The sequence below is a fragment of the Populus trichocarpa genome, chromosome 4, assembly GCF_000002775.5.
Source record: "Populus trichocarpa isolate Nisqually-1 chromosome 4, P.trichocarpa_v4.1, whole genome shotgun sequence".
NCBI classification, from domain to species: domain Eukaryota; kingdom Viridiplantae; phylum Streptophyta; class Magnoliopsida; order Malpighiales; family Salicaceae; genus Populus; species Populus trichocarpa.
In genome coordinates this window covers 7964355-8036443 of record NC_037288.2, presented here as the reverse complement: position 1 = coordinate 8036443, position 72089 = coordinate 7964355, and the positions used below count along the sequence as shown (strand labels likewise).

The 72089-nt window shown below is 32.0% G+C and overlaps 4 protein-coding genes and 1 pseudogene across 7 annotated transcripts in view; 2 read left to right on the top strand and 3 right to left on the bottom strand.

Moving 5' to 3' along the window:
- Nucleotides 1-514, bottom strand: part of LOC7477458 (uncharacterized) — a 981-nt gene extending 467 nt beyond the window's left edge. The window contains exon 1 of the mRNA XM_002305812.4: nucleotides 1-514. This exon is cut by the window's left edge and continues 467 nt beyond it. Coding sequence (XP_002305848.3) covers nucleotides 1-272 — 272 coding nt within the window. The 5' untranslated portion in view covers nucleotides 273-514.
- A 14920-nt stretch (nucleotides 515-15434) lies between these two features.
- LOC7477459 (phenolic glucoside malonyltransferase 1) lies at nucleotides 15435-17173 on the bottom strand. Its single transcript, XM_002305813.4, has one exon. The coding sequence runs from the start codon at nucleotides 17054-17056 to the stop codon at nucleotides 15665-15667; it is 1392 nt and encodes a 463-aa protein (XP_002305849.1). The 5' UTR covers nucleotides 17057-17173; the 3' UTR covers nucleotides 15435-15664.
- Nucleotides 17174-33473: 16300 nt separating this feature from the next.
- On the top strand, nucleotides 33474-34633 carry LOC112327157 (uncharacterized; annotated as a pseudogene).
- A 23374-nt stretch (nucleotides 34634-58007) lies between these two features.
- Nucleotides 58008-60962, top strand: LOC18097599 (eukaryotic translation initiation factor 5). 2 transcript variants are annotated; one of them, XM_002305147.4, is made up of 2 exons: nucleotides 58008-58101; nucleotides 58970-60962. In XM_002305147.4, exon 2 carries the CDS (start codon nucleotides 59349-59351, stop codon nucleotides 60705-60707), a length of 1359 nt encoding a protein of 452 aa, XP_002305183.1. In that variant the 5' UTR covers nucleotides 58008-58101; nucleotides 58970-59348; the 3' UTR covers nucleotides 60708-60962. The 2 variants fall into 2 exon arrangements, with proteins under 2 accessions (XP_002305183.1, XP_052308041.1); XM_052452081.1 differs by having other exon boundaries at nucleotides 58043-58865.
- Nucleotides 60963-61791: 829 nt separating this feature from the next.
- On the bottom strand, nucleotides 61792-66281 carry LOC7487361 (uncharacterized). 3 transcript variants are annotated; one of them, XM_002305814.4, is made up of 8 exons: nucleotides 66137-66281; nucleotides 65108-65363; nucleotides 64209-64280; nucleotides 64027-64094; nucleotides 63757-63907; nucleotides 62880-62960; nucleotides 62686-62775; nucleotides 61792-62310 (listed from the first exon to the last, which is right to left on the bottom strand). In XM_002305814.4, the coding sequence occupies exons 2-8, from the start codon at nucleotides 65360-65362 to the stop codon at nucleotides 62224-62226; spliced, it is 804 nt and encodes a 267-aa protein (XP_002305850.2). In that variant the 5' UTR covers nucleotide 65363; nucleotides 66137-66281; the 3' UTR covers nucleotides 61792-62223. The 3 variants fall into 3 exon arrangements, with proteins under 3 accessions (XP_002305850.2, XP_024454528.1, XP_024454527.1); XM_024598760.2 differs by lacking the exon at nucleotides 66137-66281 and adding an exon at nucleotides 66041-66060; XM_024598759.2 differs by lacking the exon at nucleotides 66137-66281 and adding an exon at nucleotides 65751-66052.
- Between the last annotated feature and the right edge of the window lie 5808 nt (nucleotides 66282-72089).

Below are 72089 nucleotides of genomic sequence, written 5' to 3'. Positions count from 1 at the left end.
ACTACAGAGTTCTTTTTATGCATTGGGAACATGACATAGACGTTGGCTTTTCCAAGCTCATCATCTGCATTTAGAGGACAAAACCTTCTGCCTATTTTCAGAGACTTGGTGTTAGCGATGAAGAAGTTCGGTGCTTCCAACATTAGCTCCGCTGCTTTTGTGCGTTGCTGGATTTTCTTGATTTCTCCTGTTGGGAGGATCACTCTTGTTGATTTTGACGAGTTTTTGAGCACTTGTGGGTTTGATAGTGTGCAAGAAACGTAGTTTCCCATCGAGAAAGTCAAGACAAGATCAGAAAGGCAGAGATTCAAGAATCAAGAACTCAAAATACTAATTTGAAGCTAGTTTTTGAGCACTATCAAACGGGGTGAATCTCTTGAGAGGAACTAAGCTTGAAGAAGTAAATGGGTGGTGATTTGGAGGAGGAAAATGTCTTAGAGAGGGAAGAGTGAAAAAGGTGGTTGATTTAAGAGATGTTAACACATATATATAGGGCAAAACAAGGTCTAAGAGGGCATAATAGAAGATTCCAAGGACAGGTGTGTACATAGGTTGACATTATATTGTATAATTGATAACGCGTTGGAGAAAGGAAGGAAATAACCTAGAGCCTAAAATACTTGATAGGGAGGAGGTGATCCAAGAATTTTCCTTCCTGTCTATGCTGTGTATTGATACGTAAATATTTACTAATTAAGGCAATCTTTGTTCTGGAAACAGATCAAATCAAGAGACCAAAAAAAATCAAACGAAGATCGATCAATCAATAAAATCGAGCACATGAAGATCGAGGAATCAAAAGGATCATACGTTGAAGGAATTTAACCAAAAAAATGGAGCACAGGAAGGAGAAAAATCAGGGAGAAATTGATTCAGGGATATCATTTTAATTAATTGGGATATCTTTATATATATATGAAGGATCTTGATATCAAAATTGTTGGTCTAAATTGCTTTTAACTTTCATAAATGAAAAAAAAACCTTCAAACTTTTATGGTTCATGATATAGAAAAATAAAATAAATCTATGATTGAAATATATAGAAATAGTTATGGAAGACATCATACATAGTTACATACACCCACTTTCCTTGAGTTTTCCCTTCTGATCTTTCCTCAAATCAAGTAGTGACAGTACCAGCCTCCATCTTTTTCTATCAGAAATCAGCTTTGCTTCATGTTTGAGATTAATTATATACAATTATTTCCACAACAAGAGGTTAGTGTACATGTCATTGTCGGTGTTGGTTACCCTTAAAGTCATGAGTCCACCCAGATAATCAGCTCATAATCATGTATGTGCACATGAAGGGATAGATGCCACCATTTCAAGTAGCCTTTTATTAATTTTATTTTCCTTCACGATGATCAGGAAGCCTTTCGCATTTCCTCATACCTCCTAGATACAATTTATTATTATTATTATTATTGCTATTATATTTAATCAATATTTTATTGTTGGTAACCTCCTCTTTACACCTCGTCTGCCTTTGTCATGGATTACACTCACCAAGAGGATTATTATAAGTTCTTTTTTAATAACAAGTTCACAGATCATCATTCCCTACCCTCATCAATATTGTACCAAATTTATTTAACTTATGCTAGCATATCTCATGTCATAGCATATTTAACTTAAGCTAGCAATAAGATTTATGCGGTTAGATAATAGATTAATTATTTAGTTATAATAATTTAATTCATTATTTCTAGTCAAAATATCTTGTAACTTGATGCGGAAAATCTAGTTGGCTAGTAGCTAATTCTTTTTTTTTTTTTTTTGATTTACGTGAGGTGTCCGGGCCAGCTTACGCGCACCACGATTATTCCCCACGGCCCACTGGACATCCTGCAAGCCCAGGAGCAGGTAAGGCATCGCGGGGATGACAGACGTGCACATAGAGGGTCGAACCCGGGACGGGGGCGGAACAAGTCACACGATTGACCACAACAGCTAGACCCTCAAGTGAGCTAGTAGCTAATTCTTGATAAGCTGGGATGACTCCCCTAAAAAGAAGTCTATGCCGTTGTGCTTTCTTCTATAAGGAGCCTATAACGTTGGGTTATTAATTCTTCTAGGATGAGCATATGAAGTTGAACTCTTTCTTTGGAAGGAGACCATGACATTAGAATCGGGCTCTTCCTTTAGAGTGAGCCTATGATTTTGAGCTCTTTCCCTATGAATTTTGCATTTAGATTAATAAGATAATGTGTTGGCTACTAAAAAGTAAATTTTAATAGTGTTGTAAGAAAAAAACGTGAAGTGATATTATTAGAGCAGTAATCTATAGCGTGTTTCGATCCATTGTTATCGCTAATATACCAAGTTTCGAGAAAGATGTAATTTTTACATAATGTTACACACATAAATATTTGATCGAGGAGAAAGATTGTTCACCACTTGCTTTGTTCTTTTTAGGGTTTAATTTCAGTCTCCTTTCAACGATTTTCATGTCAATGCACATTATTATTGCTTACATTAAAGAGCAATCAAACAAGATCATAAGTAGACAAAATATCATAGCTGGATAAAAATGAAGTTCGATCAGCTAACATTTAGATTTGGCTTAACTACACTTCAAGACAAAATATTTGGTTTGGAGTTTAGACTTTGCTGCTGTTTGGGATTGTGTTTTAGATAATATATGGGAGCGATACGTTTCTTTAAGAAAAAAAGGGCCTTAGGAGCCACCGAAAGATAAATACAACCATCAGCCCAGCCCTAGTCTTTCACGCGGTGAGGTTGATTCGAGTGTGTTTGGTATTGCGGTAGCTGTTGTGGTTGTGATTTGAAAAAAATTATTTTATAAAAAGTACTTTTAGTTCAGGTTGGTTTGAAAAAATAGGTGTTTGGTTAAAACTGTGGTTGAAATTGAGGTTGAACAAAAGATAGTTTAATGTATTTGGTTAATAATGCTTTTGAAATTGAGGTTATAAAATAATTTTAAAAAATATATATTAATATTGATGGTTTTTAATTTAAATATTGTAGATTTAACTATTATTATTGCATCATGAAATAAATAATACTTTATATAAAATATTTTTTATTGGTCCATTAAACTATCTACATTTCCATCACGTATGAAATACATCCGACAAGGACTATAATTTTTTTGATTTCTTAAGCACGCAACAACATCAGGTAAAATATAATCAAGAACAAAATTGGGATAGCGATCAAATTCTGCAAATGCTATGTCATCAAGCGATCTCTGTCTTATTTATGTAGTGTCATTGAATAATGTTAAACACTAGTTTTTCGAATAAAACACAATTAAAAAATAAAAAATAATTTTTATTTTTTATTTTACTGGGTCGGACCCGGTTCAATGTATTTTGAACTTTGGACTGGACCCGGTCCGGCTGGAACCAGTTCGACCGGAACAGCATGCCACACTGTTCATCTTGCGCAGTGTTCATAGAATGAATTAATTACCATGAACAGTGTAGCATGCTACATTGTTCATGCTAATTAACAGTGTAGCAACGAGAGGCAGGAACACAAAAAGCATGAGAGAGGCAGGAACGCAACGAGAAGCATGAAATTTCAGCTTCAACAAAACAGTGTTCTAAACGCAGATAATGATAGGGCCCACATATAAAAATTACAGCTGATTTTATAACCAAATACTTCAATACAACTGTTACACACTAAACGCAACCACAAATGCTTAGCCAAACGGCCTTCTCCCGCTGTTCTCTGATTGTCTAGTACATGATTATATAGAGTTATAAATATATTTTTTAATATTTTATTTTTTTAAATAAAAAAAAATTATATCTATAATTAATAACATAAATTAAAAAATATATGAACTAATAAACAAAAAAAAAAATATTATCATACTAACTAAAAACTAAATATCTCTACACAGTTGTTCTCTCTACTGTCCAGTACAAGGCTATACAGAGTTATGAATATATTTTTCAATATTTTAATTAAAAAATTATATTTATAATTAATAATATAAATTAAAAAATATATGAACCGATAAAAAAAAATATTGTCATACTAAAAACTAAAATGGGTAGATAATCTTTCTTGTAAAAAATAGAAGATATCTACGCATGAAAATATTTCCTTTTATTTTATATGTTTTTTTTAATTTATCTTAGATATTAATTCTGATCATTATATATAAATAATTTTTGTTTTTATAAACATCATACAAATACAAATTATTTAAAAAAAAATAACAAGATTTTTTTTAAAGATAAATTACAATAATCTCTTTGAAGTATTATTAATTTTTTAAACAATTCAAAATATTAATTTTCATTTAAAAAAATTAATTTAAAATAAAAAAAAAGTCAGGCGCTGATTGTCCTAGCAAAAATAAAAAACTCAGATGTGCCTAGTTTTTTTTTTTTATATATAATTTTAACAGATGACATGTCATCCATCTTCACAAATAACAAGTTGTGGTTGAAGCATTGTTTGATTTTTTTTGGTGACTAGAAAATCAAGGTCTGAGTTTTTGAGTATAAAATACCAATTTTTCAACTTATATTTTTTTTCTAAAAAAATCTAAAATTAAAATCTTAGAAATCTCAACAAAGGATTTTTAAACTCTAAGACACCTTATAACCAATTCATACACCGAAAATAAAATTGAACTAAAATAAAAATCACAGTTCTTAACCTGGTTTTTCTTACTTTTTAAAGGACAAAACAAAACCATTTTTTTTTACTTTTCTTTTTAAAACAAACTCATTAATACAAAATCAGTTTTTTTTCTCCATCCAAGCACTTTCTCATTTTGAAGTTTTTCTTGAAACTTGAGTAAAAAAATGAACTTTTTCTTGCTTTTTTTAAAAAATAGCTCCTTTTAATTTGATTTTGAAACCTGTTTTTTTTTTTAACCATAACCTAAAATTATATTATGTAAAATCAAGCTTTAATTTAACATTGAAATATTCTACATCACATTAAACAAGCAAGAATATCCAAATTAAAACAAGTTCCAACACATAAAACCTTGTTAACATAATTTAAAAGGATAAAATTGTAAAGAAATACAATTCAATGATTCAAAGTGTAAAAAAATAAATTTAGAGACCAAGAAAGAAAAAATTAAGTGACTATAAATAGTGGTATGAACAACGAAATAGGAGTGACTGCATAGTAAATCTAAAATAAAGTATCCAAATGTTTTAGCGATGTTGAATAATTCAATGAAACGAATTGATTAGGTAAGAAAAAGAAAAAACCTTGATGTGGTTGCAATCCTCGGAGACCAACCAACCCCACCATCCGTAAAGATAAAAAACCAAGAGCCATATATATTCAACCATCTAGGTAGATTGGTGAAAAAAAATTAGGATTAAGAGATTTTTTTTTTTTTATGATTTTAGATTTGAGTTCTGTGATTGCTAATATAATGGCTATTGAAGACTTACGTGATCGTTAACTTCAGGACCCATAAGATTAGTTGAGGTACACACAAGCTGACTCAGACACTCACATTAATAATAATAATAAAAAAACCATATATATTCACATTTAAACTTCTAATAATGCCTTTCTTTCTCCCGAAATTAATGGCTTTGATTTCAATCCATAATCTTCTAAAATCAGTATAAGATTAAACAATATACTTGATATAAAGAAAACTTGATCAATATTCTCATGGAAAAGTTTTTTTTTTAAGGAAAGCTTACCTTAAAATGAAAACTATTTTCAATGGGGAGATAAAGACCTACGACAACTACAATGGAAGAAAGGGGTAATAAATGCACCCATTTTGGCGAAATATAAATTCTAATTTAAATTTCAATGATCAAAGATTTAAAATCTACAAGTTAATGGGTCGTTTGGATTTTTCTGAAATTCATAGATAATTTTCACTATAAAGAAATTCAATGGTTTGGTTTTGATAAACATGATTTATCATGTAACTCCTAATTTAATGAGATCCAAATCCATGTATTTTTTTTAAATAAAATCAACTAATTTTAAAATAAAAAAATATTTAATTAAGCATATAGAGAATAGGAAAAAATTAAGTTGTAAATGGATTTTAAAACTTATAGAATATCTTGGTGTGCTTCTTATTACATGCAAGTTGTTACTTATATATTTTTTGAAATCAAATCACATACCGAATTAAATTCAATTCTTAAGTAGATTTGAATTCAATTGATAATCTATTATAATTTTTATTTTTGAAATAATATACTATATCATAAAATTAAATTCAATTAAACTATTTGAAATATATGCGAAAATAAATTGAATTAACAATTTTGACTATTCTACCCTTAATTTAAAAAACACTTTTATTACATAAATCTTTTTTTTATTACAAGAACCTTATATTTATTTAAAATATAAATATTAAAAGGAAGTATTCAGCTATGCATAAGGCCAATCAATCAAACATGACATTTGCAACTTTCACATTTCTGCATTGGAAAGAAATAAATACCTACCTTCTTCTATGTTTACAGAGCCACTTTCATATAATTTCATTTATTGGGTTTTCTGAAACACATACACACAACAAAAATAATAAATTTAAAATTTGTTAAGAGTCTCGAGGATTTCATTAGACAAATCTAGAGTTGTTTAGAGTTTATACAAAGATTACCTGAAGATTAAATATTTTTTTTAACTTTGAGTATTTTCTTCAAGGCTAAGTTGTGTTCTTTTTCACTTTGAGTATTTTCTTCAAGGGTAGGTTGTTGCAAACCACATGCCGTCAAAATATCCATTCTCTAACGGTAATTCACACGAACCACCATTGAGAAATCTCCTAAATGTTTTTTAGGAGAGAGTGATTGTTACGCATTCAAGTGCTAACTCTTTTCTTTTGTGTCTTAGGTGTTTCTGCTATATATACTCTACTCACCTTAAAAATAAAATGCATAACATTCTATTTATAGAAAAATCTAAAAACCTTATAAATAACAAAATATCAACTTGCCCCTTAAATAATATCACATATTATTTTAGGCTAATTTTAGAAATTTATTCAATCAAGTCCTTACTTGATTGTTTCTAGGTCTAAAAGTATAATTCTCTATATTAATTACATCAATTTCTAAAACTTATTTACAATAAAGTCACACTTGAATAATCATCCCATTTTAATTTCTAACCAATAGTTCTTATGTGTGTGACCCCTTATGTTTCCTAATAAGTTAATCTAAATATAAATTATAATCTTAAATAAAATAAGATTAAATAAACTAAATAATTTAATTTATTATCAATTCAAAAATTGATTGATTTATATTTAAATATTAATTACAATTTATTATGATCCTCAAATATTAGAAAAGTCATAAGTGATTTGACTTAACCATTCAGTGACCAGTTTCTTAGTGTAATTATTATCCTTTCATCAAGAATATTTCGATTTAGACATTATAGCATGGAGTATGTCTGCTTTGTTAAATCATTTTAATTCTCAACACTATAGTTATCGATTCTTTGAATAAGATTTGAACTCTTTTTAAATCTCATTTCACCTTGGCCAAGGACTTCACAATCAATACTATTTGAGAATAGATGAAATATTTTTTCTAATTTATTTAGGATGATGAATCCTCTCTTGATTACTCAAATACCTTCATATAGTTTATATTATATCCAATATTTGCTGTTTGTTACCCTTGATTAGGATAACATATGATTATGATTAAAATATAACACTCTCTATATAAGATAACTTAGTTATCTCAAATCTAAGGATCACTTACACAACTATCACGTGAGCCTTTTCATAGACGTAAGTGATCTCTCTATATAGAATTCTCTTGTGGGTCAATTCAATGTATATCTTATTCGACAAATATCTACATATTAATTTCAGGTATCCCTTGTACTACAGTTTATGAGAGTAAATATTTTCTTTCATAAAAGAATGAACATAATATGTACCGATCTTAACAACTCTAATTAATAGCCAGTCTTAATATAACATTAATCATAAATATTTAGAAACAATACTTTGTTACAATAGAAATCTCATAATTATAACAAATTTATAATTTTTCGTGCAAAATATTTTTGTTCCAAGAACTTTATATTTACTATATATTCATTAATCAAATGTAAATAAATATTAAAGATAAAAAACTTTAATAATAATAAATATATTTTAACAAATAAAATCAACGCTATATGTAATAAATAAATAATTTATAATTACTATTTTCTCCATGGTGGGGCACACATAATTTAATCGCAAAATCAGATGCACGGTGTAAATATTAACATAAGACAATAAAAAGACTTTGAACCTACAAATCCCATCATTGCAAGAAATTCCTAAACTTTTCAATTTTTAACCCACACTCACCAAAGCTCCTACATATATGCTCTCTGAATCTTTTATCTGTCATTTTTAGACGCCTCTTTCATTAACCCATTCACAACAAGCCAGCCAATTCAAAGTCATTTACTAGAATACTAAATAGATCTAGAAGAAACTGTTAACCTATTGGAAGCTTTTGACAATCTAGCTGTGTAAACCCAATTCTCAAATTATTTGTTTATTCATTTATTTTGTTATTTTTTATATTCACCATCTTTTTCATTCACACCGGTTCAAATGGAAGGAGAAATGGCAGCAAATCAACAGACGCCTGCAAGCTGCCCCACGATGCCTGCCGTGACAAAGGCATGAACGCATGGCATTCTCTGGCTTTATGAAAGCCAGAGAAAGGCCATGACAAAGGGGGGAGACCGGAGGAAAAACTGGTGAAAAACCAAGGGAGGATAGAAAAAGAAAAAAACGCGAAAACAAGCCAGAGAGATTGCTGGCCTTCCTTCAGAACTCCAGCTTAGGGGATTCCAATTTCCCCTCTCACCAGAGCACAGGCTCAACACACCAAACACACCAGACGAAGAAAAAGCTAGAGAAAGGGACGAAGGCATAATACAGAGAGACAGCAGGGGAAACGAAGCAAACACAGGGGGGAACCAGAAAACAGAAGGACAAAAAAACCACACAGAGACAAAACGAAAAAAATAGACCAGAACGGAAAGAAAAGGAGAGACAGATACGTGACCGAAACCAGTAGAGAGAGAGAGAGGACAGGGAGCCAGAGAGAAAACTTAAACAACAAAAAAAGAAAAGCAAGAAGAGGCAGAAGAGCAAGAACAGAGGAGAAGACTGTTACATTCATCATAGGAGCACCACCCGATCAGTCAGAGACGATCACTCTCACTTCGTCTTCGTCTCCAGCAGCTACCAGGTAAGTTCTTCCCGGGCTTTACAATTTAATTCACCTTATATTATACTGTTACTTAGAATTTTAATTAGCCCGTTCCTGTAGCAAGCTGTTTTGCCTAGCCTGGTCGGCATGGACCCAACTCAAAAATAAAAAAAAAAGTTAAGGCCGGGCTGGGCCCGGGCTTCAGGCCTAGCCGACCTAATTTGTTTTGGATTAAAGATGTTTTAAAGATGTGTTTGACAAAATAATTCTTTTTATTTTATTCTTTTTTTATTTTGATATTTAGCCAAACGAATCCCTTTTTTATATCAGAAAATTATAGAAAAAATTCGTGGACCTTTTTGAATTTATTTGTAGCCCCTTGCATTTTTTTTATGATTTCACTGTATAATTGATCTATGGTTTTTTATTGTGAAATGCAAATATAGTATGCGATACATACCTGTCTTTTTTTATATAAAAAATAACAAAAAAAATACGTGTGCTTTGTTTTAAATTCAAATTTTACTGGTTTATTCACCAGCGTTAGAGTCAGTAATACTATTTTTTTGTTACATAATATTTACCAACACCAGAGTTGAAAGTCTTCGTATCCAAATAGTTACTGGCGCCAGAATCAGGAATATTACAAGCAGACCGTCGTTAGCATAATCCAAAAAACTCTTAGCAATCTTAGACAAAATCAGCAATATAGCATACCTCAGGTAAAACGCTTAAGGGTGATAATATCTTCCATTTTGCGTAACCAGTCTCGTACCATATAATCTCTATTGACTAGTTAGGGTTCCTAGTGACCATAATATTAGGTGACGATTCCTTAAATAAGACATTTTTTTTATCTAAGAACGAGATGCCCAAAATTTATTCTTTTCAAGAAATGAATTTTTAAAAGTCATTGTTATGTCGGGTGCGACATAGCCAATACTCTTTCTCACTTCAAGCAATTTCTAGAGCCAAAAAACCTGAGGTTTTTGTTGAAGAAAACAATGGTTAAAGAAGGAGAAGGAAGAAAAAAGACATGGTGATGAGATATAATTAATTTGTAGGGTTTTAAGAAGAAAAGAAAGAAGAATATTTTTGGAATATAACTTTTTATTTGGAATTACTATAGTGCTTTTGCTTATTTTCTATTATTTGGATTCCATTTAAAAGTCACAACCTCATTAAGAAAAAAGTAGAGGAGAAGCAAAAAAGCAGTAAACTATGGATGGATCACCACTGGTCTGAAAAAAATGGCAATAAAGAAAGAGAATAATAATTGTCCTGTGTGTTAACTTAACAATTAAGATTATCTTGTATTTCAAGACTAGATTTATATCGCTTTATTCAAATGAAGAGTGACTAGTTTAACATTTGGATGACACTAATAGGAGTGAAGTTGGAGATTTTTCTTTATGGAAAAGATAGGCTGAATGCAAACCCTTGGGAAAAAATATATTATAAATGAGGGAAAACATATACTAACTGAGTAAAGTAAATATTTAACTCATTGGGATGATGATAGATGTGGAAAATTAGAATAAAATGTTTATGTTTGAATTACAAAAAAAAAAAGAATTATGAAGAATAACCAGAAAAAACATACAAATAAATAAAGGAATAACACAACAACAACAACAATATATTGGTGAAAATCTTGGTTAAAATTGATTACGGTGTGAAGAACCTGAAATAAGTCGTAATTGAGTTTAAGAGTGAAAAAGTAGAATAAAATGTTTAGGAATAAGAAAATGGTCTTAAGAATTAATGGGAAAAAAATTGAATACAATAGATAGAAGGATGAAACAAGAAATTCGTATTTCTAGTGCAAAATCGCCAATCGGATAGTTTTATTCTATTAAGCATAACTTTCAATTCGATTATCGGATCGAGCTAAAAGTTTATGATGAGCCTATTATTTTACAATTGAGTAAAATTTTAGGATGATCAGTGTTTGAGAGTACTACAAAAAAAATGGTAACAACCAGATATAGTTATAAAGGACTCATTAAGGGCAAAATGGTCATTGAACAAACAAATTAAAAAAAAAAACAGCTTCCTCCTCTTTAAAGCTTCCAAATAAGCTGGAGAAAAAGAGAGAGAGAAAAAGAAAAGAAAGGGAAGAGCAAAACTATCAAAACAATTAAAGAGCAAAGGCAAAAATTGGGCTAAATTCATGAGTTAGGAAGTGTGAGGAATTAACCAACCCATCAAGCAAGGAACTAAGAGGAAATTATGTGACAAAAAAAGAGAGGGAGAAACAAGGCAGCAGTTCATAACAAGGAAGAAAAAAAAATCAAGGGAGTGGAAAAACTTTGATTGGTTAGCATTTGAAGTTCATTTTAGTGCCGGGTAAGAAGTTCTAAGTGTTTTTGAACAAGTTTGAATGGAAAAAAAATGTAATTTACGTATAATTGTTAGATTTTTGAATTAGGATTATTAGGATAAATTGGGGAAAATGTGGAATTATTGTGGTTTGATGCAATTAGGATAGTATAGATTATGAATGATGCAAAATAATGGAAAATGGAAGAAAAAAAATTCATGATTTAGAAGGGGTTAATGGCTGGCCAAAATTGAATAAAAATGGAGAACGTATAAATCAAATGAATGTTTATGAATTGTGTGTAATTGATGTGTGTTGATATATTTGACAGTAAATTGGAATGTATTTAGTAACTTTATTTAGTTGTAAATATATGTTTATGTAATTGAAATTTGTTAGTGAGGAGGATTATGGAGATATATATGATTGTGATTATGAATTGGATTTTTGAGTGTCAAATGGTTGTGGTGTTGAGTGTGAGAATTAAAAATTTTAATTTCAAATAAAAATAAATTGAGTTTTACAAGGCTGACCACATAAGGAAATTATCATAAATTTAAATTTTGAAGGAAAAGTTTGCTAAGTGTGGAATATATAATTTATTATGATAAAGAATAGGTTAATGAAAAAGTTAACTTGATAAATAAAAAATGAATTTGAAAATAATGCATGTTACGTAAAATAAATTAGAAGTAGAATGTTATGTTAAACAAATTAAAAATACAAATGTTTTATTCAAAGAGTAAATGATTAATTAGAACATTGGTAATGTGATTAAATGGGTATATGTTAATGAGAATCGAAAAATATGAAGTTAATGAGATTAATGCGATACTAATAACATTTGTTTTTTGGTATCAGAATAGATACTAGGAGCAACATCTTCTGCAGTTGGAGGAGTATAGTCTTGTAAAAGGCATAGATAGTTGTTCTTCACCTCACTTGAATTATAAACTTTATTACATAGTTTTATTTCAAATATTTTATTTATTAGATGTGTATTAATTGTTAAAAATAAAAAAAATTAAAGGGAGAAATAATATTGCGGAATGTTGACAATAAGAAAGATTGTTAGATTTATTGGCATCTAGAGGGGTTTGCCGGATTGTTGACAATCAGAAGGATTGTCGACATTCAGAAGGATTGTCAGATTTATTAGCATTTGTAAGGAGATTGCTAGGTCATTGACAATTGAAAGGATTGTCAGATTCATTGGCATCCGTAATGGGATTGCTAAAACATTGACAATAAGAAGAATTGTTGGATTTATTAGCATCTATAAGGGGATTGTTGGATTATTGACAAACAAAAGGATTGTTAGATTTATTGGCATCCATGAGAGGATTGCCGAATTATTGACAATTTGATGGATCGTTAGATTTATTAGCATTTATGATGATGATTAAAAGAGTTGCTGAAGTTATGTCAATCATACAGTATTGCTATTGAAATGTTAAAATTAGTGTTAGTGAGTTAAATTTGTGAATGATAGTTTAAGGAATTGAATTGTAATGTTTGTGTTAAATGTAGTATTAAAAATGATATATGAATAATAAGCTTCATGGTTAAAATAATACTTAAATTTTTATATTTTAAATTGCAAGTTCGTCACAAGTCATAAGACTAATAGGACATAGGGTTATGATCTTTCTCGTTGATATCATAAACTAATGTAATAGTGTAGATTTGTAGATTTTTGTGAATGAGTATGAAAGTAGAATAATGTGTGAGACATGTAAATTAAATAACTTTATTATGGGTATTGTAATAATTAAAGGATTGTTAATTAAAATTATATTTAGAGGTATATTATTATGGATTTAACATAAGATGCCAATTAGATGTATGTATATGTACTTTTGAGTTTGCATATTATTAATTGAATTATAGGTTAGTAGTTGTTTATATTTTATATCATTTTAAATGTTTATGTTATATGGTTAATTAAATATATGTTTGTGTATGAAGCAATTTGAAGAGTATGGTTGGTCTTGAATTGATGTGATACATGATGGATTAATAATAAAATGTGAAAGTTGATGATTATGATTGAGAATATAAATATCGATAACTTAATATGTTCAAAATATAGAAGAAACTTTGTTGGATTTCAGAAAAAACTTATGAGATGTACTTATAATGTAACTCACTAAAGTTGTGAACAAAAGAAAAAATAGTTTCCTATGGTTTATAAATAAATTGTGAATAATCGATTTAAATCTAGTTTTGAATTTGAGGATGTTATAATTGATATCAGAGCATGGTTAATTAGACAAAAAAATTTTAATTTGAGAGATATTTTTTTTTAAATCGTTCAATTTTTTTTTGGGTATTTGTTATGATTACTTTATATTTTTTTATTAAATGAAATACACAACAAAGAAATTTTTTTTCTAGAATTAGAAATATTAATAAAAAAATGATGAATTATACTAAAAATTTAGTTTGTTTCAATAAAACTTAAATTATTACTCTTTTAAGACAAATATTATTGCTATATAATAAAATAAAAATAATAAAAGGCTCCCCGCAACACTTAAATGAGATATTTTAATATACATTAATTTTTTAGCTTTACGACTTAGTCATTATTTAATATTAACATGTTTTTTTTAAAATATATATGGGCACATAAAATTTTAAATTATATATATATATATATATATATATATATATATTGAAATAAACAATACTTGTATATTTTTTCTTTTACATTCATAAGAATTTTAATATAACCGATATATATATTGAAATAAACAATACTTGTATATTTTTTCTTTTACATTCATAAGAATTTTAATATAACCGATCCACAACGAAACACGTCACACTATACGTTAAAATATATGGCTCCCATGTGATTTACGTCCTCACATTTTCATTACTTTTTAACTCTCTCTCGAGTGGCTTTGATAGTCACCAAACTGGACAATATTACATGTACTCGCGCGATAGTGACAATTGAATTATTGGCAATGGAAACATCGTTGCTCGTGATTGTAAGACATTGAATGTCTGAAAAAATATGCTGAAACTGTAATTTAAGAAAAAAATTATTTTTTTATTTTAAAATTATTTTTTTATTATTTTAATATGTCGATATTAAAAATAAAAAAATATTATCTTAATATATAACTAAACAAAAAATATTTTAAAAAACATATATCCATATATCCAGACTGTTAGAGAATAATATAAATCATATCTTGAGAGACTTTACCTAACAACTTAAACTATTGATTTGAGATGTTCTTTGATATGATATCAGAGTTTTAATGACCAAACGGTCACGAGTTCGAATCTCATCATCTCTATTTATTTGATAAAAATTAAACACAAAATATTTTAAATATGTACGTCTACAAGTTTAAAGATAAAAGTGCTTTCATTTTTGACAAAACAAGTGTTCCACTCAAAGTTAATATTTGTCTATTTAGACAGTTGAATGTTGATTTTTTTTTTCCTCTTCAAAACATCACAATAAGTTTTTTTTTTAACAATCAAAAATATATTTATAAAAATAGCATGGTTTAAAGAATTGCAGGTGTGGTATGTGACTTTAGATATCACTTTAAGTTGTTGATCCAAAAATTAATAAAGTTTATAATCCAACAGATATTATATACTCTTTATAGTAGCTGGAGATTGCATAGACAGACCCCCCCCCTTTCTACAGGCTCCTTGTAGTGCAATGATTATTAATAATAAATATAGTTTTTTTTGGCACCCAACATGATTTATTAATTATACTAAGTTTCAGTACAAGAGAATGCTATCCAATACGTATAAGGATAGCTTTCCATATATATACTATAGCAACAAGAACACAGAAAAATATACCACAAATACAGGTCTTGGACATTGCACGCAGGTAATATCAGAAAATTTTCATTCATGGAAATAAAAATAAAAATAAAAATAAAAATAAAAAAATAGATTAATATAGTTTTTTGGTAACTAACGTGATTTATTAATAATATGATTCAGTACAAGAGACTGATTATTTATAATAAGATTTAGTACAAGAGAATACTTAGCAACAAAAGCACAGAAAAACACAGCAATAATACAGGTCCTGGCCCTTGCACGCAGGTGATATCAGACCCGAGCCAACACATTTATCGATGATCACCTCCTCAAATATATTTAGTTTAGTGTAACTAATCGATGGAATTACAAGCTACTTCTTAGCACCTTAAGGCCATGAACAAACAGAGAATCAAATATCTCCATTTCATGTTTCTTCAAAACTAAGCCGATTTCAACTCCACCACTTTCATCTCTGCTTTCCATCATAGAAAGAGATTCACCAACGTCTATGGTTGTAATCTCTACATTCGTAGGCTTGCCCCACCCAAAATCTGCACCATACTTCCCAAATCGGTTTGTCCCTGCAACTAGAATAATTCGAACTCCTGGTTCCACATCCATAAATGGAACCCTCCCCTTGGCTAGCTCTAGAACTCCATTTTCTAACCCTTCGATCATCTCATTAAGCCTCTTCGCGGCGTAAACAACCCCAGTTTCTTTCAGGAGATGTTCCGCTTCAACAAGTACATCACAAGAAGTAACACAGTTACCGATATAATTCCTAGATAATGGAGGGTTTAAACGGGGTCTACAATCTGTTGTCAACCCAAACTTAACCTTATTATTATTTTTCAGGCCTTTCGCTTTAACCATGCAAACCAATGTATATGCATATGCAAGCACATATGTTGAGAAAGGTTTTGATTGATTTCCATTTTCTAATTTAGAGAGTACCCTCTCACCTAGCTTCTTTATGTCTTCACGAGAAAATCCGAACGTCGCTCGTACTACATCAGCTGGAACTGGAAATGGTATTGGCTCCAAACTTCTGGGGTTGGCATCTGAACCTGGCAGTTTCAGTCCTAGCCAGTAGTTTAAATATCTCATTTCAAGCCCTTCTGAACCCGGAATGACTGTTCGGTCAAAAGATGGAATTAGTTCTTCTGGTAACGAACTAGGGCTTATTTTCACATTTTCATCTAGATTTCTGCATATGTAAGCCCATGAATTCATAAACAAAGATATGCTTCTACCATCAAGAACAGCATGATTAAGGGTGTAACTGATGGTAAAACCTTTGTTTGGAAACAAAGTGATTTGGAAGGAAAGTATGGATGCTTTAGTATCAGATACGAACAAAGGTGCCAAATACGGATGTGACTCAGAAGCATAGCGCACCTCACTGTAGAGATGGTCAAAGTCTTCATTGGACTCGGCCACTGTAAGCAAAACACCATCATCTGCAGTATTGTACGTGATGATGGGTTTTTTTGAATTTTGCGGCCAACTAAGGTAGCCAGCAAGAGGAAGGAAATGGAAGAGAGTGATAGAAAGTGAGTGTTTGATTTTGGGAAGGATTTCTGTCTTAAAAAATGTATTGGTTGATTCTCCGAGTTTATAGAAGAAAATGCTTTCAACCGGAGGGAATTTGAGGTTGAAAATGTCAGAAAAATTGAGAGGAAGAGAGAACTCAGTGGGAGTAGACTTGAATGAGCTTGAGAAGGGAGGAACATGGCAGACCTCGAGTATATTCATTGGCCTTGATAATCCCTTGACTCTTATCAGAGTAGAAAATATTTGAGAAAGAAAGAAGAAGCTTTGTGCAAATGTTATGGAGTTTTGAGAGGCTATATATCCTTTCGTGGCCTCATAAATATTATTAAAAACTCATGAATGGCATCATATAAGATATTTATTTATCAAGTAATAAGATAAAGGTTGTTGGAATTCACTGTTAACCCGAACCTAACATTGTAAATTATAATATTAATTTATAGTGTATTCTTTTTTGTTTTTTTACATTTTTTTTTTATTTTTTAACTCATAGTGTACTTTCTTTTTTTTGGTTTTTTTTATTTTTTTTTCTAAAATTATCTTTGTCAATTTTACTTTTTTAATATTGAACTGGTTAACAATTTAGCTTTATAATTTTTTTTCTTTAAAATACTGTGGATTGCTACGGTGTTTTTCCACATAGTTTTTCTATTTTATTTTTGAAAATTATATTTATCAATTTTATTTTTTTAATATTAAGTTGATTGAGAATTTAATTTGTAATGTGGATTACAATAGTAATCCTCAGCGTATTACTTTTTTGTTTCACTAACAGTGTATTACTTTTTTTTTTCCAACTGTACTTTCTTTTTTTTTCTTCTAAAATTATCTTTTTTAATTTTATTTTTTTAATATTGAGCTGGTTAAAAATTTCTCTTTGTGATTTTTTTCCTTTAAAATACTGTGAATTGCTACAGTGTTTTCCCCTATGGATTTTCTATTTTATTTTTTCATTTTTCAAAATTATATTTGTCAATTTTATATTTTTAATATTGAGCTGATTGAGAATTTAGTTTTGTATTTTTTTTTTAAAACATTGTTCATTGCTACAGTGTTTCTTCACATGGTTTTTTTTTTGTTTTTGTTTTTTTTTATGATTTTCTCCAAAATTATCTTTTTTGGTTTTATTTTTTAATATTGAGCTGATTAAGAATTACAGTTACAATATATGAGGAAAGCACTGCAGCTTTCCTCGCAAATTACTGTGGATTGCTACAATGTTTTTTTCACATGGTTTTTCCTGTTTTGTTATGTTTTTTCCTAAAATTATCTTTGTCAATTTTATTTTTTAAATATTAAGCTGGTTAAGAATTACAATTACAAGTAAATACAAGTAAGGCTAAATTATGTAGGGAAAACACTGTAACTTTCCTCACAAAACACTATGGATTGATACAGTTTTTCATCATATGGTTTTTTTTTCAGTTTCTTTTATGTTTTCTTTTTTTGTAATATTTTTTTTCAAAATTATCTTTGTTGATTTTATTTTTTTAATATTGAGCTAGTTAGAATTTAATTTTATAATAAAGCTTAATCATGTGGGGAAAGCACTGTAACTTTCCTTACAAAACACTGTGGATTGCTACAGTGTCTCTCCACATGATTTTTTTTTTCTTATAATTTTTTTTTTAAATTGTCTTTGTCAATTTTATTTTTTTAATATTTAGCTGGTTAAAAATTACAATTATAAATCATTACAAATAAGGCTAAATCATGTGGGGAAGCACTATAGCTTTCATCACAAAACACTGTGAATTGCTACAGTGTTTCCAACATGATTTTTTTCCCTATTTTTTTTGTTATATTTTTATCTAAAATTATCTTTGTCGATTTTATTTTTTTAATATTGAGCTGATTGAGAATTTAGCTTTGTAATTTTTTTCTTTAAAACACTATGAATTGCTACAGTGTTTTTTCACATGATTTTTTTTATAATTTTTTCAAAAATTATTTTTGTCGATTTTTTTTAATATTGAGTTGTTAATAATTATAATTACAATAAAACTAAATCATATGGGAAAAGCGTTATTGTTTTCCTCATAAAACACTGTGGGTTGCTACAGTGTTTCTCTAAATGGTTTTTTTATGATTTTTTCTAAAATTATCTCTGTCGATTTTATTGGGAAAAACATTATAGTTTTCCTCACAAAACATTGTCAATTACTACAATGTTTTTTCTTATGGGTTTTTTTCCTTCCAAAATTATCTTTGTCGATTTTTTTTAATATTAAGTGGTAGAGAATTTAGTTTTGTAAGTTTTTTTGCTTTTAATTAACAGAAAAGCTAAATCATGTGGCGAAAGCACTGTATCTTTTCTCACAAAACACTGTGGATTGGTACAAATCATTTTGTTCAGTCTCAGTTTTTTTATCACCAACACAACTTTTTTTTCGTCATGAAATATTGGCTTCATCATACCTTTAGTTTCTATTACTTATCTAGCCCTGTTTCACAATTTTAACACTATCAAGTGCATTTGTTTTATAAGCCCGTGGCAGCGCACGGGCATACCATCTCATAAGGATTAAATCTTGAAAAAAGAGATTTTCCTAGTACTGGCAAGTTGACTTTCCCCGTTTAAAACATGTAAAAAGTATAACATAAACATTATTTCTTTTGAAATTGTTTGGTTTTTAAAGTATTTTTTTTGTCTTAAAAAACATTAAATTGATATTTTTAAGTGTTTTTTTAATAGTTTTAATATGATGATGTTAAAAAAAAATCTAAAAAAAATTATTTTGATATATTTTCAATTAAAAAAATACTTTTGAAAATACATCATGCACAACATTAACCATACACAAACTTACATACTCTCTCTCTCTCTCTCTCTCTAGCATATACAAAGTGGAAATATTCAGGTAATAAATTATAAATTGGTTTTATAAAATAAAACTTTATTTGTGGTTTAACAAGAAATTAAAAGGACTAAATTTAACAAAGATAAAAAAAAAACCCAATTCAAATATTGGCATGAAAAATTTCATTTTTTACTCTAAAGTGTGGTTTATTTATTATTTGGTCCCTATTGTTTTAGCATTTCACATTTCATTCTCAAACTTTATTTTTTTATGTTTCAGTCCCTGAATGCGAGAGAGGAGAGATAATGTTATTGGAAAATATTGAGAAAAGAGAAAATGGTTGTATGATAGTATTCTAGCTATCAAAAAAATTATCTCTGTGTCAATGGGTTTGTCTTTTCAAAAAGAGTTCAATATATGTGTTTTGTCCTATAAAAATGAAACCTTTAAAGTTTTTTTTTAATTCGTATACTTTTTGTTTGAGAAAATTACCCATCCAAATCACGATTACCCGCAATCGTTTAGAAAATTATTATTTACATTCATGAACTTTGTTTGTGCGCTAACACTTAATATCCTCTTAAAAAGGCTAACAAAAGATACCTAATTATTTACATAATTACCATTGTTTCTTATTTAACAACTAAAGAGCCATTAAAGCTAAAAAATAATGAAAATGTCATCAAGTGACCGTTGCTATTTTTTTAAAAAAATAGCCATTGATGAAGCCTTTTTAATTACAAAAATACCATAATCTGCAAATACTTAAATGGTCTAATTCCATTCCATAACTATTTCCACCCATTTTTAAAACATCATATTCTTTGTTTGCCTCACCATTGCCGACCATAAGCAATAATTTATCATCAACCATTGCAAAATTCCAGCCACACGAGTAGTGATGCGCAAAAAGAGATATTAACACCTTTGCACAAGACAAATCAAATGCTTTTGGGTTTGATTATGGTGAGTGAGAGAGATAGGAAGAGTCTTGCTTGAAGAGAGAGAGAAGAAGATAGAGAATTTGATATGCATTTTTAACCATTTTTTATTTAACATATATAAAGGTATTATAGTCAATTCATTAGATTTGAAAACTTCTATTGACCTAGGATGTAAATGACAAAATACGCTGATGAAAAAACTACTGCAAAGACATAATGGTAGTGGCCGTTCGTGGAATAGTGTCAAATTCAATAGCAGTAGCAAAATCAGTAACATTAGGCAATGCGAGTAGTGAGCTGATATGAGTTTGGACTTGGACGATAAGAAGTCTAAAGCAGGCAACAAACATAGTTGATTTGGCAGCATAGACTGGTAGTTATATGACAGTGTAGAGGGTTGTTACGACAATTAATATCATGGCTTTATAAGGGAAATGAGTGTCCAGATCATGAGGGTATGAGTGCTGAACATGGGGGCATGACTGAGATTGCTCCTCAAGACACTAAGATCATGATATCATGGGTCAAAATCGCCCACTAAGTTCATGGGAACACGGGGGAAAAGTGTCTCACTACTTCTTTAAAATTAGGGATGATAGTTTTATGCTTAGTAACCTTTCATATGCTTGTCTATAAATAGGTTAGAAGACTTTGGCTGTGTAGGATGGAAGTTTTGTGCATAACACACGCATACGAATTTGTGTATTTTCTTTGTTGTTGAGATTAATAAAAGTTGAGAATTTTTCTTGAATATGTTGTGTACTAATTTGCTACCTCTTTACTTGTGTTTTAATATCCCACATCGGCGGGTGAGGACTTGGGGGAGGGTCTTATATGAGCATGCTCACTTTGACTAGTAAGACGCGTTTTGGGGCCATGCGTGACTGCCAAGAACAAATACGTGAAGCCCGTGGGCCAAAGCGGACAATATTTTACTAATGGGGCAGGGTGTTACAATTTGGTATCAGAACCCGACTCACTGTCTATACGATGGTGCTGACAGGGTTATCAGTCTCTTTAAGAGGGGTGGATTGTAATATCCTATATCGGCGGGTGAGGACTTGGGGGAGGGCCTTATATGAATATGCTCACCTTGACAAGTAGGATATGTTTTAGGGTCATACGTGGCTGCCAAGAACAAATCCGTAAAGCCCGTGGGCCAAAGCTGACAATATCTTGCTAGTGGGGTGGGTTGTTACATACTCAACTTGTTTAAAACTTGTAAGAGTGGGGAAAACCTCAAAGGTGCGGGAGAAACTTAGTCATAGGTAAACACGAGTGTAAAGGGTTAGGAAAGGCTGAGTTTAGTGGGACTAAACTCTCATATAGGAGTATGGAAAATCTTAACAAGAAATTGACCCTGTGACAATTGGTATCAGAGCGCAGTTTGTGTTCATAATGAAACAACAAATAGTTTTGTGGCACAGAAGATGGAAAAATTTATGGGACAAGACGAATAATGGTTTTGTTGATGCTATTTTAGGAAAAACTTCCAGTGTTTCTTTGGGCAGAATCAGTGTCTAAGGGCTTGCAAAGTTTGGTTGCTTAAATTCGTAATAGGTGACGCAAAGTGATTTCAAAGGATCAGATCAAAGATGGGTTTTGATTTGGCCATCATAATTGTTGATGGTAGAAAAAGTTGGGTACAAATATCAGTGATGAGACTACTGAATTCTCATTTAAACCTATAGTGGGGGAGATCAGAAAGAAGAATTTTAGTGGGGTTAAATCCTAGTATGTTGTTGACAATGGATAATGAGATAAGAAAGCAGAAGGTAAGGGGTTCATAATCAAATTCAGACTGTTACTCTTTCGAAGAAAATTACTTTGTGTGGGATTATTGTTGTACTTGTGCATAACAACTAAGTCGGGTACTTGTTCATATGGCCAGCCTAATAAAAGAAGATTTGGTGTGTGGATTTTTTTATATTGTGGAGGTAGAATTTGACAATTTTGTACATTTTGATGATTGATTGTTTGAGGTTATGGAAGAAAAATTCACTCACTAAGTCAAGAGACTTGGTCATGTGGCTAGACGATTCGGGGAGGATGTTGTTTGGTCAGACTGCCCAGGATAGAGGAAGAATTAATGTCTTCGGAGGGAACCTTGATGATAGATAGTATGGGGTAAAGAAGATAGAGCTGAGGATTGGGTCACGTAGGATTTGGTAAAAAAAGACAAGCCTTATGGTGGAGGAGTTAGCTTGGCCAACTGCTTTAAGTAAGGTAGAATATGGAAGCAAGACATTTATGCTATAAATATGGCCAACAGAAAGGCCATACAATGATGGGATTATTAGGAATTTTAAGTATCTTGATGATCGACTGTGTAGGATGAATGATTCATCACCCGAGTCATGAAGGGTTTGGTTGAGGAACCAAATCGAAACAAGGATATTTGATTTGGTGAGCTACTTTGGTAGTGAGGTAGAATCGAAGTAAAACATCGGGAATTCAAGACACCTTGATGATAGGGACTGATTGAGGTGAAGAATTTCATAGCCAAGTTGTGCAGAGATTTAGTTGAGGAACTAAACTAGATGTATTTGGTTTGGTGTGGTGGGAAGACAATACAATGGTGGTATGGTATTGGAAACTTGTACACTTTGACACGAGATTGATCATGGTGATAGATTCGGTAGCCGAGTTAATGAGTTTGGTTGAGGAGCCAAAATCATCGATGATGATGATTTGGTACACTACCTATGAAAGGTGGTAGTAGGGTATGTATTGGACATCTTGATGTTGTGCGTTATTAAGGGTGACAAAGATATAATACCTGGCCTTTGTTAGGTTATCATGTTGTGAGTTTTCGGTGGACGAAACATGCGACAAAGGCTGAATTAGTATGGGTGTTATTGCATCGATGAAATCTTATAGGATAATGAAGTGTCTTAGGTACAATAGTAACATGTGAAAGACTAGGTAAAAAAGGTTAATATTGTAATGCTATGCATGTGTATACTTGGGCAGGGCTAGGACTTGTTGCAAGAACTTTGACATAAGATTATATTGATCATTGAATTGAGTTGTCTCATTTTGTTTTCAGGTTTTATATGGAACAAGTTGGAGAGTTGAGTGGATTTTATGGGGATTCATGTGATTCTTCAAAGTGGTTCTGTATGCTATTATTCATGAGGAAAATGACAGAAGCCTTGGATGCTTAAGGAAGTGTCTAAACTTTATGAAAAAGACTTACAGGTTGATGAATTGGCACGTAGGATTTCTATTAAATGAAGAGAGCTTGTGTGTGGCTTAGGGGAGTTGCATACGATTCCTGAAACGGCATGACAATATGTGACAATATGTTACAACTTTATCTTTGGCTAGAGAAGATCGATGAGATTGATCTCAATGCTTTGGGTTGGGACCCAAAGTGTGTTTTGACTTTGTGGGAAACAAGCAGGACCCTATAGAAGAGTTTAGTCATAACTTGTTTCGAAAACAGGTTTGCGATAGGATTGTCAATATTGTTATCATCGTAGATAGTGTTCTGGATTTGAATGAGGGCAGAATCGAGAGGCTTTTTCTGTGGGACATAAATTTATGACAGTGGGCAGTTGTGATGCAGGGGTATCCTATGTCTTTTCGATGAGGGCGTTAGTTTCGTTTAGTGGGGGAGGTTTGTAAAGGAGTCAAAATTCAGCATGAATACGCTAACGAAAACACTGTAGGACAATCACAATAGGCAATGGCAGTCAATGGGATAATGTTAAATTTAACAGCAGTGGCAAAATCGATAACATTAGCCTATGCGAGTAGTGAGATGATGTGAGTTTAGACTTGTACAATAGGCAGTCCAAAGCAGACACTAAACACAATAGATTCAGTAGCATAAACTAACAATTACGCGATAATGTAGTGGGTTGTTACAACAGTTATGATCATAACTTCATGGGGGCAATGGATGACCAGATCATGGGGGCATGGCTGAGATTACTCCCCAAGACACTAAGATTATTGGTCAAAACCACCCACTAAGTTCATAGGAACTTGGGGGAGAAAGTGTGTCACTACTTCTAAAAACATAGGGATGATAGTTTTATGCTTTGTAACCTTTCATATGTTTGTCTATAAATAGGCTAAAAGGCCTTGACTGTGTAGGATGCAAGTTTCATGCATAGCACACATATACAAATTTATTTATTTCCTTAGTTGTTGAGATTAATGAAGGTTGAGATTTTTTCCTGTATATGTTGTACTAATTTGCTATCTCTTTACTTGTGTGATTCTGCTTGTTTACAACTTGTGAGAGTATGAAAAACTTCTTAGGTGTGGGAGACACTTAGTCATATGCAAAAATGAGTGTAAAAGGTGAGGAAACGCTGAGTTTTGTGGGATTAGATCACCGTATATGGGCAAGAAAATTTCAACGAGAAATTGTACTATAAAGGGTAATCGCAATTTGAACAAAACTATATGATGTTAATTGTAATTTGACCTTTTTATGTTTAGAGAGATTAAAGGTTGTTTCAAGGCTGAAAATCTGTTTGTTAAGGTTTCAGGTAAAAGCAAGTTGAAAAATAGATTTTAAAGGTCCCAAAACTCAGACCTTGATTTTCTTATCATCATAGGTGAATAAAAAATGGTACAGAAGATGACAGGTCATCTATTATAGTAGACAATGTGTTGTTTGTTTATTAAACAAATAGAGAAAATGATGTTAAAATAAATCAATATACGTATGGGCCTTAGCTTCAATGCCGACACACACTTAGCCTTTTGGATCTTTAAAAAAAAAAACTTGTGATTAATTTTGTATTTAAATTTTAATTAATACCTTCTCTTGTAATTTTAAAATTGTACAATTTACTTTTTGAAATAGTAATTAATTTTTTTAATTGCTTTTATAATTTTATAGTTACTATTTTAATTTATCTTTAATTTCTTTTTTTTATATATTTTATAAAAATATTTTGTATTTACATGATATATTTATAAAAATAATTTTTTTGTTCTTAGTAACTAGACTTGACCTCTAAGATAAAGTAAATGATAACATAAAAAATAAAAAGGATAGTTGGCTTTAAATATTTGCATATGCATATATGTGTTACTTGTAATGAAAAGATTAACCTTTTATTTTAGTATTTAATTTGAATTAACAACTCTTTTTTATTTATAAATTTATAAATTTTTAATTACTTTATTAACCATGAACAACACCTTTATGTTTCTAAAAAAAATTATGATATCTGAAAACACATACATAATGCTAACACCTTCTTTTATTGTAGTAGAAATTAACTTAGAATACTACCCACAACACAGGGTTGTTTACATGACAAGTTAACAATAATCTAAAAGGTGTGGCATGATTATTGTGCTTCCACTATAGCGCTTGAATGAGATCAATATGGATTGTAATAGTAACTCCTTTATTTTTTAGTTTTTTTTTTCGGTTTCATCATTTCACAGTTCATTTTCTATGGATTCAGCTTGATGATTTGTTTTTTTTTTTTTCTATTTGTTTAACATGGTGTAAAACAAAAAGTCCTAACACTAGGCTAATACTTGATTTTGCAAAAAATAATTCGATTTTATTGTTTGTAAGAAAATAAAAATAAAGGGACCAAATTGAAAGTATGTAAGAAATATAGCCTTGTTTTAAAAAATAAAAATAAAAACAAGGACCACTCATCTAGTGCTTTTTTGGGTACAAGATTTGTCTAAAAAGGTTTTTCTGATTGAAAAACTCGGTGCTTGATTTTCTGATCACCTCTTCGGTGGTCAGATTCTGGAAATATAGCGATGCATCATATATCTTTTTTTTATGTATAAAAAAAATATAAGACCAAGCAAAAACATTTTAGAAGATGAGGCCTGCGTGCCCGACCTTGTCTGCCAACACACCTAGTCTTTTTTAAAAAAAAAAACAAAAGCTAGGCGAACTGACCCATTTAGACCTAGTCATCTACCTTTTTATTTCTTTCAATCTAAATTTAGATTAATTAAAAATATATTTGGGATGCCCAACTCGAAGGGGCTTCAATTTTAATTGAAATTCATTAGAATAAATTGATTAAGAATTTTTTTGGGATCACTACCAGAAAATTAGCAAATACACACGGAAACACCGACATATTTTTTTCATCATTATATTACGTTGACATTTGCTGACCAAATTTTTTCATTGCTAAATCCATTGGTAACCACTGACGGGAATATGTCGTCAGTATATGCTGAGGAAATTATAGTGGGATGATGTGTAAGTCTTTACAGACATCGTTACCGATAGAATTAGACCAACGATACAAATCATTCGTGAATATCCTAAAAGAAAAATTTTGTCGGTATATACCGATGATATTATGGATGGTATTATAGTGGGATTCAAAAAGGTATATTGTACAATGACGTGACATTTATACCGACAGTGTAACATCCCCTTATCCGGGATAAAGCAATGATCTCATGTTAACTGATAAACACAGTGACACACACACACACACACATGATATTCATATTAAAATTTATCGAAATTTTTCACTAAAATTTTAGCAAAGTCTCCCCTATATCGAGAGGTCTCAAGTTATCGACATACGACCTGTTTACACTTCTAATATACCGCATCTCCTAACTCAATTCAACTCAATCATCCTGGATCTCAATCCCACAATCATCATCATTCATATCAACCACAATGTTTATGATATACATTGTACAACAATTATCATTATGGATGGATAAAGATATAAATATGCATTCATGGAACATGGTTATACAAACTACATAATTAAATTCATCTATTCAATTTTAAACATCAATTATACAAATTGAGTTATATAAAAGTTGTAATATTACCAAATACAAGGGTATACTCCCTAAAACCTAAATTACAAAAAGTGAACCTAAGCTAGAATTTACTCCTATCGTGCATGCGATGGTCCTGAAAACAAAATACATATTATTGAAATATGAATATCACAATAATATAGCAATACAAATATCCAGCAATTTAAAAAGGCAAACATGCATTCATATTTTATTCACTTCTCCCTTCTGGTTTTCATTGGAAACTCTTTCTCCTTCATCTACTAAAAACCATTTCATCTTCCATTATCAACCTCCATTCAAGATTTCATAAGACCAACCATGATTATTTCCGTTTAACACATTACCGATACCAATTTCACTTGTATCATCATCACCCCGTAGGAGTCGATGCAAGGTGATCCCCTTACCCGGGATCCTAACATATACTAAATGCATGCTAGCCAATACATGATTGATCCCCTTATCTGGGATCCTAACATACACTAAATGTATGCTAGTACAAACATGGTGATCCCCTTACCCGGGATCCTAACATACACTAACTGTATGTTGGTTCACGCCCCAAATCACACTTCTTATATTTCCTTTGCCAATGGTAATTTCATCACTTGACAATTCACACAACAACCTTTTACCTTGAATACATATACATTCAGAATACTATCCAAAATATCGACATCATTACACAAACTTTCCTCCTTTCACCTAATATCCAACATTCGGTAATTCACATATCACATCAATAACATATTAAATCATAGAATTTAACTAGAAAGTATAGGTGTGGATCACCTACCTGCAGTAGAAGCTCTACTCGTGCTCTCCTGCTGCTGCCGCTGCACAACGCCCATAGTCCCTTTTGGTAATCACAGGCATAATCTCATAAGTGATCCTTATTCAAGGATACATTTCATACTAACCATATTAACAACCAATACATGTATTTCTTTCAAATATTTCTTTCTTCATATTTTATGTTCTCTCATTTCATCTATTTATATCATCATTTTTTGTTCAACCATGGTTATCATTCTTTTCTTATTCAAATTGTTACTGTTTAAATCTCGAACTGTTATTGTCTGACCTCTTCTTATATTTTTAACTATATCTAGAGTTATAGAACTCCGTTTCAAGTGAGATTGGTCTCGTTGGAAAGCTAAGACACGAGGCTACAAGTTCTCTGAATGAAGGAGAACCTAGTTTGCCTCTAAGGCAGTCAAAATTGCTCATCAACAAACATTTAGACTGTTACTGTCCAACTGTTACTGTCCGACCTCTTCTCAGATTGTTAACCATATCTAGATATATAGAACTCCTTTTCAAGCGACATTGGTCTCGTTGGAAAGCTAAGACACGAGGCTACAAGTTCTCTGTAAAGGAGAACCCAGTTCTGCCTCTAAGACAGTCAAAATTGCTTATCAACAAACATTTGGTCTGTTACTATCTTGAACCATTACTGTCTAGACATTGAACTGTTACTATCTTGAACCGTTACTGTCTAGACATTGAACTGTTACTGTCTAACTGTTACTGTCTAGACATTGAACTGTTACTGTCCGACCTTTCTTTAGATTTTTAACTATATCTAGAGTTATAGAACTCCATTTCAAGCGAGGTTGGTCGCGTTGGAATGATAAGACATGTGGCTACAAGTCACCTGCAGGAAGGAGAACCCAGTTCTGCCTCTAAGATAGTCAGAATTGCTTATCAACAAATCAGACTTACTGCCCTACAGGGTCTGTCATGACCTAGTCTCGGTTGATAACCCATAACTGGAGTTCTACAGCTCTAAATTGAGCAAGAGCAATTTCCTTAGTTAGCTAACTTTCAAAACTACAATGTCTATAAGGAACGTGTTTCTAATTCTCTCATCCTCCTATCCAAAATCTTACCGAAAGTCAGGAGACGAGTCTGTCCAGATTCGACACCTCCCTTCCCTTCACACATAACTTTCACAAACTATATTTTCTAGGTAAATTTTCATGGTTTCACGTCCTCAATCACATACCACACATGAATTTACTTAATTTTAACAATAAATACTTTTCCCCCAATTCAAGTCTAAGAACCCTAATCTATAATTCACATCAAGGCATCAATTCATTATCGAATTTGAAATGACTTATAAGATCATGTTTAGAACACCTTACCCGGTACGAATTAAGGTCTTGATCTTCAACCATTTGAAGATTTTCAACTCCCTCCTTTTTTATCTAATGATAGTCAGCCCTCCATCTTCTCTTTTTGTTCAATTTTCTTGTTAATCCCCTGCCCACAAGTATTTATTCCATCTATAAACCCTTAATCTTGGATGGGTTCTTGAAAATTTTTTTCTTCTTATAATTAAGTTATACCTCCTTTTATTTCTTATAATTCACCCCTCAACATTTTCGGGTTGATTTATAATGTCTCAAAATATTTCATTCAGAAACTTATATCCAAAAATTTCTGAATTCTCTTTTTTATTTAACCATATACATGAATTTCTTCACTTTTATTTCTCATGTAGTTAGTTTGCAATTTAAGCAACCTTTATTTTTCCCGGGGTTTACAAACAGAATTTTCAATGAAGTTACCATTGGATTAATTACATCAGTTAATTTATAACCTGACGCTCGACTCTCTTCTCCCCCTCCACCTTTTCTACTTCTTCTTTGTAAAAGTTTTCTCTACAACAAAATAGCCACCTCTGCCCCCTCAATCTCAACACAACTCAATCTCCCACAACTTTTTTATCCACCACAACACTTAGTTTGTCAGCATCCGTGTTCTGATTTAAATTTTATTGAGGATTCTCCACCTGAAGTAAGAAAATCTACCCTTTTTTTTATTTGAACAGAATTTTAAAATGTTAATTTGTTTTGCATATTTTTGTAGTATATGTATTTCGTTTGGGTGTTTACTTGTTTTATAGTTTTTTCTCAAACAAACTTGTTGTATGGATTTATGATTTAGAGATGTTATGGTTTGTTTTAGATTTTATGAAATTGTATTTGTTTGTAAATTATTGAAACTTATGTCAAATTACTAAATAGGTGTTTTGTGATGAAATAAATAATGATTTACTTAACGAGTCTGCTTTATATTTTGTCAATTTTATTGCCAAGTTGTAATTTTCGGTAAATGTGTACAAATTTTTATTCATGTAGATAATTGATAATGAATTAAGAGAAGTATTAAAATAGATTGAATAATCCTAAGCTAAACCAATATTTTTGCAAATTTATTTAGTTAATGTAGTTAATTGATACAAGTTGTCATCATTATTTTATATAGGTTCGATTGAAGAGATGGATGGTCGTTCATAGATGTATCGAGGTTCACCCCAAGGATTGTGGTCCATGCGAGAGTTGTAAAAATAAAATGTTTCTTGATCCAGATGTTGTAACGATGCATCTTCTACAAAAAAAAAAGGTTAATAGAGCAATACTTGTGTTGATATGCATATGAAGAACCATATGTTCCTTACGAGACAATGATAGAAAGGATGGTTGGGTCAACTTGTAGTGCTAGCAATGTGCATGAAGTTATAGATGACAATTGTAATTCTTATAGGACTAGGACTATGGATGTGCTGAGAATGAATCAGGGTCATGTCGGTCAATGTCCAATCATAGATGAAGAATTTAATGCAGATGCGACTAAGTTTTTTGATCTTTTGAAAGATTCAGACGAACCATTATGAGATAGTTGCACAAATCATAGTAAATTATCTGTCGTTTCAACGATGTTCACATCAAGTCGGATTTGTAAACCTCCAGATAAAATTCATGACATTAATATGGAAAATTTTTATAAATTTGGGGTGAAAATATTTAGAAAAGTATTTTAGAAATTGTTCTAAAAAAACAAATTAATGTATGGTTTTACACGAGAATGACTCTGACCGTCGGTATAAACCTGTATATAATCACGCAGTTTTTAACCCGGAAGGGAACTAATTTTGAGGAAAATTTTTAGGGATGGAAGTCCCCAATGAATTACTTAAAATATTGATGATTTAAGAAAATAAAACATTGAAAAATTCAGATTTTGGCGTAAAAATTACCAGTTATCTAGTTTTATGCTATTGAACATAATTCTCAATCCGATCATTGGACCAGGGTGAAATTTTATGAGTAACCTCTTAACATGTTGCTTTAACTTGGGTAAAGGTTTCAGGTTAATTGAAATCCAAAACAAAATCATACAAAATTATAGGTAGCCAGGGGCGTACGTGAAAAATATTGAGAAGTATAATTAGGGGCATATTGTCACAAAAAAAAAAAACACACATCAACTCCCATTTAAATGGGAGGCTGACTCTAAAGAAGAACATTTTTGTTCTTCATTTTAAAGCCACCCGAATGTAGCAGTAAAGAAGAACAAATGTTCTTCACCATCTCAAGCCTTCTGCCGTCCTTTTAATCCAAGCCAAACCATGGAAACTTAAATACTTTGGTTGGAAGAGTGAAACCATGATCTAAACATCAAACTTAAAATAAATAGTGGAGAAAGAGGGTGTAACGGTAGAGAGGAAGTGAAGAAAAGGAAGAAAAATGGAGATTTGAGGTGGAGATCTGGTTTTGGGTTTTAAATTTGGCATCAAAATGACAAGGAAGGTGTGCTTAATCCACCCAGCTTACTTTAATTTCAATTATATAATTTTTACTAATAATTTTTAAATTTTGCTAGTTAGGGTTCTTGATTCAATTTTGGGGGAAATGCAAGAAAGTGATAAACTAGTGAAATAGACGTGAAATACCTTAAGGAAGTGTAAAAATTACAGAAAATTGATGAAGAAGATTTAGGAAAAAGGAAGGCTATAAGTGTCGGCCAAATAGGGAAAATTGAAGGGGTTTTTTAAATGTGAATTATGCGCGCACACACACACACACAAACACACACACACACACCTACTGATGGGTGAATGGCTCTAAACCTATGTAAAATGATTTTGAGTGCAATTACATGTTGAAAATCCATCATTGAAGTTGAAATTACACTTTACAATTCAAAATTATAACATGCATTCAAGCTCACCCAATCTAATTTCAATTTCAATGATGGATTTTTCAACATGTAATTGCACTTAAAATCATTTTAGATAGGTTTAGAGTCATTCACCCATCAGTGGCTATATATATATATATATATATATATATATATATATATATATATATTTTGTTGTGTGAGCTTGAAAGTATGCTAGAATAAAATAAAATAAGATTAAAAAGAATATTTAATGATATAGGAGTATTAGGTTTTTGGCCAAATGAGATGTTTGGGAGGAGAAAGTTTCCAATTTTATGCTAGGTGTGTAAGTATGTTGATGATTGAAAACTTTAATGTGAATGTGCATTTAAGCAAAGTGTATTGTGAACTACGAATGGAGAAAGTTAGGAGATTTTGTATTAACTTGAACACGTGAAAAATATTGTAAGAGTTGGAAAGAATGCTTAACAACTAGGGTGCTTTTGGTTTTGACTAAATAAAAATAAAATAACAATAGAAAAGAAGTCAAATGATGATATGCAAAGTGTATGTGTAATTATGTAATTGAAACTACAAACATGAATACGATGTTTAAATGAGATTGGTTAAAAGAAAATCTTAATGCCAAAACTTTAGGCATATGCAATGATGTTGTAAAGTCGATGGAAGGAACCATGAGCAATTAGTTTTAGTGACTTAGAATTGAATGCCCATTTTAATGATTTTGAGATGCACGAAAAGATGAGAAAGATGTTTCCAAATTAGTCAAATTGTTAGTTTAGAGAAATTATAAATAATTAAGGAATTGTATTGAATTACTCTATTAATGGGAAGGTATAGAAGATGATGTGATATTAATGAAATGATGTGTTTGAGTGTTAAGGAAACATGAGCATGAATTTTTATTGGGTTGTAATGTTGTGTTGGGCATGTATTAAGGAAATTTGAAAATCTTAGTGTGTGTTTATTTACATGGAAGAGTTATTACGATGTATGGATATGTTAGTGGTTTAATTTAATTGATGGTGTAAGTAGTAATGGTTGTTTGGTTGGGGGTTGTAGGAGAAACATTCAGAAAGAAACCCGACTTCTTAGGAGCTTGGATAACGAGAGTTAAGGTAAGGGATTGACCCTCCCTTTCCTTTTTAATTATTTATACATGCTTTTATAAATGTTAGAATTATAATGGTAATTAAATTGTATAGTGTATTGTTATTGTTATTGTTAATGGAAGGCGTATGTCATCTGTTATAGATTGTAAATAGCACATAATTAGGAAGTAATGTATAACTTAATTGTAGGGATTCTATTTAGTCTACCTTCCCAATATAAGGTCCTAATTGTAGGGATTCTAATTAGTATATAGGGTTCTTATCTTGTATATAAGCGATAGATTGATCATTGTAAAAGAAAGAGAGAATATTTGTTTTCTTCTTCTATGTTTTCATGATATCGGAGCATTGGTTGCTCATATTTGACCTAATACTACAAAATTTGATATAACACATATTTATGCTCTGTTGTGTCAATCTTTCCCCTGGTGTGGTTGCTGGAATCCAAAACATGTTTTCTTGTTTTCAACTATAATTTTATTTGTTGAGGTTTACAAACAAAATTTTATGAGTTATGGCAACAGTAATATTTGATGTAATCCCGGTGATGTCAAAAATCACTGAACACAAACTCAATGGCTCTAATTATTTGGATTGGAGTAAGACCGATCATCTTTATTTGCTGAGTATCAATAAGGATAATCATATGACTGATGATCCACCTAAAGATGATTCAAGACAGACATTGCTGAGGGAGGATGCCCGATTATTCTTGCAGATACAGAACTCCATTAATAATGAGGTAATTGGCTTGATCAATCATTATGAATTTGTTAAGGAATTGATGGAATATTTGGATTTCTTGTATTCTGAAAATGGAAATGTTTCCTGTATTTATGAGTTGTGTAAAGCCTTTTACCGTACAGAAAAACATGATAGGTCTCTTACAAGTTACTTTATGGATTTTAAAAGAACTTATGAAGAGCTTAATATGTTGTTACCTATTAGTCCTGATGTAAAAATACAGCAAAGTTAAAGGGAGAAGATGGTTGTCATAAGTTTTCTTGCTGGTCTCCGTTCTGAATTTGAGACTGCCAAATCTCAGATTCTTTCTAGCTCTAAGATCTCTTCGTTACAAGATGTATTTAGTAGGGTACTTCGCACAAAAAGTTCTCCACATGTCTAGTATAGTGGTGCTCTTGTTAGTCGAACTAAAGAATATAAAGATAGGCGATCACATTACAGAGGTGGTAACAAAGAAAGGGCAAGCAATTTTGATCATACACAGGATTCAGAAGGGATTGTGTGTCATTATTGTCATAAGCCAGGACATATGAAGCGTGATTGTAGAAGACTACAAAACAAAACTTAGAAAACTCACTCGGTCCATATTACATCTACCAATGATACATCCGAAAAATCAATTCTTATCTCTGCAAATGAATTTGTCAAGTTCTCTCAGTACTAAGAATCTTTAAAGTCTTTATTTACTCACGTTCCTACCATTGTCGAGGTAAACCGAATACTTGTTTTATTTCCTCATCCTTCAAATAGGTCATTGATTCTGGTGCCACAAATTATATGACAGGTAATTCCAGTCTCTTTTCTACTTTTCAGTCACATACATCCACTTCTAATGTTACTTTAGCAGATGGGTCAACATCTTGTGTTCTTGGGTCTGACACAATAACCCCAACTCCTTTGATTCCTCTGTCATTTGTTCTACATTTACCTTAGTTGTCTTTTAATTTAATTTCTGTAAGCACACTTACTTGTGTGCTTAACTGCTGTATCTTATGATTTCCTGAATATTGCTTATTTCAGGATCTTATGACGAAGAAGATTATTGGTAAAGGAAATGAGTATGAAGGTCTCTATATCCTTGACATACAAATACCCAAATCCATTGTTTGTTATGGTGTAACAACCCCTCTTGAGGTGCATTGTCGGTTGGGCCATCATTCTCTACCTTTACTAAAGAAACTTTGTCCACGGTTTAGTAGGATGTCTATATTAGATTGTGAGTCGTGTCAGTTTGCCAAACATCATCGTCTTCATTCTCATCCTCGAGTAAATAAAAGAGCAAGTTTTCCTTTTGAATTAGTTCATTCTGATGTTTGGTATCCTTGTCTAGTTTCGTCTAAAACAGGATTTAAGTACTTCGTTATTTTTATTGATGATTACTCTCGTGTGACTTGGTTATACTTAATGAAAAGTTGTTCTGAGTTGTTTTCTCATTTTTATGCTGATATTAGAACTTAATTTAATATTTATGTCCATATATTATGTAGTGACAATGCCAAAGAATATTTGTCAGCATCTTTTCAAACTTACATGATTCACAATGGTATCCTTCATCAAACTTCATGTATTGGTACTCCTCGGAATTAAGTAGCAGAACGGAAGAACAAACATCTTCCTGAAACAGCAAGAGCCCTATTATTTCACATGATTGTTCCCAAACCTTTCTGGGCTGATGCAGTTTCAACATGTATTCTGATTAATTGCATGCCTTCCTCTATTCTTCATGATGAGACCTCTCATAGTATCCTTTTTCTAACCAAGTCATTTTTTACTATTGCACTTAGGATATTTGGTAGCACTTGCTTTGGCTGGGATGTTCGTCCGTATGTCACCAAATTAGATCCCAAGTCTTTGAAGTGTATTTTCTTTGGTTATTCTCGTCTTAAAAAAAGATATAAATGTTATTGTCCTAGTCTTAATAAATATCTTGTATTAACTGATGTTACTTTCCTGGAAGTTACACCATATTTTCAATCTTCCACTCCTATTCGTCGGGGGGAGGATGATGACATGTTAGTGTATATTATCACATCCTCTGAACTGAATCCTGCTAAGCCTCTCATTCTTTAAGTCTACACTAGATGACAAATCCCTCCTGCTACATGTCATACACCAGCTCTTTCGTCATCAGATCCAACCTCAAGCGATGCTCTTCCTATTACTTTACGCAAAGGTAAACGTCAATGTACTTATCCTGTTTCTTCCTTTGTTTCTTATCACCAGTTATCATCATCTTCTTCTTTTTTTATTGCTTCTCTCGATTCCATCTCTATTCCCAAAACTATTCATGAAGCCATATCTCATCCTGATTGGCATAAAGTAATGATAGAGGAAATAAATGCTTTATATGACAATAGTACTTGGAACTTGATCAATTTACCTCCAAGGAAACAAGCTATTGAATGTAAGTGGGTGTTCACGGTTAAAGCAAATCCTGATGGGTCAGTAGCTCGACTGAAAGCCCAACTTGTTGCTAAGGGATATACTCAAACCTATAGAGTAGATTATTCAAACACTTTTTCTCCTATTGCTGAATTGACATCTGTTAGGTTATTTATTTCTATGGCTCCTACTTATAGTTGGCCTTTGCATCAGCTAGATATCAAGAATCCTTTTCTTTATGGTGATCTTTAGGAAGAAGTTTATATGGAGCAACCTCTTGGATTTGTTGTTCAGGGGGAGTATGGGAAAGTTTGTCATCTTCACAAATCTCTATATGGTTTGAAATAAAGTCCTCATGCTTGGTTTGGAAAATTTAGTCAAGCAATTGAAAAGTTTGGCAGGATAAAAAGGAAGTCTGACCACTCTATTTTCTTTAAACAATCTGAAGCTGACATCATTCTTTTAGTTATGTATGTAGATGACATTGTCATTACTGGAAGTGATATTACAGGAATCTCATCTGTTAAGTCATTTCTTCACACTCAGTTTCACATGAAAGATTTAGGGATGCTAAAGTATTTCTTGGGTGTTGAAGTAAATAGGAGCAAAAAAGGTATCTTCCTATCTCAGAGGAAATATGTGCTTGACTTATTAACTGAGATAGGGAAATTGAGGGCGAAACCATGTAGTGTCCCCATGATTCCTAATTTGCAACTTATAAAAGATGGTGAATTATTTGAAGATCCAGAGAAATATAGAAGATTGGTTGGGAAGTTGAATTATCTTACAGTAACTCGTCCAGATATTTCTTATTCTTTTAGTGTTGTAAGTCAGTTTAAGTCATCCCCAACAGTTCATCATTGGGTAGCTTTAGAACAAATTTTGTGTTACTTAAAAGGAGCTCTTGGACGTGGTATCTTGTATGAAAATCATGGACACACTCATATTGAATGTTTTTCAAATGCAGATTGGGCAGGTTCCAAGGTAGATAGAAGATCCACATCAGGTTATTGTGTCTTTGCTGGAGGCAATTTGGTTTCGTGGAAAAGTAAGAAGCAAAATGTTGTGTTACGATCGAGTGTAGAATCAGAATATAAAGCCATGACACAGTTTGTGTGTGAAATAATATGGATATATAATCTCTTAACTGAAGTAGGCCTCAAGGCTTCAGTACCAGCAAAATTATGGTGTGATAACCAGGTTGCTCTTTATATTGCATCTAATCCTGTTTTTCATGAACGAACTAAGCACATTAAAATTGACTGCAATTTCATTCGTGAGAAAATACAACAAGGTTTGATTTCCACAGGGTATGTGAAGATTAGAGAACAATTGGGGGATATTTTCATGAAAGCTCTAAATGAGGCTTGGGTTGATTATCTTTGTAACAAGCTGGGCGTGATAAATATCTATGCTCCAACTTGAGGGGGAGTGTTACAGGTTGTAAATAACACATAATTAGGAAGTAATGTAGAGCCTAATTGTAGGGATTTTAATTAGTCTACTTTCCTAATATAAGGTCCTAATTATAGGGATTCTAATTAGTCTACTTTCCTATATAGGGTTCCTATCTTGTATATAAGGGATAGATTGATCAATGTAAAAGAAAGAGAGAATATTTGTTTTCTTCTTCTATGTTTTCACCTTCGAAGTAGAAATTTGTATGTAATTTGTAGTTAATCGCATAGGCGATAACGTGTAGTATATTATGAGATGTGATTTACCGTAACAACAAAAAAAACCTTGTATGTATTACTTTTGACCGCAGTAGCAGAATTGCTACGCAAGAATTATTATCGACTACATGGGCGGGATACAATGTATGATTGGTTACCGATTAAAATGGTGGAAATCGTGTGTAATTTGTGTTAGATTGCCATGCAAAAAAAAAATTAAAGTAAAAAATATATGTGATGAGAACTTTAAAATAACTGACGTGTGAGATAGTCGATAGATGAATATATATTATGTGGAAACTAGTTCTATGGTTAATGAGACTAGTACCCTAGTTAATGAACAATTAGATAAACTAGTTACCCTGGTTAATGGGACTAGTGTACTGGTTAATGGGCAATTGGAGAAACTAGTTTCATGGTTAATGGGACTACTACCTCGGTTACTGGGACTAGTGCCCTGGTTAATGGGCAATTAGAGAAACTAGTTACCCTGGTTAATGGGACTAGTGCTCTGATTAATGGGCAATTAGAGAAACTAGTTCCATGGTTAATAGGACTAGTGCCCTGGTTAATGAGCAATTGAAGAAACTAGTTAGCCTGGTTAATGGGACTAGTGCCCTAGTTAATGGACAATTGGAGAAACTAGTTCCATGGTTAATGGAGAATTAGAGAAACTAGTTATACTGGTTAATGGGACTAATGCCCTGGTTAATGGACTATTAGAGAAACTAGTTTCGTGGTTAATGAGATTAGTACTTTGATTAATGAGCAATTGAAGAAATTAATAATTTGGTAATGGAACAAATGTCCAGTTTGGACTAAAGAGGACATTAGTATGTCCTTAGTTTGTGCTAATTGTATTGATCTGTAAGGTTAAGGATAAAATAAAAAATTATTTATTTAGTAATTGATATGGTAAATATATAGAAGAGATAATAGTAAATAATCATTTTGTATAAAGCTTATTGTATTTGGTATTAAAGAAATTATCAGGTACCTTGTAGCATTGTGCCGAGTAGTAAATCATGATTATAGTATTAAATTGAGATATTGTTGAAGATATCGATAAATTGGTATAGTCCAAGTATAAGGAAAACTCCATCAGAATTTCAGTAGAGTGTATATTAAATTATTTTAAAAGACAATTATGCATAATTGTATCCAAATGGTTGGAGTTGTCATATAAAGGTATTAATAAGTTATTTGAATGACCAATTGACCGCAACAATAAGATGTAATGAAGCAAGGTGTATATAAGTTAGACTGTGTTGACAAGTTAAGGATTGGGTATTAAATTATCCCTATGGACAAAGTTTAATGGAAAAGAAAAATGATTTGAGCATGTCTTGTAAGTATAAAAGTAATTGAATGTTATGTGATAAATTATAAATAATAAAAAAAGACATAAAATAAATGGAATGAATAATGAATCGAGGAAATTTCTCAATAGAACAAGGGTGTTATATGGACTGATGTACGATGTATCATAGATAAAATAAATGCTAAGGAAATAAAAAGGGAACTTGAATTAAATATGTCGTGAATTAAATAACGATGTGAATTAGACATGATTACGCAACGATTTACGATATGGATCAAAGGTGGTTGTGAAAAGAAAAGATCATATGATTTATATGTGTTGAGGAAATAAATTGTGGTGTAAATTTCATGTGATATGAAATGATAACATAAACTGAATATATTCATGAAGTGGAAAGAGTTATGAAATAAATATAAGGTGAAAAGAAACACTGTATGAAAGTGTTTGAATGAGTCCGATCAATTTTAAAGTTGTAAGGAATAAATCGTATATTGATGTGTTAAACTAGATTATGAAAAAAAATAGTTATCATGATATAAGAATGATAATGTGATGAATAAAATGATGAAAATAAAACTTATCAGAGAATGATGAAAATGTATAATGTTGGAAATTAATGAAATATCAATGTTCTTAAAGAAAGATTGATGAAATTGGTTTTGACCATATAGTTATTAAACGTTAGTAACTAAGATGATGCAAATGTTTATTATCATTTAATTTTTAATTTTGTGTATGTCACCAGTAAATTCCTTTGAGGACATCAATTTCTTAAGATCATCGAGTTATCTAGTTTTATGTAGAAAGAATATATGTATTTTATGAGAAAGATAAACTTATAAATAATTTATGTGAATATGTTTTCAACAAGAGTTGTAATAAATTGTGTTCATTTATAAAATTGTTGAAAGGTTGTTGGGACTTTTCTTATATTAAAAAACATTACTCATATTTTTACATACTCAATCAATAGAAATAAACATAAACGCATGAGAATATGCAAGGTGTTACAAGTTGAATGAGGTCGGTTATGACAAAATTATCGAATGGACAAGAAGTATTTTATCTTAAGGAAATTAGTTGAAAGAGAACTTTTACGTTGCTAAGTCCATGATGAAACTCCTTGATCTATAATAGTAGAAAATTGACATGTGTCCAAATTTCTACATGCTGTACTACCTTAAAAATACAGAGCTGACTGAGAGTAGGACATGTGAGCATTATCGTTATAAACTTAGAATTGACAGGGAATGACTCTTGTCACACATAAAAAAACTTAGATACTTCTCAATCACACCTAGACTGCAGAGGTTATTCAAGTCACCAAAGACTGTTGAGAGCATGACATAGCACCAATCACATGATGTGATGGATGAAGTGATGGTGCACCCTTCTTATGGTGAAGCATGGAAACACTTTAACAGTGTGCATCCTTAGTGTTTAGCAAAATCAAGGAACGTGCGTCTTGGGTTATATACAAACGATCTCAATCCATTCAGGTTATTTGTTGTTCCTTATTCATGTTAGCCGATTATACTTACGGGTTACAACTTGCCACCAAGGATGTGTATAAGGCCGAAGTTCATGTTTTTATCTATGATCATACCCAGTTCTAATAGTCCTGGTCGGAATATAGATGTTTGTCTTCGACTGTTGATTGATGAGTTGACGTAGTTGTGGTCATTTAGGGCTTTGACTTTGATGTATTGATTAAATAGAATTTTTAGATGAAGGCAACTTTGATGTGGACTATCAATGATTTTCCAGCTTATAAAATGGTTTTTGGTTGGAGCACGCATGGAAAACTAGCATGTCCATATTGCATGGAAAATAACAAGGCATTCAGGCTAACAAACGATGGTAAAACATCTTTTTTTTTACTGTCACTGGAGGTTCTTCCCAACAAATCTCAGGTATAAAAAGACCAGAAAGGACTTCTTTATGGGTTGAGTTGAAAAGGATGTTGCACTACGGCATCTTTCGGGTAAAGAATTGTACGATGTGGTGTCAAAGTACGGTGACAATGTGTTTGATTTTCAATACGGTAAGCAGAAGTTTTCTTGTTTTGGTTTAACCCACAATGGGTAAAGCAAAATTATTTTCTGGGAGCTTTCTTATTTGAAGACCAATCTCCTCTGCCATAACCTTGACGTCATGCACATAGAAAAGAATGTTTTTTAGAACATTTTCAACACGGTTATAGACGTAAAGGAGAAGACAAAGGACAACATCACGGCTAGAATGACTATAGCTTTGTTTTATCACCGTAAAAATATGGAGTTGGTTTATGTTGGGTCACGGGTCACAAAGCTTAAAGCAAGCTTCGTCTTATTAGCTCCTTGGTCTCGGGGATGACCAACCTCCTCCACCTCCAGCATTGCCTCTATTCTAGTTTCATTGTGTTTGAATGTACAAATTTGTAATAAACATTTGATTTTTATATTAAGATAATTGATTTTTAAATACTTTAATTTTATATTAATTTAATTTTTTTAATTATTTTTTATTTTTGTTCAACAGATTTTTTTTTAAAATATTTTTAAATTATTACTGACAGGGTTACCAACGTAATAATTTTGTCAGTATATTCCAGAGAGTTGAAAAAGATTTACAGCAAACACTCGTGCAATTGTTAAATCACCGACAAAATTATTCTATCGGTATATTCCAAAGATTTGAAAAAAAATTACTGCAAATAGCACTACAACTCACAAACGGAATTACCCACAGTTATCTTGTCGGCGATATGCTAAATATTACCTAGAAGAATACCGATAGATTGAAGCGTGTAATTTATTTTGGAGCGCATGGTCCGTCGGTAAAGCCATCGGTAAATTTATTAACGAAGAACTTATCGACAGATTAGAAATTATTGACGACTATTTTTCAGATTGACGGTTTCTGTTCGTGATTCCATCGATAAAATAATCACAGACAAAATGTTAATGTAATTATTGATAAAAAATTTCATTAGTAAAAATGTAAAATCTGGTAGTAGATATTATTTAATAAAATATTATTTGATTTTTAATTAGTTTTTGGATAAGATTATACCTTTTTTTTTTAATTTTCATTGCCTTTATATTTTTCCTTTTCATTTCCAATTAAAAAAAAAAGAGGTCTTAAATCGAGAGATATTTTTATTTTTATTTTTTAATCATCCAAATGATTTTTTAAGTATGCATGTGTTATGATTGCTTTTGATTTTTATTAAAAGTTTTACCCATAAGAAAATATTTTTTTCTAGAATAAAAAATATTAATAAGAAAAGGATGGATCATATAGACATTAGTTTGTTTAGATGAAATCTAAATTATTACTTTTTTTATGATAAATATTATTTTTATATAATTAAGTAAAATTAATAAAGGATTTCTTACAACACAAGATTAAATATTTTAATATACATCTTTTTTTAACTTTACACCTTATTCTTTGGTTAATATTCACAAATCTTTATAATATTTATGGTGCATCAAATTTTAAGTTTGTAATTAAAATTATTTTTATTGCTAAAAACCATGTTAGCAATGCTTTTACACTTTATTTATTTATTTTCATTTTTTTTTTTTTTTTTGTCTCGCAACACAGGCTTAAAATATATGGCATACCTTTCCGAGATTTTAACACTTTGAATGTTTGACAATTGCTGACCGTTTGAGTATATATCCGTCAATCAAAAAAGGGTCCGTCCAACGTTTCACGGTTGAATGTTAGGCAAGTTGTTGTTGACCGGTAGTATGGAAAATATGGTTCCCCTGAACAACCATGGTTCCGTCGGTTAATTGCCCTCGTTTTCACCCGTCATTGTAGTCAACAAAGCTATCACCATCGCAGAGTGCTATCATGCATTCATGACTGCTTAACTTTAATTTTGATTGATTTATTTAGCGAGTTCACTGCATGGAATAAAAAAACAAAAAGCTTATTTACTATTTAAAAAGTTTATTATAAGAAAATAATTTATTTTCCTTCAATCATATTCCATTTTTGACGCGTGATGTTATATGCACAGGGGATACAAAACATGATTATGTAAAATGAGTAAAAAGTATAGTTACGGATTAGATAGACAAATTTAATTCTAAATTTAATTCTAAGACATATGATGGAATGTGTTTGGATTCATCGTACTTAAAGTGGCATAAATTAGTTGGATTTGATTCCACTTGAGATTGTATTTATGTAAAGAATGTGTTTGAATTAATAGTAATTAAGGTAGAAAGTTGGATTTGGTTCCACTTGTAGGCTTAGCAGTTTACTTATGATATTGCCCTGCATTCCATTAATGAAAAGAGTGTATATATAGATTACAGAGAAACTGATTTACACCTAGACTTAAGGAGTCTGTTACTAAATACAAGGACATTTGAAATTGAAATATGAAATGGTGATCTTAATCCTGATATGCCCCCTCAAGATAGGCCACGAGTAGAGAGGCCAATCTTGTCGTACAAGTGCTGGAATTGGGAACGAGGTAGAGGCTTTGTAAGAAGGTCTGCAAGTTGGTCTGCGGAAGAAACATGAGCCACGCGTAGTTTACCAGTCTGAACTTTTTCACGTAAAAAATGATAGTCAATGGCCACATGTTTCATCCTGGAATGAAAAACTAGATTTGAGCTTAACTGTGTGGCGCCAACATTATCATAGTAGATGACTGGTGTGGTGATCATATCAATGTAAAGTTCAGACAACAATGAACGAATCCAGCATAGTTCAGCAGCGGTAGCAGCAACAACTCGATATTCGGCTTCAGTTGATGAACGAGCGACAGTCTTCTGCTTCTTAAAACTCCAAGAGATGAGATTATTGCCAAGATAAACTAAACAAGGTTGGCACTGGTGGAGGAGTAATCATCTTTGTTTCCTGCCTAGTCAGCATCGGAAAAGGCATGAAGTGAAATTGGGGAGTTGCTATGAAGAAGAAGACCATTATTGATGGTGCCACAGAGGTAACGCAAGATGCGTTTAACAATTTGTCAATGTTCATCTGTTGGTGCATGCATGAACTGAGACATTCTGTTAACAGCAAATGACACATCTGGACGTGTGAGCGATAAGTATTGGAGGCTGCCAACGACTGTTATGTATTCAGTAGGATTGGAGAGAGGGGAACCAGAAGACAATGAAAGGGATGAGGAGTTGGTTGGCAATGGAGTAAGGACAGGTTTAGCTTGTTCCATGTGTGTTCTGGCAAGCAATTCCTGAATGTATCGCTGCTGGGAAAGAAGAATACCACTGGGATGGGGAACAACTTCAACACCAAGGAAGTATGAGAGATTACCAAGATCTTTTAGAGAAAACCTCTGAGCTAGACGAGTAACAAATTGAGACACAAGATCAGCATTGTTACCAGTAAGGATAATATCATCAACGTATACCAAAAGGTAAAGCAGGTTGTTGCCAGTTGCTCGAGTAAACAGAGAAGTGTCAGAATGAGAGTTTGTGAAGCCAACAGCCAGTAGAAATGATCGCAATTCATGATACTGTTTCTGAAAGACTGTCTTGAAGGAATGCATTATTGATATCCAGCTGGCGAAGTGACAAACGGTTGGCGACAACAAGACTAAGCACCAGATGAATTGTTGTTGGCTTTATAACTGGACTAAACGTTTCAAGGTAATTTACACCTGGCCGTTGATGAAAACCTTTGGCCACAAGGCGTGCCTTATACCTGTCAATAGAGCCATTAGAATTCCTTTTAATACGAAATATCCATTTACAGCCTACAATGTTGGTGGCTGTCGTGGGACAGACAAGTTCCCATGTGTCATTGCTAACAAGAGCATTATATTCAGCTGACATTACATTTCTCCAGTTTGGATCTTTGATAGCTTGTGTAATGGAAGTCGGCTCTTGAGGTGTGGAGGAGGTTAATGTTGCATGAAGATTCAGCTTTTGTATTGGTTTTGTGATATGATTTCTGGCTCTGGTAATCATGGGATAGTTAGGGAGTTGGGCAGTATTGGTTTGTGAGTCTTGGAAGTGGGGAGTTGCACTTACTGTAGGTTGGGAGATCAATGAAGAAGATGGAGAAGGATTAACAGCAGGAGGCAATTCTGGTGCATGTACTTCAAGAGTGCGAGAAGGCGGCTATGCCGGAAGAGGCATAGAAACTGTGAGAACAGGTGGAAACCAGGAGACAGCTGGTAGGTGAGATGGACAAGGTGACATGGATATGAGACTGGTGTAGGGAAAAATTGTTTCAACAAATTTGACATGACGGGAAGCATAGGTTTTGGAAGTCTTAGGCTCAAAACAGAGATATGCACTTTGTGATAATGAGTAACCAATGAAGACACAGGGCTTGGACTTCGGTTCTAGCTTATGTGAGGAATAAGGATGAAGCCATGGATAACATAAGCAGCCAAAGCTTTTTAACTTAGAGTAGTTTGGTGCAGTTTGGAAAATTAATTCAAAGGGGCTAGAGAACTGGAGTGTTTTGGTAGGCATTCTGTTTATTAAATAGACAGCAGTACTGAATGCTTGATGCCAAAAGGATAATGGAAGGGAGGCATGGGTGAGGAGTGCAAGACCAGTTTCTACAATGTGACGATGTCGTCTTTCGGAGTAGCCATTCAATTCAGGGGTATGTGGGGGGTGTTGTGAGGTGAGTGATTCCAGTTTTTGAAAGGAAGGCTTTGAGTGCAGAATACTCACCTCCATTATCAGAGTAGAGAGTGGCAATTCATTGGTTAAAATAATTCTCAACAATGGATTTATAACATTGGAAAACGTCAAGAACCTCAGATTTACGCGTGAGAGGATAAAACCAAAGATATTTGGTGAAGTGATCGACAAATATGATGTAGTACTTGAAGCCATTAGAAGATGTCACTGGAGAGGTCCAAACATCAGAAAAAATAAGTTGCAAAGGCTTCGTGGATACTAGAGTAGAAGTAGAGAATGACAATTTATGACTATTATTGCAGAGACAAGCATTACAGGAGAATTCATTGGTGATAGGAGAGGAGGATTCTAATTGATAATTAGGCAAAATGTGCTGTAAAATAGGTAATGCTGGGTGTCCTAAACGATGATGCCAGTTGGTGCAGGTAGTTTTGATGGTGGAGAAAGCTAAGATTGGTGCAGACGCAGGGTTGGAAGCCGACCATTCATACACTCCATCCTTAGTGTTGCCTTGAAACAGAAGTGCCCCTGATTAAAGATCCTTCACAAAAAACAAAGATGGTAAGAATTCCACTGAAACATTGTTAGAATTGCAAAACTGATAGACAGAAATTAAGTTGCGTTTCATAGTTGGCACACAAAGGACATTGGACAATTTAAAAGTGAAGTGGGGAGAGGAAATTTTTGTAGAACCAGTATGTGTGATGGAGAGACTGGTACCATCGCCAATCATGACATCATCATGGCCATTGTAGGGGGAGTGGAGTGACAAATTGTCAAGATCTGCAGTCACATGGTGAGAGGCACCACTGTCAAGGAGCCAGGTTGTATCAGTTGAGGCAGTGTTGGTGACAAAATTAGCTCGTGGCTACCAAGAAGATGTGGAATGTTGTGCTGAGGAATGCTCAGTAGCTGAAGACTGAATTGGGATCAGTTGGAAGGAGGGACATCGTTTGGCTATGTGACCTTGAATGCCATAAATTTGGCAAAAACCTTGATATGGTTTCGATGGAGGCTGATGTTGGCGATAGGGAGAGTTGTTGATTGATGAAAGGGGAGGTCTGAAATGAGGGGAACGCCACTGGTGAGTAGTGGCGGGTGAGGAATAAGAGGGACGAGGATTGTTGAAACGAGGGGCACGCCATGTAGGAGCAGTCTTGTGCATGGGATTGGCTGTAATGGGAAAGGACGTAGCCAAGGTTTCTGTTGTTGCATGAGCTTCAAAAGAGAGAAGTTTTTCATGCAGCTCATCAAATGAGATGGGTGTGTCACGAGCTTGGATTGCTCGAACGAGTTCCTTGTATTCATCTCCTAGGCCATCGAGAATTTTGTCAGTGAAATCTTCCGAATCGACTGGTGCACCTAGGATAGCAAGTTCATCAGCACGTGCTTTAATGGAATGAAGAAACTCAGTGATGGTCTGAGTGCCTTTGGTTGGGTTTTTAAGTTTGTCCTTGACTTGTTGGATGTGACCACGAGAAGGTTTTGCATATGTGTTGGCAAGGATGTTCCATGCTTCCCTAGCAGTACCTGCATAGGCAATGAAAGGAATGATGGTGGGCGAGAGAGAGCTGATTATGGCATTTAGCAATAGTTGATCCTGTCGAATCCAGAGTTTGTGAGAGGGATTTGTGAACGTGTGGTTGTCTGTAGTGATGGTGTTTGGAGGGCAGGGTATTGAACCATCAATATATCCAATGAGATCATACCCAATGAACAACGTTTCAAATTGAAGTTTCCAAGAGATGTAATTTGTAGAATTTAGTTTAAGAGGTATTTGAGCAATGGTATTGATGGTAATGAGAGAAACCTCACGGTGAATATCTGAGGAGTTGGTTGGGGTGGTCATGGTTTCGTGTTTGGGAAGTAAGAAAATTTAGTATTGCTGAGACCGTGATTTAGCAGAAGAGAAGAGAGACTAATGAAGGAGAACCTTGGATTGCTCTGATACCATGTAGGCTTAGCAGTTTACTTATGATATTGCCCTGCATTCCATTAATGAAAAGAGTGTACATATAGATTACAGAGAAACTGATTTACACCTAGACTTAAGGAGTTTGTTACTAAATACAAGGACATTTGAATTTGAAATATGAAATGGTGATCTTAATCTTGATACCACTTACTATTGTGTTTATGCAAAGAATGTGTTAATTTAATGTGAATGAATTGTATTGAGAATTATTTTCTAATAACATTATGGAAATTATTTGTTGAATTGTACATAAACATGGTTGAAAATTCGTGTAAAATAAGTTGTAAGATGTGAGATTAAAATGCTAGAGGTGTAAGAGGGGAAATATGAAAACTTGGTGGAAGTGTGTAGGTGTTGATGTTTTAATAGTGTTACGATGTTAGGAATGAAGTTGAGAACATGTAATCTAAATAATTTTACTTGTGTTGTGTTTAGAATTGGCACATAGATAAATATAAATGAGTAGAAGTTATAAGTGAAGTGATATAATAGATGAATGGAATTAGTCGGTGAAATACTTAGACGTTAAATTAGACTATGAGAATGAATGGAATGATATGTAAGAATGACATGATGCATACTATATAAATGAATGAATAAAGTGATGGCTAAAATGAGTCATAAAGGATGTTGTAATGAAATGAACATTTTGGTAAATCAAAATAATATATTGGAGTTTACGCATAAGAAACATTAGGTAAGTGCCCAATATCTAGTCTATTTACTTTTAGTGAAATAACTCAATTATGTCTTTAATGTTTAAAAGTTTGATAACTATGTAATGAGATAAAGAAAGAAATGAAAAGTGAGGATGAAAGTGGATTGAAAAGTCGGTTAAAATAACTTGACTAGCCATCCATGTGTGTGGAGGCTAATAATATCAGTGTAACTAATATCGATATTGATTTGATTATTCGTCCACATAGTGATGACTAATGATATTGTTTGTACCGATATCGACATTAATATTAGGGTAATTGATATCAATACTGATTTGATTAGTCGTTCATGTAATGGAGACTAATGATATCGGTTGTACTAGTATTGACATTGCACATGTGTGGAGGCTAATGATAGCAGTATAGCTGATATCAACATTGTTTTTATTGGCCATGTATGTGAAGGCTAGAGGTTGAATACCAAGGAAAGAATTTGGAAAGAATTTTGAGAAATCAAGAGAGGAAACTTACTTCTTGTGACAAGACTAAAAAATAAGAATGATAAATATTATGATTTTGAGACAAGATTATGTAACTATTATGCTTCAAGGAAGAACTATATATGAAATCACTTTTAAATGGGAAAAATGATAGATTATGATGCACAAATTAATGGTGAGGGTTAATACACGAAAGAAAATAAGTCATAATAGCAAGGACCAATGAATGTTATAAAGCTTGAGTTATAAACAACAAAATGAGTTAAATGCAGCATAAGGACTACACACACCAAAATGAATCGAGGAATACATGGTTAACATGTAAATGAGTATGAATAACTGAAATGAACAGGTTAATGAAATCATAACCGAAGTAAGTTTGAATTCAGTGTATGAAATGCATTCAAGGAACCTACAAGTGTATGAAAGTATGTATTAATTATTATTGTTATGCAGGTTAAAAACATGGATAAAGTCTTCATGTATTATCATTTGTCTCCTTCCATAAAAGTATTTCTTTTCCTTAACTTATTATGATCACTTTTTTCTCTTTAATTGTGTCTTATCATGAAAAAAGCTGGTTAACTTGTTGCATTACAAAATTACTTCAAGCAATAATTGCTAGGTTTTATAAATTCAAGGATACAATTGTCACCTCACGCGCGCAACGGATAAGAATCCCCATTCCCTTGCCACCTTATCCTTGCAGATAACCAGTCAATTACTCAATTCATTGATACAATTGGCTACATGTTCATCTGAATTAATTATATATAATTCTCACCCAAAAGGTGTGAATCCTTTTGTTGTTCCTCGTCGTATAAAAAAATCAGTATATTATTGTTCTAATTACATGCATGATGGGCTTAACGAACAGGACTTGCGGCTCTCCCTAGACTTGCAGAAATTCTTTTAAGATCTGTATGACAGAAGAAAATGAGGGCCTTTGATTAGGTTCTTTGCTTGTCCAACGTCGAATTACCTTGTAATGTAGACGGAGAAGTTTGATGTATAGTTCTGAATAGTGGGGTTCGGTTTTTTTTATTTTACCCTTTTTTTTCTGGATTTAATTTCAACGCATTTTCAGATTTTATATCGTGTTTCCTTTTTCATTTATGATTCTACTTTTTCTACCCTGTAAGATATATTTATATATGATCTATTTAAGAAATTATAAACATATTGAGAGGCTGAATATATTAGAGATAATTATTCAATAATAAAATACGGTTCTTGCATGAAAACTCTTTTTAACAACAATTCTATCTTTATTGCTTGTTGTTTTCTTGTGTTTTGTTTTCCATTCTGCGTCAACCTGCAAGCGATAACCTTACACTAACCAAATGAATACTATCAAAACATCAATTTTATATCTTTACTACTTCTTAAAATATCATTTAACTCCTCAACATCAAAATTAATAAAAGTATTTTCAACAACGTAAAAATTTGAATTTTCTTCCAAGTCAATAAATGTAACAACTCAATATCAATCAACTAATTCATCAAGTTAAAAGACATAATCTCTCGCAATTACTTCATTGTTAACATCCTAGACAACTTGAAGACGACCCCTAAGTTTGGTTTTAACTACGAACAATTAATCAACTCTAGAACGATTCTTTGAGTGTATGTGTAATAAACTTGTTGGTATTGCTTAGCGAAAATAAAGACATTGTCGACATTGCAAAGTCTAGCCTTTGTATTAATTTCAACCAAACTATGATGGGGATCTACTTTGATTCATCTATCAATGGTATCATACCAATATCATTTGAATAAAAAGACTATATTCTTCTCGCTATGATATTGTAATTCAAGGACCTCTTCTAACTTCCCATAATGGTCAACTTCAAACTCATTAGAAATCTATCATTTAACACAAACCCCACTATTATATGTTTCTCTACCATGATCATACTCTTCAGTATGAAAAACTTGTCCATTGATGAAATACTCATTATAGCACTTCACTTTTCTTTAAAGACTCAGACATAGTAAATTCAAAGTAACACTAGCATTCTTTTTCATTTGATAAACTTGGTACAAGATTACAACCTTTAAAAATTAATGAGAAATGTGTAATGAAATTAAGTTTTCTGAGAGATAATAATAATTAAGCAGTCCTTACATGTGTTTTGAACCACATGAAAAATTATTCATCTTAGAATAAAAAAAAATTGAGATTCAGTTAGCTGTGAATTTTGGGATATTAAAAATTGATAATATTGCCTAGGAGAAACTATTCAATCTATCAGTTTATAATAGTATAACAAAAAAATTGTTCGCAAATAATGATATGTCAATTATTATATTTATGGTATAAAAAGTCTCAGTTTGTCGCAGTTAAATAGCATATAATTATGTGCATTTCTGGATTCAAGTTTTGTCAAATATCTTCTCCTCACAATATTTTTTAGGTACAAGTCATCCAAGATAGGAAAATATTGACAAGTTTCAATTTAAAAGCACTTCCCCACCGTCATCATACCTTGAAATGTGGTTGATTCTTGTTCTCAAATGAGGCTTGAAATTATATGAGATAAATGTTAAGATATTCTCTTTAACAATATAAACCCCGCATATTGAAGCCTCAACATGAACCTTGAACCTTATCTTTTACTTTTCTCTTAAGTTTGGATAAGTATTTACATAGAATTAAATTGATGTTTTAAATTAAAAAAAAAACAAAAAGACAAGTGGATAGAGGATGTTATAAAAATAAAAATAAAAATAAAAAACTAAGTTGAATACAATTATAAATCTAAACCCACCACAATCTAATTAATCTATAAACACATTTTCCATCACTACATAATTTCAAATAATATGAACAATTTAAATTTTATAAAATCTCATCAAAACAATTTATAAACCCAAATTGATAAGTTCTAAATCTAAATTGTTATAGTTAAAGAAGTTTGTTTAAAAGAACTTAATCTTGGTTAAAGTTTAATTTTCTAGGTTCATCCCAGATCAATAGCATCATAAAATTTATTAAATTCTTTTTAATGTGGAAGATCGACGTGAAAGGTTTATTTTTTAAGATTGTTTTTTAAAAAAAATTAATCTTGGTTGATTCCTAGAATACTCTTGTCGATTCAAAAAGATAAAAAAAAAAAAAAAAAGCATTACGACGTGCCAAAAAGAAAGAATCTTAAACCGAAGAGGGCCTACAATTGCATCTGGCCTATGTTTCTTGTTGAGCTCTTTAAGGTTGAAGTATGGCCTCCAAAGACACATGATTGAATGTCCCAACGTTGTACTGGTACGCAGGTTTTTTGAGATGTAAGAAGGCTGCTCATTTGGTCCACAGCGACATGAAATCTCCTAGTTGATATGAAAAACCAACAAGTTCACATGCATGCCTGACTGTGTTCAACGACAAATATAAAGACAAGAGTATCCAGTGCTCTTGAATATCATCATCTTTCCTGAGGTCCCCCCTGTTCAGTATAGCCCTGACAAATTGTTTAATGATCTTCTATATATCAAACGTTACTTTTCCATAAAAACAAAACAAAAACTTACAAAAGTTCTAATGACAAAAAAATAACAAATTAAAAGAATATGAATTGTTACTTTAATACCCCTAACAAAGAGGTTCATTTTGAAATTTTAATTGCTAGACAGGAGTTTCAAGAGAAGAATGAGAAAAGAGAGAGAACAAAAATAAAAAGAAAACATCTTCGACGGAAATCCATCAACAAACAATGAACACGCGCCACCATCAAAAAAATAGAACGTTGCGGTGAATTTAATGATATGGTAGAAGAATTCTTCATTATTGGAGGGTGTTGTACATGCCATCAAAGTGTGGAAAGTGTGGAAAAACCGTTCCATGCGCGATTGCGTGCATAGCACGTGCCTAATAATTTCAAAAGTTTTATAATTTTTAATTAATGAAAAATATCAATTTACCCCTCTATTAATCTGATTATAATGTAAAAGCCAACATGAAAGCTCAAAATGCTCCCAAAACAAGCCTGAATTAAATTCTATTCCAATAGTAAGTTTGTAATTTTACTATTCTATGAAATATGAAATAAAAAAAAGCCCCTAGCAACCATTTATCTATTTCTTTGCTTTTAAGGATAGTGAAGATATGTTACTGTTCTAACCAAATATGAAAATATTTTTGTACATTTATTGAAAACAAAAATACAAAGAAATTGCATAGAAAAAAAACGTATTACCCCCAAGCTTAATCTTTTATGCTAATTTAATTAAGGTAAAAATCATCAATTTACTATTATAATTCATAATAATCTACGTCTATAACTATAATTTTTTCCCCGCGCCCTATATATTTTGTTAGTTAGGGAATGGGTTAGCATATGGTTTGGTATGATATTTATTGGCAATTTGGCACCCTCTCGGTCCTTTAATTGGTAAAATAATTAGTAGCTTCATTTCCATGAATTCTTGTGTGTTTCTTGGTTGGTGGAAAGCAGGAGTAGCTTTGATTTAGCAATGATCTTTTCTTACTTTAGAAACAAAGACTACTTTTGCTACTTTTTCTCAAGTTTTATGTGGAGAGTGTGAACAACGTTAAGGATCTCAGTTATTATATTATTAAGCAAAAGTGAGGAATATTTAGAATTTTGTGGCTTGATTTATCTTAAAAATAAATTAGTGTTAGAATAGATTAGGGTTAATGCTCGGTAGTTGGTAGTTGGTACTCTTACATCAAGGGTCATTATCTTCTATATAGCAATTATTAGATTATTGGTTCAATGAAAATGCTGTGAGTAGATTAGTTTATTCTTTTCTTCCAAAAAAAAACTAAAATATTTAATATAAAAAATAATTATAAATTCAAAATATAATACATATTGAATGACTTTCTTTTATAAATATTATCACAACGACATGTTGGAGAGCATTTTTTTTTTTATAAATATTAAGATGACAATATATTGAATCGGTATGAGTTGACCTATCAAATCTACAAATAGATCATAAAATTATGATAACCATATAAAAAGTAAGTTAAAATAAATTTTGACTTATCAAATCTGTAACCTAAGTCGTGAGATCAGATAGCCCCATAGAAAGCAAATAAAAAAGCTATTAGTCCAATTCCTAATTAATTCAATGTTGAATGATGGAATTGAAAGAAAAAAATCAATTAAAAAAAGGACATAAAAAAACTTAAGTCAACTTGTGCTAACCTATTAAACTCACCACCTGAGTTATGAGATCGGGATAACTTCATAAAAAGCAAATAAAAAAATTAAGAAGCTCCATTTTCAACAGATCCAATATTAAAAGTTGAAAAAAAAAAACAAATTCATGAGATCAGGATAACTCCAAGAAAAGAAAATTGAAGAGAATTATGAAGTTCAATTCCTAGATATCATAATATTGAAATATAAAATTAAAAAAAAATCTAAATAAAAAAAGATTGAATTGTTGAAGGGTGAAATTGAAAAACATATTCAATTAAAAAATGATAAAAAAAACAAATCGACCCAACTCGAGTAAACTTGTCAAATCCGCAATCAAGTCTTGAAATCGGGATAAATCAATGGAAAGAAAATAAAGAAAAATATGAAGCCCAACTAAAAAAAATATTCAAGTTAGAAAAGGATTCGAAAAACAGAATTCACGCGGGTAAACTTGCCAAACTTGTGACCTGATTTATGAGATTGAGATAACCCCATAAAAAATAAATAAAAATAATGTAATTTATAGTGTTTGGTGAGTATAGATAGAGTGATTTAATCACATCAGTTAATGTTTTGTTAATTGTTTATATGTGCTAACTCTATTTTTCTTCTTCTTCAGATATTCAGTAGTTATGATGAGTGAACACAAATAAAGATCAAGAGACTAATTAGGAGGGATTGAACTAAGATTTTAAGAATTTTTCTAAATGAAATATATTATTTTAGTTATGATGTATAACTTTAACTGGTTAGTTTAATGCTCAGGGGAGTTTGTTCTTTTTATGGGTTTTAATTTTTTAATACACCATGCTAATACAAGGAGTGTATCCTTCAAATTATCTGAAGATAAATTTTACTTATAATTGACACGCAAGCTTGTTCAAGGATATCCTTTATCATTTAATAAATAAATAAATAAATAATAGTCGTAACATGTAATAAGGGTTTTTTTCTTTTCTTTTCTTTTGGGACATGAAGGGGCTAACAGCCCAAAACACAAAAACTAAGCAGCACAAATTGTTGGGCCGGACTGATAGGACGAGCCCATTAGAAGCCCATGACTAGTACCATTACAGAAGTAGAGTTTTAAAAACTTGAATCCATGGTATTAATCTTCAACTACTTCCTAGCACGGTTATCATACTTATTAAATCCGGTATGGGGTTGACCCGGTCAAGGAGCCGAGTTTCGGGTTTTATGGGTCAATCCGGGTTAACTCGGATTAACCTGAAATTTTTTTAAAAAAATTAAAGTTTTAATATTTTATATGAAAAAATTAAGAAGAAATCCATGTAAATATAAGCTATATATATTGTAAATAATGAAGTTTAAAAGAATATTTTAAATTTTTTTTATTTCACATTAAAAAAATATTATGTTAAGCTTTTAAGTTGAAGTATTTAAACAAAAAAAGTTTATTGTCCCACATTGAAAAAATATAGTTTTTTTCTTGTGAACATAAAATATATATACTAATGTGTTTCAAATCCCACATTGAAAAAATATAACTTTTTTCTTTCAAATCCCACATTGAAAAAATATAGTTTTTTTCTTGTAAATATTGAGTATATATACTAATGGGTTTCAAATCCCACATTAAAAAGATATTATGTTATCATTTTAAGTTAAAGTATTTAAATTAAAAAGTTTTTTATCCCATATTGAAAAAACATAATTTTTTTCTTGGGAACATAAAATATATATACTAATAGGTTTCAAATTTCACATTTGAAAAAAAAACCCGGGTATTGGTCGGGTCTCGCCCGGGTCGTTGCACTGACCGGTCTTTTGCCAAACCCGAACCGGTCCAACCCCCGGGTCGACCTGCCGGGCCGGGCCGGGTTTAATAACACTGCCAGTGATAGGAAACCTGACTAAACATTTCAACTTGGTAATTTGTTGACCCGATATCATGTTTAAATCAAGTTTTATATCAAATTGGAAAAATTGACTTGTTCAAACTTGATTGATTAGATAATTTAACATGTGATATGATTAAAATTTAGGTAAGATTCGGTTTGATTTAATATTTTTTAAAGAGATATCGTTTTAACCTTTTTAAAAAAAAATCTTAAAAAGAAATTATTATGAACTAATCTAAGTTAATCTAGATTGACTTATCGACAGTTGAACTAAGTTGGGTTTTATAGTTGTAACCAACATTCTCAATTGATTTCAAGTGATAAATAATTTTAATCACTTTGGAAAATTCGTTGATTCAAATACTTAAAACAATAAAAAAATCATAATAAAACTGAAAAAACGATAACTAAAAAAAGAATGATTAATAGCACTGTTATAAAATCAATATTAGCTTGGTGAATTGATCCTGGATTTAAACTTGTCTGGGTTATAAAATAAAATAAAAAAAAAACTTGAGTGATCTAGTTAAAAAAAATTCAGCTGATCTGGTAAAACTTGGCCAATTAACCTATTGATTTTTAATTTTTGCTTTTACAAAATAAACGTGTTTTGACCTATTTATTTTTAAAAAGAAAATTTAAGTCACAGGATCCTCCAACCTTGTAAGGTGCACCCCAAGTCTTGCCCCATGTTGGTTTTATAATTATGATTAGTAGTAAAAGAATGTACCTTTTATCTATATAAATGGGGAGTGTTTTTTTTTTTTTTTTCACTAAAATTTCATTTAATTGATGTTTGGTGTAATGAGATGAAGTCTTTCTTATAATTTTTTAATTAGACAATAGTTATCACTAGGATTGTTTAATTGATGCGTTTACAAAATTTTGTATTTTCTTTTAATTTATAATCCAAATAACTAATAATTAAAAACAAATTCACTTGTTATTTAAGTTTTGGAGAAATACATAACAATCATGCTACACGAGACACTTCGGTATGAAGAAAAGTATGTCTCCTCATCATCCCAAAAATTGAGGTATGGTGGGAGAAAAAGTATATGTAATCTGTCATTTATATATATATATATATATATATATATATATATTTAATAGGATATTCTTGTCCTTTTATACTGATAAAAGGATAACCCTATCTACACTCAACTAAAAAGCATGCATGTATTTTCACACATTCTGGGATCCCAATTATTGTTAGACCAAAATGCCCTTATTGGTTTCGTGTAATATATATAATTTCTTCAACACTAATATTATGTGATTTGTTTTTTTTTTTTTTTTACTTTATAATGATTAGGTGGATATTTAATTTCATGAAAATGTTAAGGAAATGTTTGGTCAACTCGTGAGAATGATAAAATTATTTATATATCTTTTCTGAAATAATAATTAATTAAACATGACGTTAAAAGTCTCATTTTTTTTTCTTCACATTATCCTCTGCTCAATAATTGAGAAAATAATCAATCAAATTAATTTGTAAGTTGGATGGAAATTAAGAAAAAAAGAAAAAAAGAAATCGGTCAATAAATAAATAGAACAATCTAGAGAGAAAAAATAAAAACCATCGCAACCGCCTCGCCCATATAACTGTATATAAGCAAAAACACAGCACAAAAACCTAATACCCCAGACGCCTCTTTCTATATCTCTCAAGAAGCCAAACCCGCTTTCTCTTTCTCTACGAACAAGCGTAGATATCGTAAGCAGCTAGGGTTTGCTCGATTCTTAGTTCTATTTAAATTTTGTTCTTTTTATTTATTTATTTTGATTATTTATCGTCTATTGTTTGTTTTTGTTATTGGATTTAATCGGTTGTTTTTTTCTGTTTTAATCCGCTATCAAGCAATTTATTTTTATGTCAGATCTTATAGAATCGAAGTTAGATTAATAAAAAAAAACATCGATAATTATTTGAGATTTTTGCTAATTACTTTTTTTAAGTTGGTTATTAATGTTATGTTTAGATTAAGCATCTATTTTTGCTCATTATTATTAATAAAAAAACCGATGATTAATTTGAAAGTTTTCCTAATTTTTTGTTATTAATGTTGAAAAACAAACATGGGCAATTGTTTATTGTGTAGATTAAGTGAATCTTTGGTGATGTTAGATGATGGGTGAGCTGCAACCGTTGTAAGGATTTTTGTTTCTTAAGCTCTAGATGCGCATGAGCTCTATTTGTTGGTTTTGAAATAGTGATGGCTTTGATGTTAGGGAATCGTTTTTTCATGTGTGTTATGATAATGTTGAAAAGGAAGCAAGATCAATTTGATTGGAACTAGGATACGGGTTTGGACTACAGTTCGAAGACTTTTATTGCAGTGATGTCTGATGCTAGATTTAGGCTTTTTGTGTGTGTGTGTGTGTGTGTTTGTGTTTGGCCTTTTCTGCTCAGTGTTATTTCAGCACAAGATGATGGTATAGTGGACACCAACTATTTTGGTATTGAGGCTTGCTAGACTGGTAGTTGTTGTAATTTAATTTTTTCTTTTGTTATTGGCGTTGTTAATTGTGTTTGCCCGTGTTTTTCTTGGCTATAATTCTGTTTTTGTTGTTGTTCTTTTCAGGAACCTGCAGGTGGTGGTGGTGCTGTCTGCAGATTTTCAGGGTGAAGTGTGTCGAAGTTGAGGTTTCTTTTATGTCCATACAGGCCATTTCGTTTTTGGGAGAGATTGGATTGCTTGGAGAGTATACTCCTTCATTAAGGAAAAAGGGCAGACCCTTGTCTGATAAAGTTGGCTGCATGCATCTCGGACCATTTAAAGGATACCCTGAGTTTAGTGGTTGCAGTTGGGTGCAACCTTACCTGATTGCTGAAAAACAGTCTTCTCTTTTTGAAGAATCTTCAGAAGACATCATAGTTGCTACCCTCTCTTTGCATTCTAGCATTGGCTTTCAGTGACATCTTCTAAGTTTGTTTTGTGAGTCTGTTTTACAGTGATCAAGATGGCTTTGCAGAATATTGGGGCTTCAAACAGTGATGATGCCTTCTATAGGTATAAGATGCCCAAGATGGTTACCAAAGTCGAGGGCCGAGGAAATGGCATCAAAACAAATATTGTCAACATGGTTGAAATTGCAAAGGCTTTGGCAAGGCCAGCTTCTTACACTACAAAGTATTTTGGTTGTGAGCTTGGTGCCCAATCCAAGTTTGATGAGAAAACTGGGACTTCACTTGTCAATGGCTCTCATGAAACGGCAAAACTTGCTGGGCTTCTTGAGAACTTCATCAAGAAATATGTTCAATGTTATGGCTGTGGAAATCCTGAAACTGAGATAATCATCACCAAAAGCCAGATGCTTCAACTAAAATGTGCTGCCTGTGGTTTTGTATCTGATGTGGATATGAGGGACAAGCTCACCACTTTCATTCTGAAGAACCCTCCTGAATCAAAGAAGGGAGCAAAGGACAAGAAGGCATTGAGGAGGGCTGAGAAGGAGCGTCTTAAGGAAGGTGAAGCTGCTGATGAGGAGCTGAAGAAACTGAAGAAAGAAGGTAAGAAGAAGGGATCTTCTTTAAAGGATGGCCCTGCAAAAGCTAGCTCTACAAAGAAGAAAGCAAACAGCTCCGATGAGGAACGTATGTCACCAACTCACAGCCAGGTTGATGAGAAGGAAGAGGTTGTTGATGATGATGATGATGTCCAGTGGCAAACTGATACGTCTCTAGAGGCAGCTCGCCAGCGCATACAAGAACAGTTGAGTGCTGCGACGGCTGATATGGTCATGCTTTCAACAGAAGAGACAGAAAAGAAGGCAAGGGCACTCAGCAAAGAAAACGGCAGTCCAAAAGTTGCTTCACCAGCCCGGGAGGAAAAACCAAAAGCTGAGAATGGGAGCCCAAGTACCCACGGAACTCTTGTCAATGAGTTGAAGTTAAGCCTAAGGAAAGGAGTTTCTGCAAGCCAGTTAAAGTCCACTCTCAGCGCTCTCACTGGGTCTGCTCAGGAAAAGATGGATGCTCTGTTTGAGGCATTGTTTGAGGGTGTTGCAAAAGGATTTGTGAAGGAGGTTGCCAAGAAGAAGAACTATCTGGCTGCTGCTGTCACTCAGGATGAGGGATCACAGTTGCTTCTGCTTCGAGCAATTGGGGCATTCTGTGGGAAGTCAGGCTCAAGTGCAATGAAGGAAGTGGCTCTTATCCTGAAAACACTCTACGATGCTGATGTCCTGGAGGAAGAATACATTGTGCAGTGGTATCAAGAAGGGCTAAAGGGAAGCAACAAAGATTCTCAGATTTGGAAGAATGCTAAGCCCGTCATTGAATGGCTCCAGAATGCTGAATCCGAAACCGAGGAAGAATAATGTGCCTTTCTCTTGCTTAATTCCCGAGCCCGAGTCTGTCATGATGTTTGCGGTATGAATAAATGATGTCTCTTTCCTTTAGTGTCTTTGGTTTGAGTTTACCTGAACCCTAGGAGGGTGGGTCATGGAGGGTTACTATTTATGTTGCAGTGATATGGTCTACTGCAAGTTTGGTACTTCCATGGGTGTGGTGTGCTTGTCTTGCCTTTAATGGTTTTCTTTTGCAATAAAAATGTCTATGAACATGTTCTACCATCTTTGTTTGTTTCTCTTCATCAGCAACATCTTTAGACGTGCCTGTTGTTCGTGTTTTGTGTTGCAGCAAAGTTGCATATTTCGTCTAAAGCTGTTTGTTTGTTTTCAGTGTGCAATCACTTCTAGATAACCTGACCTTATTGCAATTGTTCATTATTCAGATATCAACTTTAACAATCTTGTTTTTCATATATAATTTATGATAAAATTGAGCTAAAAATGACTCTTTTTTTTTGGAAAGAGGAATATGGTATAAATCATAATTTATAAGATTACAAATTTTAATTTCTTATTAAATAAATTTTTTGATTGAGTTTTAAAACAATTTCTCTTTTAAGTCGAAATTTATTTTTAGCCAAACGTTCTTAGGTTATGTTTGATATAATTTTTGTAAATTAAAAAAAAAAAACACAAAAACACAAATTTCTACTAAAATAGATCTTCACATGAAAACATTAATTTAAAATTTTATTACTTAATATTTTCTTTTTAAGTCTCTAAAACATTTATTATTTTTTAAATAAACCCCAAAAAATAATCTTATTAGGCTTGATCCTATTCCATTCATCTATAAGTATCCTTTCAATCCCAATTATAGATCCACTATTAACTAATCATGACCACAGGCATCAAGAACATCTTCATATCCACCAAATTAATGACTCGGTAGTTTCAGTAGTGATTCAGTGCCCGGACTTAATATCCTTTCAGAAGTGGTTTGTTAAGTTCAGTTTGAAGGATCCGGGCTTGTTCTACTTATTAAGTTGTTATTCAAGATTTTCTTTTTCAAAAAAAAAAAGAAAAAGAAGAGACATTAATAGGGCGGAAATATAGAACAGTTCAAGGCTATTAACACCTCACATTTTCTTTCAGAAACAAGGCTCACAATTCTCACATCAAGGAACATGGTATTTGCTAGCATTAACTCTACTTTTTTGATACCAGACACCCTTTTCAACTCTTGTTTCTGGCTTCCGTTTCTGGTAAGCAGCAGTGAAAATAGCTGTTTAATACCAATGTAGGTGTACATGGTTTTCCTAGCTCTGAATTCTATTCATTTTGATTGGAATGACGAATGCCTGAGGATTTGATGTGAACCAACACACAGGAAAAAAAAAAAGAAAAAAGAAGCAAAGCAGTTGATTGTCTCTATTGTGATGCTACAAACTTCAACACAGCATCATCGAAATTTAGACACTACACTTTTGACTTGCTCTTCTGTACATTTGCAATCCTTTTATGTGTAAGGTGGCTGCAATGATCACTGAATATGAATAATGCGCGAATGAGTCTGAAGTTGCGGCAACTCATTTTCCTCATCTGACTCAGCAAGGGGAAAATGAGGATCCTATTGCGTACAAAAAAATAAGACAATTAGTTTATATCTTTAACAATCACTGATGAAAGACAAACTACACAGCTCACTGGAATGCTATGTTTTGCAAGTTCTGGAATCAAATTCATAGTTCATATGGCTCAAGGAACTAAGCTTAGCTATATGTGTGTGATGGCTCGAGGCACTTTGCAACTTTCTGGATAGCATCATTTAGATGGGATTAGTGGCTAGATGCAAGCAGCATAAACAGATTTAAGAAAACCGGCCGAGACTAATGAAAAAGCACTTCCTGAAACTCATTGCTAAAGTAACTTCTAGAATTCGATGCTTCTGCCACCTAAACCACTGTCCAGTCAAAGTCAACAAAATGCATTAATCTTCACTAACCTGCTGCCGACCCCGATGTTGAATAGCAGTAAATGCTCTGACCATGACATAAACAGGCAGAAGAATCCCAACTGTTCTCAATATCAGTAACTGCATATAAAACACAGGTTGAGTTTTTTTTTTTTTTCTGCACCATTTGGCAAACCAAGTTGTAATTTTTTATAAGAAGAGCAAGCAACGGAGCCCAGCCTTACCATAAACAATGTCATTGAGTAATCTCCAGCTCCACTAATTAGGATGGCAAGAGTATGACGTAAAACCAACAGAACCATAAACTGCAAATTAAATGAAAATTAATGTCCTCATAGGATCTTGTAGACCAAACAAACATGAGGTCACAAACACATGCAACAATGATAATGAGTAGGAAAGGTGCTTGGTCTGAATACATGGTCATGGGGCAAACTTGTAGCTAGGAAAATAAGATATCATTATTTTTGCTAATGCACAACCAGATATTTTAATAAACGAGTCCATGATTGATAAGTTAATGAATCTTTCTCTAACTGGACAAGAATTCAGCAACAGGACATAATACTCAGTTATATTGAATGGTATGTGTTGGCTCAGAGAACAAGGGTTTGGCCCTAGAGTTTGAGAAATTATTAGGTATACTAGGTTTACCACATCATCCATGGACTTGGCCAATAAACACAAGTCATGTTTTACAGTCACATGATTTTGTCTATGTAGCTTTTATAGATTTACTTTGTGACTTTGTCTATGGATGAAGTGGTAGATTAAGTCTACCTAATAATTTCCCTGAGCTTAGTCAGATATATGAAAGGACTCTCTACATAAAAGCTAAGAGAAGGGCTCGGTGACATCCACCGCCTGGAGCTCTCACACGCATAAAAGAGCAAAATAACTGCTGATAAAACCATTTGCCATAATCGTCACACATATTTAGGGGGGTCAAATTAAAAAAAATGTTTTATTGACAGTAACTGAACCAGAGGATTTGGAAGTAAATTATGAATCTGTTAGATCAAGTTCTACACATGAAGCAACAAATGCATACGTGTATGAGCAAACACGGTCCTAGGGGAGGGGGGAGAAAGAGAGTCATACTATAATAGCAATTATTCGGCAGCACATCACACTCCTAGGAGAGGGTGCTGAATACTCATCAAAGTCAGAGTCCAAAAATTCATGGTCAGTAGTAACCATAGCTATAGATGGAGGATTGTGCAGGTCCCTTCTGGGTATCTCCCAATTTCCTCTGAACAAGAAAATTCCAAACAGATTAGGACCATTATTGTTAAAGAAAAGGAACCAAAGCCCCAATAAGAAATGAGGAAACCAAGATTGGAGAACACATATAGCAAATTACAAATATACCTGAAGTTCATTGGAATAGCACCATAACAAAACAAAGGGGGTGGTGCAGTATAACCAGGCTCAAATTGCTGCAATTTTGCAAATATTGAAAAACAATATTAGAAAGCTTATGTTTTTCACCTTTAAAGTTATTGGAACACAGCATGAAATGCAGAGGTCATGAAAATAATATAATAGTGCACCTGATGGCAGATCTCACAGATAGTGTTACCCTTCTCATTGCACCACCTCTGAACACATTTTCGATGAGCATACTGCAACAAAAGAAAATAAAGAGAAACTTGTAACCTCGTTTGAAGCATCTGAAACTAGCAACGGAACTTAAAAGAGGGCAGAATAAGGAATTCAGCCAGTACCATCTTCCTCCAACATGTATAAGGAATTCAGCTAGTGGCATTTTCCTCCAACATGTACTTGAAATTAATGTGATAAATGATACAAGTAACAGTATCACCGAAGTTTGCTCCATGCAAGTATACTCCATTCTCAGGGGCTTGCACCCTCTAATGGCTTGGCATCTTACTAATATATAGCTTACTCATGCTAAATTTGTGTTGTGAGACATCTTAAATTGCAATACTACAATGCACTTTACTTGAGCTTTAGCTATTCAACAATCAATTGAGATTGCTCATCTAAATTCAACGACATGTAGCTTACCCACGCTAGATTTTTGTTGCAGGACATCTTAGTTTACAATGTGCTTCAGCTAGTTATTCAACAATCAATTGAATATAAGACTTAAATTGAAAGCATCAGAAGCATTATGATAAATCAAGTACTTGAATTTTTGGCAACAAGTAGAGATCAAAATCCCTGAGGTAAATGTAGGAATTAAAATTTACAAAGAATCACAAGGTGCATGAATTTGAGGGAGATAATTTCTGCTTTATTTGTTAACCAAAAATGTTCAAATTATTTGCCTAGTAAACATTAAAATTTCAAGGGAGGTAAGGTATTTCCTTGATTTATCAGAATTGTATACAAAAGGTCTATGAGAAATAAGACAATCATTTTGTTTGTTAACAGCATATACCGAGATTTTCAAATAAATGGTTCCACAAATTTAGCTAAAACTGACCTTCAAACTGCCACGGCAAGAACACGGCATCTCCATGTTCATGTCATCCTCCTCCTCATGGCAAATCCTACACTCTACTGATTTTCCTGCTAATGAAGTCAATTCTAAATCCATCCAATGTGGTGAAAATTCTTTTGTATTTTCTTTACTTGCTGAAGCCATGGTTTGCCGCAATCGGTTTTGACTCTCAATAGCAGCTTCAAGGGTGGATTCAGTTAGCAACCGATCCACCAGGAACACAAAATGATCCCCCATCCTTCAAATTGCAAAAAACGAAAGGACTTAAAAAAGTTCAAAAAAAAGAAAAAAGAACATACATTAAATCAAGCCACCCCTGTGTGGAATTCCCTTTCCCTCACCAAAAGTGTAGAACTTAAACACTAACAAAGCCCTGGCAGTTCAAATTGCAACATGCTTGACAATACATTTAACTAAACAAAGTGACCAAAGGTAAAACCTAAAACATTTTTACTAGCTCCTCAACTTTTAAAACATACAGAAACCTGCATTCACGATACTATTACTCTGCATTTCCCTTGTTTTATGAGCATGAAACCAAAGAAGAAAAAAGAAAAAAGAAAAAAGAAAAAAGAAAAAGATGTGATATATTTTAAAGAGGTAAACGGATTGAAAATAGAGGCACCTTTATTTACAAATTGGAAAGACATGATAGATTTGCCTCCAATGAAGAAATCCCAGCAACCAAAACCACAAAAAGACCAACAAAAACAAAAGGATACAAAAATACAATAATGCAGATTAAAACTGAAAACAACATAGAACCAGGTTAAAGAAGAGAGAACCCAGAAACCAAAAATGACTAAAATGATTAAGAATAGCAGGCATGACTCAAATGATAAAAGAGAGAGAGAGAGAGAGAGAGAGAGAGAGAGAGAGAGAAAAGCTTCTTTGAGAGGTTAAAAAAGCTATCACCTTCGACAATGAATACAACTTTTGAAAGGCACAAAAAATGATTGACAGCATGTGAAGCTTATAAATGTAACATTTAAGAAAGAGAAAGAAGCTTACAGAAATGGAAATGGAATTTTCTTCAATCACCCTCTAATGGCATGACATCTTACATTCTTTTTCTATCCCTTTCCTTTTGTTTGTGTTTCTTGCAAGTTGCAATGAAGCAAGAGATTAGGTGCTATAGAAGTTACTATTAATAACTAGATATGTGCCGCGTTTTCTTGCTGGATATATATATATATATATATATATATATAAAACTCATTGAACTAATGATTCAAATAGAAGTTTAAATAATAAATAAATAATAAATAAACTAACAAAAAATATATATATAAAAAAACATTATATCAATCTATCTGGAATTGGATTATCAAACAATCCAATGTTAATTTAATAAAAGAAAACTCATAAAAAAACAAAAGAAACAAAACTTCAAAAAAAAAAACATCAGCTTAAAAAAAAATCTAAGAAAAATCAAGCTAACCTTCTAAACTTAATCTGATTTTAAAAACTTACAACTCGTTGAATCATGGATTCGAGTTCAATCATCAAACTTAATTGTTATCCAATTTAATTTTGATGGATAAAATCGTTGAAAAAATATTAATAAAAAAATTGCAAAAGAAGAAAAAAAATGAGAATAAAAATTGAGAGAAAAATAACTAAGGAGGATGAAATTTGAAAAAAAAATTAAAATAATCCCAAATAAAATAAATAGCAATTAAAAGAATGAATATCAAATTTGAAATATTAAAAAACCATAAGGGATAAATTGAGAAACATTTATAATTTAATAGATTATTTATAAATTAAAAAATAATAGGGGTGAAATTGAAAAACATTATAGAGACCTAACCCAATAAAATCAAATCTAAAAAATAAGAAAACAAAAGGATATTAAAAATAAAAAAAGAGAGAAAAAAACCAAGCAAACCTAGACGAACCTCTAAACTTGGTCTAATCTCTAAAACTTGCAACTTGTGAAATTTTGGACATGAGTTCAATTAAGAAACTTAATTTCCAACAAATTTAATTTTGAATGATGAAATTATGTAAAAAATATTAATTATAAAAACTTGCTAAAGAAAAAAATAGCAAAAAAAATGATGATAAAATTTAGAAAAACACCCGAGGGGGTGAAATTAAAATTTTTTTTTAAAAATGATCTCAGACAAAATAAATTGCAATTAAAAGAATGAGAACCCAATTTGAAAGATTAAAAATTCTTAAGAGTGAATTGAAAAATATTTGTAATTTGATAGATTATTTATATATTAAAAAACGATAAGGGGTGAAATAGAAATAAATTGTTGAGAGCTAACCAAATAGAATCAAAACACAAAAAATAACAAAACAAACCCCCCTTCGAAGAAAAGAAAAAGAAGATAAAAAAATATGAAAACATCAGTTTAGAAAAGAAAAAAAAATCCAAGCAAACCCAACAAACCTTTTAAACTTTGTCTAATCTCTAAAAGTCACAACCCGTAAAATCTTTGACTTAGATTAAATTAAGAAGCCTAATTATCAACCAATTTAATTAAAAAAAAACAAAGGAGGATGCAATTTTAAATTTTTTTAAAAATGATGCAAAATAAAATACACAATAATTAAAAAAATGGATACCAAATTTTATAGATAAAAAAAAATTATAGGGAGTAAAATTAAAAAACTTTTGTAAAAATCAAATAAACTTAGGCAAATATCCTAAATCAAGTCAAATTTTAAAAACTCGCAACCTATGAAACCATGGATCCAGGTTCAATTAGGAAGTTTATTATGAGCCGATTTAAAAATATTAATTTTAAAAACTTTTCAAAGCAAACAAATTCGCAATCAAAATAATAGGGATTAAATTTGATAAAAAAAACAATAGAGGGTGGAATCATAAAATAAAATAATTTCTGATTTAAAATAAAAACTTGTCAAGGCTAAAAAATTGACGATCAAAAGAAAATGGATTAAATATAAAGAAAAAAAGGATGAAATTGTAAAATAAAATCAATTGAAAAAATGATTCCAAGCAAAGAAAATATAAATCAAAAGAATCAGAGTTCAAATTCAATAAATTATTCAAGATAAAAAAAAAATCATAATAAAAAGGTAAGGGACCAAATTTGAAGAACCAACAAATTAAAGGGTTGTTCTTGTATTTTTAAGGGGTCGATGTGAAAATCTAGGTGGGAAGAGAGAAGAAGAGGGGGAAGAAAAAATGGTCGTCAACGTCAAACCTTCATGAATCTTGGCACACATGCTACCTCATCTAGTCTAGGGCACCAAGACCCTTCAAATATCGCCCTAAAAAACAGTGTTTTATAGCTGGACGACCCCCCACGCGCCGCCCAAACAACATGAACGTTGTCCACACCCCATGCGTCACCATGTTTTTTTATATATTTAATAAACATAATTACAACAATGCCTCCGAGCATCCATGAAAATTATAATAATAACAATGTAAAATGACAAAAATAGCTCTTGCGTGAGAGTTCAATTGATTTTGTTTTTAATGGCATCAAAGTAATTACATTATTCTAAAAATTAAAAATAGAAAAATTTCATTGAGCAGTAGATATTAGATTATTTTATTTCAATGTTAAATTAGTAATTTTACTACACAAAATAAAATAAAATTATCAATCTAACCTCATACAATTTAAAAAAAAAAACAATTGTGTTATAATGAAAAATAATCTTACCTCCAAAGCTTAGCACATTGTCAAGGGGAGTTAGTTTGTTTGTAATATTATCAAAACCTATATTATATACTCTCTCTATGTAAGAATAAACCACAGTTATATACTTGGCCTGGCTTAGTAGGTCAATTTGTGAATTGGCTTGGGTCTGGTTTTACAAAAATATCGAGGAGTTGATTTGATATAACTCGGTTAAAAACTTGAGTTAATCCGTGATCCGGTTGATCTAATCAAAATCTAATAACTTTTTTTTTTAAAAAAAAAGGTCATTTTGATTTTTTTTTAATTTTTAAAGTTAATTTGAGTTAACCTACTTATCCATAACCCAAACTTTAAGCTAGGTAAAGCCTATAAAAGGTTTAAGAACTACATTATGCAAGATTGTCAATTTCGTTTTATTCTGGTCGGAATAGCCAGTATACCTCATACCATTTCAAGAAACAAAACAAAATAAAACAAATTTTATTTCGCCTATAATCTCTAACATTTTTTTATTTCTCGCTTAAATTCTAGTAGAGATATTCTAGGTTTACATCTTAATATGCCCACTTCCACAATTGAGAGAGTTCTTTATTTCCTAGCCTCCACCATAGCCTACTAGGGGATTAAGAAGAGCAACATGTTTCAGGATAATAGATTAAAACTTTAAGAAGAAATGTAAAATGACCATTAGTGGTGAAAAAATATACAATAAATGGGGGAAAATATTACAAAAGGAGTTCTAAATTTGATTTTCAAATATTGAGTTGGAGGGCCATCAATATAATTTATGCCAATTACATTGGTCATTGTGGTTTGTTATGCACACTTTCCCCTTTATTTTCTTGGTAAAAAGACAAACTTCTAGTTGAGATAATGAGTAGGCAATTATAAAACTACATTTCCTCTATTTTAAATAATTAATATTGTAATATGCAAAAGAATGCTAGGTGTAAATAAGAAACTAGGGTAGAGGTGTTTACAACTTTATCACCCATACAAATTTTCAATGTAGACCACTGAAACATGACTTTCATATTCAACCACATATCAGAGTTTGTGAATTTATATTAGCTGTTTAGTTTTTAAAGATATAAGCTTTAGCTAATTATTTCATTAGTGATGCAGGTGTGACTTTAGAATCAATTATATTTATCCAATAAAAATAGCTCGTACATAAACGCTAATCAATTAGTTTGTTGTCCAATTGACTTTAGCATTGACATTGTGCGTGTGCGCGCACGCGCGTGTCTATATATATTCTAAAATAGAACATCGAAAATACTTGGATATTAAAATTTATTGTTCTAATAAAAAAAATTAGAATGACAACCTAAAAAATGAGATTTATGGGAACTTAGCATATAAAAAAAAGTAAATTAGCTCATGTGAAAAAATATTTAGTGATCTAGCACACTTGATCAAGTCGTGGATAACATCTGTAACATGAGAGTTGCATTCATTATCTACGACTCAAGAGTTGCAAATGTCAATTGCAATACATAAGTCACAGAAGTTATCTGTTATTTGACTAAGAGACACTTCCTAGGATAATTTCTTTGTCCATTAACTTCCTGTCTCAAAAAATCACAATTAACACAATTTAAATAATCAGTTTTTGAGCATCAAAATATAATTCACATAAGCAACATGTAACATCTTCAATCATAAGTAACAAAATTAAACTGATGATTAACATAACATAACATTTTATTAAAATTAAACTAACCATGCATCTATTCATAATTTTCATAACATATAATAACATGTAGTTATATTTAATAATTGCCCCAGCTCATGGAAAAGCCTGAAGCACTCGTGGACGAGTTTAGAGTATCACCCTAAATCGTCCACCTCAAGGATGTGTCTATAACATTCATATAGGTATGAGGAGGACCAATATCACCCTAGCTCGTGGATGGACATAAGATGTTTATGGATGGGTCTGAGATGCTCGTGGATGGACTAACATCCCCAACACTCTCATAATAAGCAATCTCATCTTCCACTAATGCCACTTCAAAACGCTTAGCCCCCAACCTTTTGAAGTCCATCATGATATAAAATGAGCTTAGTGTTGGCCATGACACATCTCATTTCATCGACACCTTCATAAATAGTTGTTGTTACTTTCCGAGCCTCTCATACTAAGTAATGAATCTATACACACACACATTAAAAATTAATTAGTAGTCATCATGTATAATAACATTAAAAATATTAAATAAATGTTGTATGTAAAACAATATTGCATATCAATCGATTTTGTCTTGAATATTAGGGAACATAATGCACTGGATTATGTGGATGTCTTTGGAAATGTGATCAAGTAGGTGTAATAAAATGACTCATAATGGACAGATACCATTTCATATAGGTATCTACATCAATCACTGGATGTCGCTCCTAAAAAACATGTTCTCTCCTAGAATCCTAAAGATCCTGTTAAAATGCATGAATCATCAACTAATTCCCCTCACGCTTACCCTGACGACTAATACTATGCAGCTCATCACCGATATCAATATAATCTAGTATATGCTGAGATAGTACAAACTGTCGCATTACCCGATATGGACAATGCATCTCAATAATGTCAATGTATTTCAACGAGACCTATGCTAATCAAAGGTCATATCCCTCACGACATATAGGTGATGCTGAATGTGGGTAGTGTGGTGACTGTTTTGGCTAGAAATCAATTGATCCACGGTGGAGAGAGAGAGATATAAGTGATCTTATGGTGTTTTGGGTGTGTTTTGTGATGAGGGGCGAAGGGGGGGGGGAGAGAGAGGTCACTAACGACGTGAGAGGGGAAGGGTGAGTGGCTGTAGGGAGAGAGGGGGGATGTAAGGAGAAAGAGGAAGAAAAGGGCTCTAAATATTAATTTTGAATAAACTAACAGGTGCCATATACGAATCGCATGTCGTATATGAAAACTACAAAATAAGTGTCACAGACGGTATCTACGACTCGTGTGTTGTAGTGTTGTAGATAGCAACTACGACTAATGAAATTGTGTTATATCCCTAAATATTTTTTCCACTATGTTACTTTATCTTTTTTTCTTGTTGTGCTAAAAACATAAAAAAGAACTCGAAAAAAATTGACAACCTGATTGTATGTACCATTAACTTTCTCTATGTATAATGAAAAATAAAGAAGAGTAAAGGGAAAATTAAGTCTCAAGGGTGGGAGAGATTCCAATGAAAAATTCCCAGCCATGACCTCAAGCTTCAAACCAATGATACTAGGAGAAATTAGGTAATTTATCCATTTATCATTGATAAAATGAAGGAATGTTTAATTTATTGTTGAGGTGTCATTATAAAGTG

Bases quoted from the DNA above. Each gene is read 5' to 3' on its own strand.
- LOC18097599 (XM_002305147.4), top strand. From the start codon at position 59,349: ATGGCTTTGCAGAATATTGGGGCTTCAAACAGTGATGATGCCTTCTAT.
- LOC7477459 (XM_002305813.4), bottom strand. From the start codon at position 17,056: ATGAATATACTCGAGGTCTGCCATGTTCCTCCCTTCTCAAGCTCATTC.
- LOC7487361 (XM_002305814.4), bottom strand. From the start codon at position 65,362: ATGGGGGATCATTTTGTGTTCCTGGTGGATCGGTTGCTAACTGAATCC. The intron at 64,281-65,107 runs GTCAGTTTTAGC...CTTTTGTTGCAG, and splicing joins CTTGCCGTGGCAGTTTGAAG to TATGCTCATCGAAAATGTGT. The intron at 62,311-62,685 runs GTTAGTGAAGAT...TGTACGCAATAG, and splicing joins AACATCGGGGTCGGCAGCAG to GATCCTCATTTTCCCCTTGC.